We start from the raw sequence: 71,324 nt of genomic DNA, 5'->3' as shown, positions 1-71,324 counted from the left end.
GAGGCACATGTCTTTAATCTCAGCAGACTGAGAAACATTAAGAATTAGTCTTGTTTTGATTTTGGAAACAGGGTTACTATATAGTCCGAGTGAGTTAGCCTTGCACTCACAGAGATTGCATGCTTCTGCCCCTTAAGGGCTTAGATTAAAGGGTTCACCAGGTTACTATTAGTCTCTCAAACACTCAAACTTTTGTTTAGCACAAGAAATTCAAATCTCGTTCTCTCTTTCACCTTGTAAGATGTTATGCTCATCTTTTATCTTCTCCATCTAGTGAATCTTTATGCAAATGTTTTAATCCCTCCCTCTAGCAAAATGCTTGTACACACACACACACACACACACACACACACACTATTCTTGGAACTTAAGTGACCCACCTCTTCCCCAATTTCCTTAATTTCCTTTGCTCCAATTCTTTTGAAACTAGCCAATCTTGAAAGACTGTGAAGGTGGACCCCAGCTAAAGACAGACACACACAGTTTCTACCTGCCCTACTATAAAAGCCAAGGGGCTGGCAAGATGGCTCAGCACTTGAGAACTAGTTGTTCTTCCAGATGAGCCACGTTCAATTCCCAGCACCCATCTGGCAGCTTTAACAACAGGGGATCTGACGCCCTCTTCTGGGCTGTGCAGGCATTGCATGCATGTGGTGCACAGACATAAAACATGCAGGCAAAATACTCAGGTAAATACTTTTTATAAAAGTGAACTTTTGTCCTGAAGTGCTTGCTAGCCCAATTTGGATATTGCTGTGTACTTTTTGCAAAAATAATTCTGCTGCGCTACTTTCACTTTCTGATCCTTTGTGCGACACAGGAACTGTTTAATAACAGTATTCAGAAAGCAGAAGGATCTCTGTGAGTTCGAGGCCAGCCTGGTCTACAGACTGAGTTCCAGGACAGTCAGGGCTGTAAAGATAAAGCCTGTCTTGAAAAACAAACAAACAAACAAACAAACAAAAAACCTTTTTTGTCTTTTCCTCCAAACTCTAGAAACCTTGACATGAGGGGCCTGGGACAAGGAGACATGACTTGTAAGCAATGTGAATGAATCCAAGCTTAAGGGAGCAGCTCGTCCAGGCAGGGAAGGACTAACAGTAATAGCCCGAGAATGCTCACATCTGGACAAATCAGAAAGCAGAGACGGGAACATTGGTGCTCGGCTGACTTCTCCTTTTCCCATGGTTCAGCTTAGGACCCCCAGCTCATGGGACAAAGACCACCTACTTTCAGTGTGGGTCTTCACTCCATGGTGAGACCTCTCTAAGAGACACCCTCACAGACTGGCCAGAGGGCTGTCTCCTGGATGATTCTAATTCCAGTCAAGTTTATAGTGAAGATGGGTCATCACAAATACACACTATGGAAAAAATGAGGTACCACTCAGTTGTCTTTCCATTTAGTCATCTGACAAATACTTCTTGGGTACTGACCACCCCAAGATACCAAGTGACACTGTGACCTAAAGACAGGACCTCATCACAGACAGAGAGCTTATGTTCTATTACAGTCAGACAAAACACCCAGCGTCAGGTGTGAGCAGCGCCAAGAGGAGGAGGTTTGATTGTGGTTAGAACATATGCGCATACTACGCCAGGACCTGAATGCTATGAAAAGACAAGTCACTTGTGCCGCCTTTCAGGAAGAACACCTTAGTGATGAGAACATCATGTGCGAAAGCCCGAGATGGCAATGTGCTGGGGAAAGAGGGGTGGGCAGAGCAGGGATGTGTGTGTGTTCCCAGTTTCCTTTCTACCACAACTTGCATTACTATCCAAAACTATCTTTTCATTCTCTCAACCTTATGTATTTTACATTTCTTTAGTGATTTTTTTGTGAGTCTCATAAACCAGGGAGACCTATAACTATACCTATTTAGTCTTCAACTACCTCAGAGAGCCAAGAAGGAACTATTAACTGAGAGCAGTAAATAAATAAATAAAAATACAGAGATTGCATGCCAAATTGGCTTATCTAGAGGAAGGAAACGTGACAGTGGATTTGGGTGTGTTGTCTCTTGTAACTGAAAAGTCCAAAAAAACCTGGTATGGTGGTATATATATTTTTAAAACACATATGGGTGTTTGTGTGTATGTCTGTATACCAGAAGTCAGAAGAAAGTGTCAGATCGCCTGGGAATGGAGTTACAGACAGGTTGGAGCCACCATGTAGATGCTGAGACTCAAACTTGGGTCCTCTGGAGAGCAGCCAATGCTCTTAACCACTGAGCCGTCTCTCCAGCTTAGGCACATTTAATGCCAGCATCAGAGGTACAAGGATCTCTGTTTGAGTTCATTACAGTCTACATATCAAGTTCCAGGTCAGCTGTGGCTACTCTGTATCCAGAGTTGTTGGCAATGAAAAGGCCGTATGACTCACAGAGTCTAAAATTATCTGGCCCTTACTAATCTGCCTAAACAATGGCATGCTGTGTAATTCTTACTGAGGGATCTGAGTTGTTTTCTAAATGTAATGAGAGTCTTACAGCAGTGATCCATATGATCTGATCTATGATCTCTTTTATCTTATTTATTTTATTTACTTCCATGTGTTTGAGTGTTTTGACTGCATGTAGGTCTGTGCACCCACCATATGCATGTCTGGTACCTAATCTCTTGAGAATGGAGGTCCAGACAGTTGTGAGCTGCCATGTGGTTACTGAGTTCCAGGTCCTCTGGAAAAGCAGCCAGTGCTCTTAGCTGCTGACTCATCTCTCCAGTCACCTGAATGGCTTTCTGGATGATCCACTCAGGGAAAGGATCAGAGGATGCTAAGTGTAACAGGGAAGCCAATCAGTGGGGTGCAGCCATAATCCTGATGAGACTTGCAGAAGTGGAAAATGGAGAAGTTGTTCTAAACATTACAGCTTAAAGTTGACTGTAAATACAGGCCATGATCTGCTTGTGTCCAGAGAGTGTGAGTATGCTAGTTTGGGGACCAGAGGGAACCTTATACATGGGGAAAGGCAGGTTGAGAAAGATAGACATTCAAAGCCAATCCTAGAGACCAGTGAGCCCTGAATCCAGGCTAGAAACTAGGAGGAAAAAAAGTGGGGTGCACTTGTGAAGCAGGGGGAGTCCTGGATTAAAGGCAGGCACCAGGGTGAAGTGAGGGCTTTCCTCGCCACAAAGGAGGATGTTTGTCTAGGACTTGGAGAGACACCTGAGGAAGTAAACAATTGGAGTCAGGCCACCTGCACCCCAAATGCATGACTAAGTCAGAAAAGGGAAGAGCCAGACAAAAGATCACCATCTCCAGAAGGGAATTTCCCAGAACAATCGACAATAACTGAGAAACCAATCATCTGCCTTCCTTCCTGCCCAGTTGATGAGGACATCCCCCCCACCCCCTCGCAAACACACACTTTACTTTGTAGGGATGCAGAAGAGCTATGGCTGAGGTGTTTCCAGGGAAGAAGTAACATTTTCAGGAGCTATAGCCACAGAACAAGTTGTTTTTAGAGTGGGAACAAGGTCTGATTGTACCTGGCGCTGACCTCAGACTCACAGCAATCCCCTGTCCTCAGTCTTTCAAGTGCTGGGACTGCAGTGTGAGCTGTCCACTGGTGTCATGCTGTGCGTGGACACCATGTACAACAACTGAGAAAGCCCTATAATGAACGGCGTTCATCTCAGAGAACAACTTTAGGGCCACAGCAAAGCTGAGTATAGAGTTCCCTGTCTGTACCTTAGCATGGTCCCCTCTACCTCAATTCAGTCTTGGTGGGCTTTGTTTGTTACTGCTACTTAAACAGGGTCTCCATATGTAACCTAAGCTAGCTTCCAACTTATTCTGCAACTCAGACAAGTCTTGCTATTTTGACAAATCTTGCCTTAGCTTCCCTCTGCTGAGATCACAGGCAGGTACTGCCATGCCAGCAAACATGTCTTTTTTTACTCGCTTAGTTTTTTTCTTTGGATTTCTTTCTCCTCACAGCTGTAGGTATCCAGGATACCTCCCTTCAGAGTTGTATGTATAGCCTGACTTCCTGACCAGTCAGGACACTGTTCCCTCCAGAGCTGGAACACTTGCAGGTCTAGCCTAACTTCTGACAGTCAGGACACTGTTCCCTCCAGAGCTGGAACACTTGCAGGTCTAGCCTAACTTCTGACAGTCAGGACACTGTTCCCTCCAGAGCTGCAACACTTGTACTTAAGACAAACACCTTTTGCTTATTCCCAACAATACTTCTGGGTGATTGTAAGAAAACATCAGACAAGCTGGACATGGGAAATGGCCAGTTGCAATAAAGTCAAGCTAATGAAACGGACACAAACATCCTACCAAACAATGAGACCACTGAGCAGAAAAAGCAGAGTAAAATTCCCTAAAAGCCTAGACTGGAGGATTCACCTTCACTCCCAAACACATGTCCTACCGTCTCCAAAATCCCTTCAAGACGGGGAGGAAAAGTCACCTTCAAGATGGACGAAAGCCACAAGCCACACCGTGAGGCCAGGCACTCCCCACTGTCCTGCTGGTCTCTGCAAAATCTCACCTATTTGCCCTGGAATCATACAGAAAATTATTTGTATGATTAATGAAAATAAAACAGATCTTGTGCCAAAAATAATATTCTGAGAGTAGTTTTGACGCCACTCAGTCTTGTGGTCACCACAAGTACAAGCACAAGTACAGGGAGGCACTGTAAACAAAGTTGGATGCCGAATATTTTGTGAGCTAAATCAGATTCTCCTGCAGTGAACAGCAGATTGGGACTCACTGATAAAGCTGTAGAAGAATCTTGACCAGAATTCAAACGATCACATTATCTAAAACTCCATCACTTGGATCCCACTCCAATCAAAGCAAACTCACCCAAGACTTCAAGGCCCTCCCAAACTGTTCATCTTGATCTGTGACCCTATCATTCTACCAGCTACTAGCTTTGGTTCAATAATTATAATAATCAGATAGACCCATGGCAGTAGATTATCTCTTCTGTTCCTTCCCAAAGATGGGATGTAGTTTTGCACAAAAGACATAACCTTCGGTATTAATTCAAATCCTCACTTCCTATTCCCAGCCTCCAAATAGCCTGGCTTTTTGAAGCGTTCACTTCAAACATGCATTCTGAATGGACCAGCATAATTTAATTGCTAGGACCTCAAAATAAAACTCATTGAGTGTTGTACATTTTTTAAAAAGATTTATTTATTAATTATGTATACAGCATCGGCCTGCATGTATCCCTGCAGGCCAGAAGAGGGCACCAGATCTCATCATAGATGGTTGTGAGCTACCATGTGGTTGCTGGGAATTGAACTCAGGAAGAACAGTCAGTGCTCTTAACCTCTGGGCCATCTCTCAGCCCCGAGTGTTGTACATTTTAAAAAATTCATGGGGTTGGGGAGATGGCTTAGTGGTAGAGCGCTAACTGTGCAAGCATGGGATCTAAATTTGCACCCTGTGGTGGTGGCGGTGCAGAGTGATCCTTGAAGCTTGCTGGCCAGTCAGTTTAGCTGGTAAACACTCTAGGTTCAGTGAGATGCCCGATCTCAAAAGCCAGTGTGAAGAGCAACTATGGACCAAGATAGACTTCTGGGTTCCTTGTAGGAGCACACACACAAACACAAGCATCTGTGCATGCAAAATCAGTTTCATAAGACCAAATAAATAAATAAAGAGGGGCTGGAGAGGTGGCTCAGAGGTTAAAAGCATTGGCTGCTCTTCCAGAGGTCCTGAGTTCAGTTCCCAGCAACTACATGGTGGCTCACACCCATCCATAATGAGATCTGGTGCCCTCTTCTGGCCTGCAAGTATACATACCAGCAGAACACTGTATACATGATAAATAAATAAATTAAAAAAAAAAAGACAAAAGAAAGGAAAGAAGAACTAAATTCCATACAACTGTGTGGAACTCATTTTTTTTTTTTAAAGCAAAGATTGAGCATGCACATGGTGGTTCATACCTTTAGTTCCAGCTTGGTCTACATAGTGAATTCCAGGTCAGCTAAGGATAATTAGTGAGACACTGTCTCAAAATAAAGCAAAAACAAAAGGCAAAGATTAGGGAGACTGAGGCAGGAAGGTTGCCATAAGTTTGAGGCCAGCTTAAAATAGAAACCATGTGGTTTTTGTGAAAGGGTCCAGAGCTAATTCCGTAAGTAAACACAGGCAGGTGTTGAATTCTGTTCTACAGGTGAACCTTCTTTCTGCAACTATCTTTTCTACCTTTGTTTGTTTGTTTGTTTTAATTCTTGACTTTTTGAGACAGGGTCTCACGTAGCCCAGGCTAGCCTTGAACTCATAATCCTCCCAATTTAGCCTCCTGAGTGCTAAGACTACAGGTGTGGGCCACCACACCCAGCACCTGGTTTTTACATCGTCATTTACACTGAATCCCTGCTCCTGTGACCACTGACCTACTTTCTGTATTCATGGTTTTGCCTTTCCTAGAAATTTCATAACAACGACATCATAGCATATGCACTCTTGTGTATCTGGCTTCTCTTACTCAACATGTAGATTTTGAGGTTCACCCTTCTCTACAATGTTTTTCTTCCAGCAATAGGAGGAAATTTTAGATAATTTCTTAGTAAATTTCTATAAACAGAGAGAAGTTGCCAAGGTTAACTGAAAGCATTCTGGAAGATATATTTCATCACGAGACCAAGTCCCAGACTACACAATGTGATCTGTTTTCTATGTTAAAATATTGACTGTACTGGCAAAAAAGGCTATTCCTTTCCTCATGACCCTTCTGCTCATGTCTCCAAAGCGCCATAATTTATATTCTATATTGCGTTCTCAGTTGGCATCAGCTTTGATACTCTGTATTCCCTTTCCTTTGCCATGGAGTGGTTTTTAAAATAACAGTGTAAGTTGCCTCTCTGGCATCCACTCAGTCACCTGGAAACTGAACAGACTGCAACTGCCTGTTATGGAATTCAACACCTTGACAGGTGTTCATTTATTAAACAAGATGCATGCTATCGTGGCTCTACCTCACAGGGAAATCGACAGATGAACCTAAGAGCTCCAATCCTAAAATTCCGAATTACAACTCATGGCATATTTTAGAATAATAGATGCCACTGACCAAATTAAAAACACCCCAGGAACTCGGTTTTTGTCGCCAATGAGCAGGTACCAAAGCAATAACAATCTTCTCCCTGTTTGGCCTCAAAGCACTGAAAAGTTTCCCGGAGTGGGCGGGTGGAATTTCTGATTACACCCTTGAAGATGGAACCACACAGAAGCTGCTAAAGTAACCGCCATGAAAACCACAGGCTTTGATAAGCGAGGGTGGAAAGCAGGAAGAGCAGACAGATCCAGGCTAGGGTCAAATATCTGTCAGCCACATTTTAAAAAATCAAAATCAAAACTAAACTGTTCTATGTCTTTTTCATCCATCTGATAGTCATTTCATGCTTAGCCTGGGGACTGTGGTAACTCAGGCCTCCCTAGGGAAGTGGGGCTTGTAAGGACTCCACCCAAAGTCACCCGGGACACTGGAACACAATTCTCTACTCACTTTCTTTCTTCCTGGGGTCACAGCTGCTGGGATGTAATACTCTCAAGGCAGCTCCCAAGAACAGAGGGACTTGAGCTGTTGAGTAAGGCCCCACCTTCATTAACTCTGCAGAGCGCAGGGTTAGTCATCAAGAGTTGTCACAAGTCACCTGTGTTTGTCACCAAGTCTAAACTTTTCAGTGACCATCCAGCAATGTCCTCTGTATTTCCAGGATGACAGTTCCAGGCCCACACAATCTGTACCCAACAACTGACCTTACTAACCTCTGACCAGTATCTCCCATGATTTGAGGGCTCCAGTCTTAGCAATCTGGCTTCCCAACATGCACCACAAACTGGCCTTGACTGCCTAGAACAAGGTAATCCCCCTGTTCAGTGCCCTTTCCTCACAGCTGAGACTTCTTTGCAGAGTCTTGGATGAGGAGAATCAGTCAGTCCTCTGGGCACACTGGCCTGGCTCCTCCACGTCTCACCCCTCCATATGCCCCAGCCTCTGTGCTAGGGGCTCTATACTGAATTACCATAGCTATTGTGAACACGCATTAGAGTCTACTATGTGAGAAATAGTTTACTAATCTGAAATAGGATCCAGTAAAATATCAAATCTAAGACAGTCCACTGACTGTTGGTTACAACTGACTTGAGACAGGGAACTAGCTAGTTCAGCTGACACATTTGAATTAGCCATCCTACAGGTCTTAGCAGATCCCACCAGAGGTCCTGGGGGCTTTGTCAGCCTGGTAAACAAGTTTGAACCCACTAAAACAATGTATTCATTTTAAAATTTCATGTAATAACACACTAATGTTTGCTATCAAAAGAATGTTATTGTTGTGTTGTTGTTGTTGCTCATTTTCTTATTAGGTTTTTGATTGTTTTAGTAGAGATCCAAGGCTGGCCTCAAACTCAGAGACCTGCCTATCCCTGCCTCCCAAGTGCTGGGATTAAAAGCATGCACCACCATGCCTGACTGTTCAGTCCATCTTTTTTTTTTTTTTTTAACTTTTTGTTTCAGGAGAGGTTCTCCCTTAAGTTACATGGCCTTGAGCTCACTATGAGCGTGGCCAGGAGTTGAACTTGTGATCCTTCTGTCTCTTTAGTGGCTGGGATCATAGATTTCAGCACTTATGGCCATGAGTTTTAAGGGTTTCGCTTTGTTTGGTACCAGGGACTGAGCCTAAGGCTTCCCACATATGAGGCAAAAGCTCTACTACTGAGTTACACCCACAGTGACCCATGCCCCTTTCGTTTTGAGACTGGATCTTGCTAATTTGCACATACCAGCCTGAAACTTGGGCTCCTCCTGCTTCCATCTCCTGCGTAGCTGGAAATTCAGGCATGTGCCCCCATCCTTCCTCTTTCTATTCATTTTATGAGACAAAGTCTCTATGTATTGCTGGTTAGCCTCAGACTCTCTGTGATCTCAGCCTGCCTCTGCCCCCTGAGTACTAGGAGTACCATCAGCAATTGTTCTGTCCAGTTCACTCATTGTTTTAAGACAAGGTCTCACAATGTCTCCCAGGCTGGCTTTGAACTCGAAACAATCCTTCTGCCTCAGCCTCCATGAGTCCTAGGATTATGAACATGATCACAATACCTGGTAGTTTTGCATAATTTTTTTTAATTTTTATTTATTTATTAAAGATTTCTGATTCTTCCCCGCCACTGCTTCCCATTTCCCTCCCCCTAGTTTTGCATAATTTTTAAGAGAATAGATAGATGCATCTAAAGATCCTACCTCTTTTCCATCTGTGGCCTGTTCTGTAGAAACAGGCCCCCAGAGTTGAGATGCTGACCTTGCAGTGAGGGCACTCTTTGGTGGCAGGAAGGCCCAGGAGTTTCCTCCCCCTGCTCCCAGCCAGCCATCTGGATGATAAATACACAGTTCTCACAGGACTCTGCCTCCCAGTCAAGTTCAGATAAGTAATCACACCCAAACCTATCCATTTTCTAGTCATTCTCCAACATTCTCTGGGATGACTCATTCGGGGATGTGAAGCAGCTTTCTGGGTTTTTTCCACGAGGACTCTTTGTTTCCATGATTCCTTTGTTGTTGTGGAGACGACATCTGGAGACGGCGTGTGACTTCTCTGTCACTTCAGGACATTTTGACCAAGGAGGGACTGGCATGTGGACGTCCTTCTCTTTGGTTTAGTTTGGTTATTACTTCTCGTTTGATCCAACTCTTTACATTTGAACCATGACGGCCTGTGGAGTCCATTTTCTCTTTCCAAAGCCCTGTCTTGATTTTTGGTACAGTGTCTCATGTTGCTCTGGTTGACCTTGAACTCAAAGTCATACTCTAGCCTCAGTCTTCTGAGTGCTAGAATTACAAGTATAGCTGGGGCTGGTCATGAACATTTTTTTTTTAAAGGCAGGGTCTCTCTATGTAGCGCTGGCTGTTCTGGAACTCTCTATGTAAACTGACCTGGTCTTTAGCTCACAGAGGTTAATCTGCCTCTGCCTCCTGAGTGCAGGGATTAAAGGTTTGCAGCACCATGCCCAGCAAAGATTTTTTTTGTGTGTGTGTGTTTGGATGTTTTGACTGCATGAATATATACCCACATGTGCAGTGCCCACAAATGTCAGGAGAGGGTGTCAAAGCTTTCAGAACTGGAGTTACAGATGGTTTTGAGCCATTATGTGGGTGCTAGGAACAGAACCTTGGTCCTCTGGAAGAACAAGAAGTGTTCTTAACTGCTGAGCCATCTCTCTAGCCCAGTCATGAACTCTTGATCCTTCTGCCCCTGAGCATGGAGTTTGGATTGAGCAGGGTGGGCTTCAGTCCTATTTCTGCTACACGCCAGCTGTATATTACACTGAAAAGGAAACTTTCCCTTCTCAGTATCCTCATTCATTACAAACAGGAGGCTGTGAGGAGGAACGATGTGGTCAAACCTGTAGAGGCGTCTTATTGTCTGACACGGAGAGGAGAGTCAGGGTGGGAATTTTTATCTCTCCTTGCAATAGGAAAATCATCTAACTCTGTGGCCTGCACCATAGAGCTGGTACCCAATAAAGAGCCAGCCATGATGAAATGAGCAGGCGGGCCTCCCGACTGGAGGGTAAGGTCTGTCTGCCATTTGCCTCCGTCTCTCCAGCTTCTGTCTACCAAGGAATGGAAGAGACCATAGGAATTCGATGGGCAGATGGATAAACATGTGAATGAATATATTTTTGCACACTGTAAAGGATTTAGGGTGTTTAAGCTATCTAAAGTCATCAAAAAAAAACTTATATGTGAAACTTAGCTCCAAAACCTTATCTAATCCCGCCCTACCTCCCTATACATCTGGATATATATACATATATATATAAAAACAAGTTGGGAGGACTGGCCATAGTGGCACATACCTGTAATCCGAGCTCACTGGTGGTGGCGGGAAGATGATGAGTTCCAGGTCAGCCTGGTCTGTATAGCATGTTCAAAGCCAGATTAGGCTACACATAGAGAGCTTGTCTCAAAAAAAAAAAAATGGTGATGTAAATCCATAATACAGAAATATCCATAATATACAAAGGGGTAGCAGATGGCTTGAGTTTAGTGTCAGAGCAGGTGGGCTGGTGGGCTGAACAGATTACAGGAGGTAATTGCTGGGGGTGATCAGCAGTTAGCAGGGAAGGCGTGAAGAGGGATTGCCCCGTAATTACTGTTTCAGAATGAATATAGGGATTGTTTTGGCAAGTATGTGCTGTGCTCCTGGGTTGTAGTGACAGGAGGCTTTGGGGAGGGTTCCCACGATTAAGTAGAGCCTTGTATACCAGATGGCTCCCTGCTGCCGCCATCTCTGGCCTCCCAGCCACCTGCCAGCCAGGTTCCTGCCTCCGTGGTTGGTCCAGCACAGTCCATTCTTCCCGCCATAGCCACAGCAGACTTCCTAAACCCAGTCAGAGCTCACGACCCTTCATGCTTAAAACTTCCTGACAATTTCCATCACAAGCAGAGAAACTTCTTGGTGCCCACTAGCCCCCTTATGATGATCTGGTCCCCACCGACCTCTCTGCAGCCGCATTGGACCTCTAGCCTCTGCAGTACCACGCCCACCTTCCTTCGACTTCGCTTTTCCCTCTGATTGGCAAGCTGACTTGTTCTTCCTCATAGGCCGGCTCTCCCTCTGTCTGGGTTATTTTCCCAGAATGTCTTTCCCTGACTTCCTGAGGTAAAGAAGCAAGAAGCTCTCTCTTTCCCTCTGCCTTCTTCTCTCTTGTTTCTTACGACTCTCTCCCAGCAATCCATTCCTCCATTTGTTTAGGACTGCTTTGCTCATTTTCCTTCTCTGGATGAAATCTGGGGCTACTGGCACCCACATTTCTCCGGTTCACTGCTCTTGTGCCCAGCAAGAAATGGTCACAACAGGCGCTGCACTGCCGTACTGGGTGAGGGCGCGGAGGATAAACGAGCGCTCTACTCACTTCTTGCTGTGCTTTGCTAGTGTGGGGGCAAGGCTCCTGAAGAACGAGGCACTGTTACCGGGAGGACAGAGCTCAGAGCTCCCAGCCAGCACTGTGTGCCCTGGGGCATTAGGTCATGTTCAGTGACTTGCACACCAGCCTGTTCCCAGAGTTCTCTGAAATCTCTCAAAGAGTTGCCAAGCATGGACTGAGGGTGTAGCTCATGGGCACAATGGTGTAGTTCATCGGCACAATGCTTGCCTGGCATGTGCAAGGCCATGTGGGTTCAATCCCCAGGTAAACCTGGAAGGAGCTATTGAGTTCCACATCCCCAGAATCCCATTCCAAGCAAGCCCAGAGAATGAATTTGGTCATCATCTATTCTTGATATGACTTGTTTGGGTTCCCGTACCCAGGGGTTCAACTCCCTTGCACAAGGAATGATGGTATTCAGGAATGATTTGGCAGCAATGATATTAGACAGTGGGTAGCTAAACAGAATGGAACTTACTGGAAAGATGTGGGAGGCACAGAGAAGGAGGACCTGGCACAGTGAAGGTGGGAACGTAAGGAAATGCAGGGCTGAGTAGATGATCTATGGGAGACCAGAATGCAAGCCAAGAATGCCAGCAGGCAGGAAACCTGGCCTCAGCTTCAGACTTTCGGTGGAACCCTGCCTTGCTTCCCATTCTCTTAAGGTTGAGGAAGGGCAGGATATCCGCCAGCTAAGGAAGTAGTGCAGTTTCCCCTGCCCTCTACCTGCAGAAAAAATGCAGAGGTGACAGCAGCACGTTTGTCACTTGTCAGCAGCGGCCGGGACTGAACCCAGTGCTGTCCGGACTGTGAGGGGAGTGGCCCTGACTTGGTCACAAACACGTGTAGGGGACTGGTAGCTCACCCGGGTCCACCTGAGGCAGTCAGTTTGATGCTGTACTTCTTTATGGACAAACTGGGCCAGGAGACTGTTTGCAGCTGACTCTCACCAGCTTGAGGGAGCTCACTGTTAACCTCTCCAGATCCTTTCAAAATGGCTGAGGTCATGCATGCTGGCAATTTAAAACTCACCTGGATGGCAGTGTTTACACCACTGAAACTGACAAACACCAAGTATGCTTTTCTTTCTCAGAGAACTAGTTATTAAACCAGCACACACACTACCCACTTGCATTTCCAGAACACACTCTGCTTGGTCTTTCTAGTAGTATTACTTTTTAATCATTACTAGATTATATCTTTAACCATGAGATTGATCTGTAGTTGTTTTCTTAAGGACAAGCCTTACATTTCTCTCTGTGTGTGGGGAGGCGCACAATCAGAGAACAGCTTCCAGGAGCAGGTTCTTTCTTCCCACCATGTGGGTTCCAGGGATGGGGCTCAGGGTTACACACTGGGCTGACAGTCCCTGTGGGGTTTTGCTTTTGTTTTTTAATTGAGAGTAATACATTCTTTGGGTCCACCCCACGCCCTGTCAAAACTGATGGGAGTCTTGCTATGTAGTCTAGATTGGTCTCAAAGTATCTATGTAGCCGACACTGACCTCAAACTCCTGGTCCCTTTTGTCCCAGGCTCCAAAGTGCAGGGTTATAGGCCTGTGAAACCTTGACTGGCTTTGTCAACTTTATTTCTCCTCCTCCTCCCCACTATGTAGCTGGAGATATCCTCACATGTCTTATCCTCCTGCCTCAGCTTGCAGAGTGTAGGCATTACAGGACTTCTTAAAGCTGTCCTTATTTTAGTCATCTTACCTTTAATCTCCCATCCTCCATCATCTAGGTGCTATTTTATTATATTTCTAAAGACAGCATGTCACTATTTAGCACTGGCTGGACAGGAACTGGTTATGTAGTCCAAGCTGGTCTTCAATTTGCAGCTACCCTCCCATCTGTCTCCTGAGTGCTGAGGTTGCAAGGTGGTCTCCTTATTCAGGAAGTATTTTAAAACACAGATCCTAGGCCATTCACCTAACCAATAATAAGAATCTCTAAGGGTGAAACCCACATTTTAATTTTTTTTTTCGAGACAGGGTTTCTCTGTAGCTTTGGTACCTGTCCTGGAACTAGCTCTTGTAGACCAGGCTGGCCTCGAACTCCCAGAGATCCGCCTGCCTCTGCCTCGTGAGTGCTGATATTAAAGGCGTGTGCCACCACCGCCCGGCCACATTTTAATTTTTTAAGATTTATTTTTATGCCGGGCGATGGTGGCACACGCCTTTAATATCAGCACTCACGAGGCAGAGGCAGGCGGATCTCTGGGAGTTCGAGGCCAGCCTGGTCTACAAGAGCTAGTTCCAGGACAGGTACCAAAGCCACAGAGAAACCCTGTCTCGAAAAACCAAAAAAAAAAAAAAGATTTATTTTTATTTTATGTGTATGGTATTTTGTCTGCATGTACTGTGTACCACATATGTGCAGTGACATAAAATTGCATCAGATCCCCTGGAACTGGAGTTACAGACAGCTGTGAGCTGCCATGTGGGTGCTGGGATTTGAATCTGGGTCCTCTGGAGGAGTAGCCAGTGTTCTTAACCACTGAGCCATCTTTCTGGTTATATCACAGTACATAGACTTAGTTAAGAAATCACTGGTACACACCAGGTGGTGGTGTCGCATTCCTTTAATCTCAGCACCCGGGAGGCAGAGGCAGGCAGATCTCCGAGTTCAAGGCCAGCCTGGTCTACAGAGCAAGTTCCAGTACAGCCAGGGATGTTACACAAAGAAACCCTGTCCAAAAAAAGAAAAATCACTGGTGCAGCCCAGAGCTTCTCAAATATTAACAAGCACAGGCATCACTTATGGGCTTGATAATACAGAGTCTACTTTAACAGGTCTGGCTGGATCTTGAGACTGCTTTTCCAACAGGCTTCCAGCACTGCCAGCCATGGCTCACACTTGCATACCAGGAATAGAAATAACATGCAATTTTCTACGTTTTAAAGGTTATATGGAATATGGAATATAAAATGGCAGTGATGCAGCCATTTTACCCTGCAATGTTTTCAATACCAAATCTCATTACTTTTCCAATCAGTTCTAGTCAAACTGTTGTCTGTTTCAACTTCAACTGTGAGCTAGCCTGGCGGTGCAGGTCTCTACCCCATTACTGGGGGATGAGGAAAGAGGAGCCCAGGTTCCTTGCCTAAGCTACACAGTGAGGGTACAGTCAACCTGTATGACTTAGTGAGATGCTAATCCCAAAAATAAATGAAATAAGAAATAAATTGGACTGTGGATGTAGCTCAGGGGTAGATTGCCCACACAGCATGCATGAGGCCCTGGCTTCAAATCCCAGCACTGAAAAAGAAAACTTGCTGGAAGGTAATCTCAGAAAGCAGCAGAGATGGACAGCTGTGGCAACTGCAGAGTTAGCCATCTGTTGGGGTTGGGGAGGTGGTTTTTTTTTTTTTTTTTTTTTTTTTTTTTTTTTTTGTTCTTTGAGACAGGGTCTTTTTATATGGCCCATGTTGGCCTCAAAATTGTGGTTTTCTTCCAAGTGCACCACTGTGCCTACATTACTTTTAAAAATTTCTGTGCATGTGTGTATCCTCATGAGTTTATACATACCATACCCATGCAGAGGCCAGAAAAAAGTCACCTGCCTACCTCCCAAGTGCTGGGATTAAAGGGTGTGCCACCACCACTCGGCTGTTGGGCTTTTTCCGAGACAGGGCTTCTCTGTAGCTTAAAGACAGGTTTGCCATGAAGCCCATGCTGTCCTGGAACTACCTATGTGGCCTCAGATGTGACCATCCTTCTGTCTTAGCCACCTTAGTGCTAAGATCACAGGTGTGTGCCATTATGCTTAGCGGATACTGTTAGATCTGCGGACAAACTAAGATTTAAAGAAGCTTCTGAGCTGCCCTGTTTTCTGCACATCTCCTACAATTCTGCAGGTCAGGCAGTTGCTCTGACATACATGTCACATGTCCTGGCAGTCAGATGACTTTTGGGATGCTCAGGGCATTTCAATGTCATTAAGGAATCAAGCCTGACAGCTAGAGAGATTAGGGCTCATTGATTAAGAACCCTTCCTACCCTTGTATAGGACCAGAGTCCCCATCCCAGCATCCAAGTCAGATGGCTCACAACTGCTTGTCACTTCGGCTCTGGGAGATTGGATGCTTCAAGCCTTTGAGGACAGCTCCATTCACATGCACATACCCACACACATGACATGAACATATATGTACACACATAGCTAAAAAATAAATAAGACTCTGAAAATAAATAGGAAGAAAGGAAGGAAGCAAAAGGAAGGAAGGAAGGATGGAAGGAAGGAAGGAAGGAAGGAAGGAAGGAAGGAAGGAAGGAAGGAAGGAAGGAACCAAGTCAGGCACTGTGGTGCATAGTGCATACCTGTAATCCGAGCACTTGGAAAGTGGAGGAAGGAGAATTGTAAGTAGCTCGAAGTCATCCAGATATATATTGAGTTGGAGGTGAGCCTGGGCTGAACCAGACCTTGCTCCAAAGAACAAGTGGGAAAGAGAACCGAGAATATAGTTACTAGGCAGAAGAGAACAGGAGAAAAATCCAAAAGCCAAGTTTGGAAATTTAGACATGACTCAGAATTATTACTGGAGTCTCAGGAGTACCCCTTTCTCTAGTTTCCCAGCAAAACTCCTCAGCCCAGAGGAGGTTCTCCACCCCGGCCCTGGGGGAGTGGAGGGCAGGAGCTGAGCTGATTCTTGCAGAGGTCTCTGTGAGCTGAAAAACTTCTGTGAAAACAGAGTTGGCCTAGAAACCATAGGTTTCTGGTTCATTCCTAGGCTAGTTGCCAGGGCTGCCATCGCACCACACCTCAGCCTGGTGGCTGAAACAGCAGAAGGCTGTTTTTTAGTTCTGGAGACTTCAGGTCTGCTATCAGGCAGCTTTGCTTTCTCCAGAGACCTGGCTCCTTGATGTGCCCAGAGCCTCTTTCTTCCTGAGTCCTTATGTGACCCTTTCCTGCGCACATGCATCCTGCTGCCGCCTCTCTTGTAAAGGCTCAAGTCTTATTGGATTAGGCCTCCAGAAACATCACCATGGGGTTAGGGCTGCACAGCATTGATTTAAGGAGGAGACAGCTTGGCCCACAATCAGAGCCAAGTGGATCATTGCAGCCCTGAGAATAAACAGAGGCCTGGCCTGTAAATCCTGGTCTGGAGTATGTTGTGTCACTATCGAGCTCCCATTCCTAGTTTGTCTTCTCTCTCTCTCTCTCTCTCTCTCTCTCTCTCTCTCTCTCTCTCTCTCTCTTTTTGCCACAAACCCATCTTAACAGCCCCTCTACTGAGTTCTTTAAAGTCAAGTTCTCTGAAGAGGCCACATCCACCCAGAGAACCTGAAGAGAGAGAGAGAGATTGAGAGAGAGAGAAAATGTAGAAGTTAGAGCAGAAATGTCTGCAGCCCATCTAACTGGTGATCCCATTGATGTATGTCTTTGTTCTGTGTCTCTGAAGGTCCATGTCATTTCTTCCACGGTGGAGCTTGTCATTCAAACTAACTTGAATCCATTCTACTAGACCAATGGTTCTCAACGTAACCCCTTTGGAAGTCACATAGTAGATATCTTGCATATCATATTTACATTAAGCTTCATTACTAGCAAAATTACAGTTATGAACAAGCAACAATGAAATTATTTTATGGTTGGGGGTAACCGCAACATGAGTGATGTGGGATTCCCCCCTGTATGCTGTGAATACGACTGGTAAATTATAAACAAGTTTGGCCTGATAGGGTAGAGTAGAGCTTGGCAGGGGTGGGGGGTGGGGGACGATGGACAGGGACTAAACTGGATGCTGGGAGAAAGGAGGCGGAGTCAAGAAGAAGCCCTGGAGCCACTGCTGGAGACAGACACACTGAAACTTTGCTGGTAGGCCACGACCTCATGGTGATACACAGAGATGGGTTAAATTAAGATATAAGACTTAGCCAGAAATACTCTTAAGCTATTGGACAAACAATATGGTTTCTGAGTGATTATTTTGGGGCTGAGCAGCCGGGAACAAACTAGCGGCCTCCTACTACACATGAGGAACTGTATTAAAGGGTCCCAGCATTAGGAAGGTTGAGAACCACTGTCTAGGCCAAAACCACTCATGTTTGACCAGAATAAATTTTTTCCTTATTTCTGTTAAAGGTTCTAGATGCTCTGCCAGTCCCAAGGACATGGGTCTTGACTTTAGGCACTGACTGCAGTACAGAGTGATGGTGGTGTGGTCACAGATGGGGGTGACAAGCAGTGAGGAGGAGGGCTCCCAGCCAGATCTTGGTAAGATACACTGTAGACATAGGCATGGAGGGAGGCTTTCTAGATGGGGTGGGAGCCGAGTCCTGAAAGAGGGTCATGCAATTAGCTAGTAGAAGCTTTTCTTGGGGTCTGTGCACCCAGGGGGCCTCCACAGGGCCCTTACGCGAAAACACCAAGACAGAGGGAGCTCAGTCTCTTCAGATGGGGTCCACAGGTGATGTGCCTGTAGAGTATGCATGACGCCCTGGTTTTGATCCCAAGCTCAACAAAAATTGGATGTGATTGTCATGTCTGTGATCCCAGCACTCTGGCAGAGGTAGGAGGATCAGAAAAACAAGGTCATCTTTGGCTACAAACTGAGTTTGAGGCCAGCTCTGGCTATGAAAGATCATATTTGGAGGAAGAAATTGAGGAAGAGAATGAGGAGGAGGAAGTAGAAGATTCTCAGATAAAAATGTAGAATCTCAGAGTCTGTTCTAGATTTACAGACTCAAAAGTCACAATCAAGCAGGATTCCTAGGGGAGAGTGCACACTGAAATCTCAGGGCTCCACAATCAAGCGGGATTACTACAGGACAGCAAACACCGAAATCTTGGGGCTCCACAATCAAGCGGGATTCCTAGAGGACAGCAAACACCAAAATCTCGGGGCTGGAGATGAAGTTCAGCTGGTAGAGCAGCTGCTGAGTGTGCGAGGCCCTGGGTCCCATCCCTAGCACCCACATAAGCCTACGATCCTAGCCCTAGGCAGGCTGAGTCAGGATGAGTTCAAGGCCAGTCTAGGAATCAAGAGTCCCTGTCTTGCTGGGCGGTGGTGGCGCATGCCTTTAATCCCAGCACTCAGGAGGAAGAGGCAGGTGGATCGTGTGAGTTTGAGGCCAGCCTGGTCTACAGAGCAAGTTCTAGGGCAGTCAGGGCTACACAGAGAGACCCTGTCTCAAACAAACAAAGAAACCACAGAGTCCCTGTCTTAAAACAAAGCAAAACCATGAAATTCTATGTGGACCTTTTTAGTTCTTTTCGACATTAGCTCCTTGTCATTTGTCAGGGCTCAGCACCCAGCTCACTGTCCTCATACCCTTCTCTGTCCCCTTCCTCCCTAGGGATACGACACCCTCTATTGGCCTCCACAGGCACCAGGCATACACACACGTAAAACACTCCTATGCATAAATAAAAAAATTAAAAAAAATCCTTTTTTAAAAATGTAACTTGCAAGGCTGGGCCATAGAGAGTTCAAGACCAGACAAAGAATAAACCAACCAACCAAAAAAAAAAAAAAAAAAAAAAAAACAAAACCACAGAAAGCTCATGAAAAAATTAATTTTAGGGAGACCCGAAATGGCGTGAGAGAGAACAGCACAGGTGACATTTGAAACAACCTTTGTATAAGTGACTAGGAGTCTAGAGCTGCCGCAAAAGGGATGGGAGTGGTCTCCATGCTGGACCTGCCAGTGAGCCCCTTCTTCTTGGACTCGAAGACCCAGAACCACAGGACTGAGCCCATCTCCTGCTCCCTCTCGGCTCCGATGTTGCTCCTCCACAGGCCCCATTATTCTATCATTTATTTTCAGAAGGTCTGTATTCTGTAAGGAATTAAAAGTCTGAGTTTACTTCAGCTTTCACATTCACTGCAGGCCCAGTTTCTAGACAAAAATATCCAATTCGGTGGTGAAGAAAGAGTTCTGTGTTTTCTGGCACTGCTGATGTTAGGGGCAAATGGGAGAGACAGAGAACAAGTCCTTGCAGTCTGAGCTGCAGGCCTCCCCACTCTCCAACTGCACAAAGGTGCTTGGAGGTAGAGGCCTGAAACACAGCTGTGCTTCTGCTTGCTGAGCAATTCTACCCAGAAGGCCTAGAGAGCAGAAAACTCTTTGACCAGAGAAACACAACACATTTTGAGGGATGGATTCACCCAGGGCACACCGTTGAGTTGCCACAAAGATTCCAGTCAGTTGAGGAACGGGGGTCTTCTGGTCACTAGAGAGGAATCCAACACAGATTAACTCATTCTCCTGTACTTCAAAGACAAAGACAAGTGGCAGAACAAGGTCTCTCTCTCTCTCTCTCTCTCTCTCTCTCTCTCTCTCTCTCTCTCTCTCTCTCTCTCTCTGTTTGTGTGTGTGTGCGCGTGCGTGCGCACACGTATATGTGGGGAAATGATACTGGCCAGCCAGCAGGTTCACCTACTGAGGGGTCTTCTGCCATGTAGTAGCATCATGCTAAAGTCAGGAATGCCCAGCAAACACAATGGCTGGTCCCTGTTTCCTTCCTAGTGGAGGTTCTCATGTTGGGCAGTTTTCCTTCCCCTTTCCCAGTGGTTCTGCGACTGCTGTGTTGGCACTCACATGGAAAGGGAGAAACCATGTTGGCTTGTGGCAGAGGAAGTCCCTCATATGAAGTGAACAGTCTGTGGGAATGTCCTTGGCTCCTCACATGTCTTGGCTGACTTTGAAAGTGTCTTCTAGATCTCAGCCCTCCAATGGCACTGACTGGCCTGCTGCACACTGCTCCTTTTTCTTTTCTTGAGGCAGCCTCTCCAGGCCCAGAGCTCCCCGCCCTCCTGCTTCAGCCTCTCAAGTCCTGGGATTACAGGCCTGAACCACCATGCTTGGCCCTGCTACTCTCACTCTTATTATAGCCAACATCTTCTTATTTTTCCTTTTTAAGAGTGGCGAGGATTTAGGACAGGGTCTCACCATGTAACTTGGGCTGTTCTGGAACTCCCTATGTAGACAGATCGGCCTCTCTGCTCTCTGAATTACCAAACATAACCCGCCCCACCCTCTTCCCTTCCTCTTTTCTTTCTGAGACAGTCATGCCAAGTATCCTTGGCTGACTTGGAATTCACTGTGGAGCAGGCCAGTCTCCAATAGTGCAGCATTTTCAAGTGGGATCTCATGAAATGAAGAAGCGTCTGGCCACGCAAAGGGAACAGTTAGTTAAACGAAGAGACAGCCTACAGAATGGAACAAAATATTTGCTAGCTACTCATCTGACACAGGACTGATATCTAGATTACAGAAAGAGAACTGGAGAGGTTGCTCAGCAGTGAAGTCAGTGCTTGATGTTCTTTCAGAGAACCTCAATTTGATGCTCAGCACCCGTATCAGGTGGCTCACAATCACCTGTTGTAACTTCCAGCTCCAAGGAATCTGACGCCTTTGGTCTCCACAGGCACCTACACACACACACACACACACACACACACACACACACACACACACACACTTTAAAGAGCAAAAACACTTTCATAAAAAATATACAAAGAGCTAAAAAAAAACAATAAAAAACAAAACACAAACCCCACAACAACTAGATAACAAAAAAATCAAACAATTCAGTTACTAAATGGGCAAGTGCAGAGCTCGGGAGATTGCTCGGTCAGTAAAGTGTCAGCCCTGTAGACATGAGGGCCTAGGCTTCATCCGCAGAGCCTGTCCAGTAATCCCAGTGCGGGGCAGCTGCTGTCACCTCATTGCTGAGAAGATAAAGACAGGAGGATTCCTGGAACCCACTGGCCAGCCAAGCTAACCTAATTGGGCTGTGCCCTTGCATATCAACCACTAACTGAGAAAATGAGCTATAGGCTTGTCTGCTATAGCCTGATCTTATGGTCTTCCTCCTCCTCTTTTTTCCCCTTGACTTTTTGAGGCAGAGTTTCTCTGTGTGGTTTTAATTGTGCTAGAACTCTCTGTAGACTGGGCTGGGCTCAAACTCAGAGATCTACCTGCCTCTGCTTCCCAAGTGCTGCGATTAAAGGTATGTGCCACCACCACCCAATCTAATTTTATTTCTAATAAAATATTTGGTTTTAGAAACAGAATATATATAGTTTATAGGAAATATTTTATTCTTAACAGAAAACATGATCCTGCAAAGCACCCCTTTGCTTTCCCCCATTTTTCCCTCCTTGAGTGGCAGCTGTGGAACAGGAAACCACCCTATCAAAGACTACTGGGACCACGGAGAGCTCAGCTAGTAAAGGCATCTATCACCAAGCCTGAGGATCTGAGTTCAAGCCTTGGATTCACACAAAAAAACACTATAAATGTGTAGCAGACTGATATCCAAGATGTAGCCCTGCCCTTGCTTGGCCTTAATCCTGAGCAGTAACAAAATACATCTGCAGAGTTATTTATCGATAGAAGTCCACAGAGTGTATATTATTATCCACAGGGGAAAGCTTCAGATGTCTATTAGATCCTTCATCTATTTAGGCTCTCCAGTGCGCCTTGAGGCCTTACAGGTATCACAGAGATTGCCTAGAAGGTGAAAATCTGGTTGAAAACAAACTGATTTCAGGAGACAAAAGTAGACTGAATGTTGGTAAGAGCATCTTCAGTTTGTTTTGTCCAGTGAAGCACAAATCGATCCTAACAGCTGAAGTTGGCCTAGAAAGCACGTTTTGACAATGTTTTCCTTACTCTGCGAGAACAGTAAAAGTGGTCCCTGTGTAACTGTTACTAAGATGGTAGCAGAAACTGATCGTGGTGGCACACACCTTTAATCCCAGCACTGAAGCAAGAGGAGCTCTGTGAACACAAATCCAGGGACATTGTCTCATAAAAAAGTCAATAGGACATTGAGCGTCTATCGCCACCTTGTGGTAGCCTATTCTTAATCCCAGGTATTTGCAAGTGTTGCAAAATTAAGCCTCCTTGACGAGGAGCTAGGTTATGAGTTGTTTGAAACATTTGGACATAAAAAAAATCATGTGGGAGGTTGGAGGCAGAAGGCAAAAAAATATTAAAAATCCTTAGCATTTGACGGAATTTCAGTTTATGTTTCACAGTATGGGCAACACTCTCTGATGTGGATGGTCTCGTTTAGTCCTGATGGCAGTCCTAGAGACCACAGTCTTGAACACATGACAACTAGGTCCAGGGACATGAATGATCAAACTCAAACCCTGGAATATTTTATTAATACTAATGTGTGCAATCTATTTAACTTTAGTATATAGCATTAAGTATGTGCACATACTGTGCAGTGTATTTTACACTCATACCTCCAACTCTGCTAGTACTGCGCACACACACACATCTCCTGTAGTAGTGTGGAGTTCACTAGGTCTCTGGAGCTGTTTTGTGTGTGCAGTGGCAAAGCTGTACTGGTTGACTCTTCGGGGAGATGTCTCAGTATAAGGGTACTTCCTGCTAAGCCTGATGACCTGAGTTAATTCCTAGGACCCACATGATAGAAGGAGAGAACTAATTTCAGCAATTTGTCCTCTTATTTCCATACATGTATCGTGACATATGCATACCCACATACATGTACACACATACATAAGTGTAACTTTAAAAAACTTGTCCACTCACATCAAATCCTCTTTTAAAAAAATGATTGTGTGTGCACTTGCTGACGTAAGTGCATGGGCCTGAGTTCCATGGTGCACATGTGAAGGCCAGAGGAAACTTTTGGTGGTTGTTTCTCTCCTTCCCCCTCACTGAGGCGGAGCCTTCCTGGTTTCTGCCGGCTGTTTCTTCAACACTAGCCAGCCTGATAGTTTCCAGGTGACTCTCCTCCTATCTCCATTTGGCAGTGCTAGGATTAGAGACATGCACCACTACACCAGCTTTTAATTTGGGCCCCGGGGATGGGACTTGTAGTTAGGCTTGTGTGTCAAGCCTTTTTATCCGCTGAGCCATCTCACTATGGCCAGAGGATTATGGAGACTGCCAGCCATCCCCAGTCCCCAAGAATCCCCACCCCCTTTCAGCTATCTCCACCAGATCAAACACCTGTTTAGTTCCTTGAGATTACATCCTCCTCAACACTAGCAGAAATGACAGTGGCTCTTCTGTTCATTACTGAAGTTGTTGAAGGTGCTACAAGGATGGTGCAAAGGCCTCAGCTTTATCTCCAGCGAGAAAGTGATAGCCCCCTCTCTAAGAAGTAACATTTGTAACTAAGCTAGTTTGTAAGATCTCCTCAAGCACAAGGCCTTTATAATGTGTTTATCTTACTCTTGAACTCAACTTTCTCCATCATTGTTTCCTTACTTAGAATTTGTCGACTTAAATTTTAGTTTTAAAATGTATTTTATGTGCATAGGTGTTTTGCTTGTATGTTTGTCTGTGCACAACATGTGTGCCTGGTTCCTGCAGTGGCCAGAGGATCCCCTAGGACTGGAGTTACAGATGGTTGGGAGCCATCATGTGGGAGCAAACTTGGGTCCCCTGCCAAGCAGCAAGTGCTCTTAACCACAGAACCATCTCTCTACTTCCCAACTTCCCAAGTCATCTTTAAGTTCCTTTAGGAAGAATTTTCAAACAGAAAGGGAAAACTATGGTGTTGGTACTTACCCTGGGTGGGGGATCAGTGACCAGAAGGAACACTTGGAAATACTGATCATTTCTTCAGCTGGATGCTTGTCAACAGGTATGCCCACTGTGACATCCCTGAGCTCATCACTGTGAACATCCCTGTCTTGTTTATGTAGCTTTTTGTGTACAGGCTAAACAACAATGCATTAAAAAGAGACCTGTGTACCTGGGGTGTTTACTCTGAAAATCAGAAACTTTTCATTTAATCCTCATATTCTTAGGTCACATTTTACATGGGGAATCTAATCTGAGGTTCAAAAAGCAAAGGAGGGGAGGAGGTGGAAATTTTTTTTTCATTAAAAAATTATATTACAAAAAAATAAAATGTGTATGCAGACATGATTATAACTCATCAAATCTTGTAACTGTATTATCAAGACCTTATTTCAATTATATAATAATTGAAAAAAAAAAAGCAAAGGAATTAGACCAGAATTCCCAAGTTAACTTCACTGATGTGGGAGGTCCTTATGTATATGTGTTGTTTTTATTGGATAATGAATAAAGCTGTTTCAGCCAATGGCTTAGCAGAATGAAGCCAGGTGGGAAATCCAAACAGAGATATAGAGAGAGAGTAGGTGGAGTCAGGGAGACACCATGTAGCTAGCTGCTAGAGGAGAAAGACACTGTAACCTTACAGGAGGCCACATTCTTATGATGATACACAGATTAATAGAAATGGGTTAATTTAAGATGTAAGAACTAGCTAGTAATAAGCCTAAGCTATTGGCCAAACTGTGTTGTAATTAATATAGTTTTGTGTGATTACTCGGGTCTCTGCCTACACTTCACCATTACACTATGCCTTTCCCTCTTCCTACTTTATGCTGTCTTCACCAGGCTCAGCCACAAAATCTGAGGTAGAGGGAAAGAACTTTCTGGGCTAAGCCAGCATGGGATGTCTTTGGTGGAAGCGAGGGACTGAATTGAGACCCAGGCCCTCCTGCCCTCCCCCCATAACTGCTCCTCCTTTGGGACCTATGCAATTTCTTGTAAGTCTCTCTCCTTTACAAGTTGATTTAAAGAAAAACACTGCAAAAGACAAAACCCTCTCATCAGTTTTCTTCTTGCTTGTGTAGCCATTTTTGAGTCTCCAAAGGAGAGACTACAATAGAACTGACTAGCAGGAGAAAAGGGCTCCTCCCAAGCTGAAACAGATGGCCCTGAAGGTCAGCCAGGAAACCTGAGCTCTAAGTCAACTCCTCCTCTGTTCAGGACTGGGGGATTTATCCTAACTGGACAGAACCACATGAATAGTGCCTATCTCCATCAGTACTGCCTCTCTTCAAAAAATGGTTGAGGTTAGTTGGCTGCACATGCAGGCAAACCATGTACTCAGGGTGGTTTTTTTTTTTTTTTTTTTTTTTTTTTTTTTTTTTTTTTTTTTTGTGGGGTTTTTTTTTTTTTTTTTTTTTTTTTTTTTTTTTTTTTTTGATTTTTCGAGACAGGGTTTCTCTGTAGCTTTTGGCTCCTGTCCTGGAACTAGCTCTTATAGACCAGGCTGGCCTCGAACTCACAGAGATCCGCCTGCCTCTGCCTCCCGAGTGCTGGGATTAAAGGTGTGTGCCACCACCGCCCGGCTCAGGTTCTTATCAACCATTTTCTGCAATCAAATGAGGGCCTGCTTGTTGCCCAGGCCACCAAAGCTAGCTTAGCCCCGAAATAATCACACAGAAACTGTATTTCCTAAAACACTGCTTGGCCCATTAGCTCAGGTTTCTTATTGGCTAACTCTTATAACTTATATAGCCCATTATTGTGTTAGCCATGTGGCTCAGTACCTTATTCAGCAGGGCAGGTCACATCCTGCTTCTTCAGTGTCTGGGCAGGTCTGGGGAGGAATGGGCTTCCTTCTTTCCAGAATTCTCCTGTTCTCTTTGCCTTGCCTATACTTCCTGCCTGGCCACTGGCCAATCAGTGTTTATTTAAAATGTAATTGACAGAATACAGAATTGTCCCACACCAAACATGGGAACGGCTTGCAAGGCCATTTTTTATGCACATATGCAAAGAACTTCAATTCTGTGTCATAATGTAAAAGTCATGTATGACAGGGTCCAGGTCATCAGACCAATTTAGGGAGTTCCCTATAGTCTACAGCAAAATTAGCACTGGGCCTCAGCATTTCTCTCTAGCCACTGCTTCCCAGCAGGAAACTGGGCACACTCCAATTCCCCTTCACAGATAAAATTCAAACTCTGAAGCAAGCATCAACTGTGTTTCTGGAGAAACTGCACTGGGCAGATGGGGGTTGGGTGGGATAGGTGGTGGTCTTCCTATCCTCTTCTCAGGGCAACTGGCCAATTAAAGAGGGCATCCACAATCTGGCAGAAAGGGCTGGCAAGATGGCTTAGCAGATAAAGGCACTTGCTATCAGGCTTGAGGACCTGAGTTGTTTCACTGTTAATTTCTTTTTTTAAAGGATTGTGGGTTAGCTCAATGATGAAGCACTTGCCTAGCACATGTGAGGGCCTGGGTTCAATCTCTAGTACAACAACAAAAAACTAAGTATCTCAGCTAGGTGTGGTGGTGTATGCTTTTAATCCCAGCAGAGGCCAGCCTGATCTACAAGGTACATTCCAGGCCACCAGGACTATACAGCAAGACCCTGTCTCAACAGCAACAGAAACATTTGCTTTTAGATTTATTAATGTATATTTTGCCTGCATATATGTATTGCAGCAAAAGAATGCCTGGTGCCAGAGAAAGCCAGATAAAAGTGCTGAATCCCTTGGAAATGGAGTTACAGATGGTTGTGAGCATGCGCGTGCGCACTCACACACACACACACACACACACACACACACACACACACACACACCAATTAGCAAAAAGGCAGAAAGCCAGGATAGGTTCTTCAGCAGACGAGAGCAGTGTTTAGGAACACTGGTGCTAGAGAAGTACCAAATGATTTAAAGTGATGTGGGAGTGTCATATCAATCTGTTGATTTCATTGGCTGAGCAATAAAGAAACTGCTGGCCCTGATAGGTTGAAAGATAGGTGGGCAGAATAAACAGAATAGAATTCTGGGCGGAAGAGGAAGTGAGGTCAGACTCTGCTCTGCTCCCAGAGAGACGCCATGCTCAGCTCTCCTGGGTAGACGCATGATGGACGGAGGCTAGAATCTTCCCGGTAAGCGCACCTTGGGGTGCTTACAAACATCATTAGAAATGGGCTAGTCCAGGTGCGAGAATTAGCCTGTAAGGGCTAGGGTTCATGGGCCAAGCAGTTCTTAAATGAATACAGTTTGTGTGTTGTTATTTCGGGCATGAGCTAGCCAAGCAGCCGGGGTGTTGGGGACGCAGCTCCGCCGCTCCTATTTCAACATTAAAGGGAGAAAATGGTAAATAGGAGACAACAGAAAAAGACCAATCAGGTTAAAAGTATGGGTTGTTTCAGCCCCATTTTCCCCATGTCTGTTGGGCGACCTGGAGACATAAGTCCCATTAATGACAAAAGTGTCTTTATGTCCCAGGTTTTTAAATGGTGGGTGCTGACCACATACTAACTAAAGATAACTAAAGGTGAGGGTCACAAAAGTTTTCTAAATGTGCAATCACCAAATGCTATTTCAGAGTCAAAGGTGAAATGAACCTAAGGCCATGCTGGCCATGCCTACCTGCGATGCCCTGTGTGATGTCACTGCAGCCTTGGCTGTGAACAAACATGTACGTATGCCTTGCCTGGTGCATGCAGTCACAGCACACACTAACAACACCGTCTAAAACAGTTCAGCCTAGGCTCAAGACGACTATGTACTACTATATATTATGAACTGCAGTGTTTTGTTGTTTTCAAACTGTTTATAGTTTTCTGTTCTCACAGTATGTTGGCTAGTTTTATATTAACTTGACAAAGCAAGAGTCATAAGAGGAGGGAACCTCATTTGAGAAAGTGTCTCCCTAAGACTGTGCTGTAGGCGGGTCTGTATGGGATTTTCTTAATTAGTGATTGAGGGGAGGGCCCAGTCTGTCTTAGTTAGGGTTTCTATTGCTAGTAAGAGACATCATGACCACATCGACTCTTATAGAATGTTAACTCTTATAGAAGAAAACATGTAATTGGGGCTGTCTTACGGTTTAGTCCATTATCACCATGGTGGGAAGCATGGCAGCAGGCAGGCAGATATGGAGCTGGAGAAGGAGCTGAGAGTGCTTTATCTTGATCCATAGGCAGCAGAAGTGGATTGTGCTCCACGTTGGGCAGAACTTGAGACCTCAAAGCCCCACCCCACAGAGACACAAGTCCTCCAACAAGACCACACTTACTCCAACATGGTCACACCTCCTAATAGTGCACTCCGTACAGGCCACACATTCAAACACATGAGTCTATGGGGGCCATACTTATTCCAATCACCATACAGCCTGCTGTGGGTGGGGCCATCCCTGGGTTGGGTTCTACAAGAAAGCAGGCTGAGCAAGCCATGGGGAGCAAGCTGGTAAGCAGCACCTTCCATGGCCTCTGCATCAGCTCCTGCCTCCTGGTTCCTGTCCTGTTTGAATTCCTTTCCTGATTTTTTTTTTTTTTAAATGGACTGTGGATGTAGAAGCATAAACCCTTTCCTCCCCAACTTGCTTTTGGTCATGGTGTTTCATCATAGCAATGGTAACCCTAACTAAGACATCCAGAAACAATGGTTTAATTAGGCCAAGCAGACTTTTTTTTTTTTTTTTTTTTTTTTTTAGACAGGGTTTCTCTGTGGCTTTGGAGCCTGTCCTGGAACTAGCTCTGTAGACCAGGCTGGTCTCGAACTCACAGAGATCCACCTGCCTCTGCCTCCCGAGTGCTGGGATTAAAGGCGTGCGCCACCATCGCCCGGCATGGCCAAGCAGACTTTTAATATTTTCCTACCACCACTCCTCAGCATGTAAATATCAAATTAGTACATCTTTAAAATTGTACTGTGAGAATGCTTTTTAAAATTACTGTTTAAAGGGACTGGAGCCCAATGGTTAAGAGCTCTTCCAGAGGACCTAGGTTCGATTCCCAGACCTCACATAGGGGCTCAAGACCCAATAGTCTGTAATGCCAGTTCCAGAGGATCTGATACCATCTGGCCTCCAGGGCAGCTAGGCATGTAGTATACAGACATACCTGCAGACAAAACACCTGTAAACAAAAACATAAAAACTTACTATTTAAAGGGCCTAGTGCTTAAGAGTGAAGGCACAAGGACTTGAGGTCAAATATCCAGCATCCATATAAAAAGCTGGGCATGGCTACATGACCCTATAACACCAGCACTGGGAGGTGGTGACTGGTGGATCCTGAGAATCCAATGACTAGCCAGCCTAGCCAGATGACAAGCTCCTGGTTCAGCAAGTGACTGCCTCCAGGATATAAGGTATAGAGTGAAAGAGGAAGACATTCACACCTGCACACACACACACACAATGGCATTTCAATTGTATTTTAACAAATAAATAAAGACTGCCTGAAGATCTGAGAGTAAAACAGTTCCACTGATCAGCCTTACAGACCAGATTATGGTAACACACCTTTAATGTAGCCATAATGACACACATCTTTAATCCCTGTAGCTACAATAGTTGCCATAGAAACTGGGCGGTACATGCCTTTAATGACAGTGGTGCACGCCTTTAATCCCAGCTCTAGAGAGGATTATAAAGTTGGAGGAAAGAGCTCTCAACACAGTCTCACTCTGAGATTCCCGGAGGCAGGATCACCGTTTCAGACTGAGGTCGAGCCAGCGGCAGTCAGCCTTACAGACCAGAGGGACTGTTTTACTCTCGGATGTTCAGGCAGTCTCTATTTATTAAATTACAATTGAAATGCCACTACACACACACACACACCCACCCACCATACAACACACACATACACACCCCAAAACAAAAAACCCAGTAAATTGCTGACTTGTTTCTTTTTGGAGGGAGTGTTCAAGACAGGGTTTCTCTGTGTAGCCCCGGCTGTCCTTAAACTCACTCTGTAGACCAGACTGGCTTAGAACTCAGAGGTCCACTTGCTGGGATTCAAGGCATGTGTTGCCATTACCCGGTGACTTGTGTTTCTTTAAACGTCATTACATTTTGGTTTAGGAATAGAACAGAATTTCCAACAATTCCTGAAACAACCATAAACATGCTCCTGCTATTCTGTACTGCACATATTTATGTGGTATTTTCAGCACTGGTGATCACAAGAAAGTATCAATTAACTATGAAAAAACTGAAGATGCTCGGCATCTTATTGTATCAAGTATTCAACCAAGATTTAATTCTTGGCTTTTTGTTTTGGGACTGCAGCCTCACATAGTCCAACCTGGCCTCAAACTTGATATGCACCCACCTTTAATCCCAGCACTCAGGAGGCAGAGGCAGGTGGATTTCTGTGAGTTGAGGGCAGCCTTGTCTACAGAGAGAGTTCCAGAACAGTCAGGACTACATAGAGAGATGCCGTCTTAAAAAACAAAAACTGGGCAGTGATGGTGTGTGCCTTTCATCTCAGCACTCAGGAAGCAGAGGCAGGTAGATCTCTGAGTTTGAGAGGTCAGCTTGGTCTACAGATTGAGTTCTATGATAGTCAAGAAAACACAGAGAAACCCTATCTAACAAATTAAAACAAAAACAACCTTTTAAAAATATTTATTAACTGTGTGTGCACATGGATGCACATGTGCCATGGTGTGCATATGGAGGTCAGAGAACAATCTGTGAAAACTAAGTCTCTCCTTCCACAATGTGGGTCCCAGGTTTTGAATGGGTCAGCAGGCTTGGTGTGTGTGTGTGTATCTATATGCATGGGTGTCAGGGAACCGTGTGAGACAGGACAATCTCTGTTATTGGACCTCTACTTTGTACCAGGTTATCTCTGCTGTTTGTGGTTGCATACACCCGGCTAGCCGACTTCTGGGAAATTTTGTCCCCACCTCCCATCTCCCACTACTAGAACCACAATGCACGTCACCATATCTGGCTTCATGCAGATTCTTGGGATTTAAATTTGGTCCTCACTTGTAAACAAGCTCTTGCTGTCTCCTTAGCCCAACACTTCTTTCTGCCTTTATCCTTCAAGAGCTTAGATTATGGGTGTACCCCTATACCTGGTTAATTCAGTGATGAGGATGTGACCCAGTTTCATCCATGCTAGGCCAGCATTCTACCAACTGAGCTACTGTCGGGTCCAACCCAAGATTTTTTTTTTTTCCTTTTTCGAGACAGGATCCCGTAATCTTGGTTGACTGTCTTGGAACTCTCTTTGTAGACCAATCTGGCTTCAAACTCATAAAGATCCACCTGTCTCTGCCTTCTGAGGGCTGGGATTAAAAGCGTGTGCCACTACTCTTGGGTCAATTTATTTATTTACTTATTGGTTTTTCAAGACAGGGTTTCTCTGTAGCTTTGGTGCCTGTCCTGGAACTAGCTCTTGTAGACCAGGCTGGCCTAGAACTCACAGAGATCCACCTGCCTCTACCTCCCTAGTGCTGGGATTAAAAAGGCGTGTGTCACCAACGCCTGGCAAATTCTGTTTTTCTATGTGTGCAAATATTCACTGTTCATTTACTTCATCTGTGCACATGTGAAGGTCAGAGAACAATTCTCAGGAGTTGGTTCTCACCCTCCACCTTTCTGAGGCCAGGTCTCTTGCCTCTTCTCTGCCATACTGTGTCGTTCAGGCTGGCTGGTCCTGGAGCTTCCAGATGATTCTTCTATCTCTGCTTCTCTTGAGGTAGGAGTACTGGATTATAGATTATTACCAAACCTGAATTTTTTCTTTTTAATTTGAGTGTTTTGCCTGCACGTATGTCTATATACCATCTGAAGAGGCCAGAAAAGGGCATTTCATCCTCAGCGGTCCCCTGGAACTAGAGATGTCATGTGGGTGCTGGAAATCGAACCCAGATCCTCTGAAGAAGCAGCCAACACTCTTGACCACTGAGCCATCTCTCCAGCACTCCACCTTTTTTTCCTAGACAGATTCCTGGGGTTCAACTTGGTTAGGCACGCACAGCTAACACTTTACCTGCTGAGCCAACTCCCCAGTCCTCACTTGTTCATCATACAAAAATTATGCATGGAATTTGAAAAATTCAGAATATAAAAGTATATAAAGTAGATTAAAACTTTTCTTCAAAGTGAAGCAGAGTCAGTGGTAGGGTCTGGATCCTTTGGCGGTTTCCGGAACTTGCTCTGAAGGAAAACTCGAGGCACACACAAGCCTTCTTTTCTATTCACCGTCTCTCGGAACACATACTCGTTCACCACTTCCTCATAACCTGCATCTGCAAAGAGCTGCGCCAGGAACTCTAGAAGGTAAGCAGTGTGAGCTCTGAGGTGAGGAATCAGACAGGCTGCAAGATTGTCTGTTGTTTTTCCTGTAATGCAAACTTCAATGCTAAATTTTATTTCATTTTTTGCTAAACTTTTCTTCTTTGATTTCCCCCGCTGAAACAATTTTACTTTACATCTCTGGCTGGCCTGGCATTTTTAATGCTTCTGCCTCAGCTTCCCCAGTGCTTGGTACACAGGCCTGTGCTAGCATGCCAGGCTTTCTTTCTTTTCCTTCATTCATTTGTTGTTACTGTTTTTTAAAAAACAAAAACCACATCCCTACTTCTCATGGCAGGGCCAGCACTCTAGCAACTGAGTTACATTCCCAGGATTCTTTGGTAGCAAATTTGTCTATTTGAAAACAGATCCAATCACTTTTATTCAAGAAGAATTTTGCCTCTGGTCTGGGAAATTAGCTTCAGTTACCATGCTATCTTACGGTTCTCCCACTGGCCCCATGTGACATGTCTGAGGCCTGTCTACTCTCCCAGCTCACTCATAGCCACCACCATCAGCAGAGGCCAGAGCTGGGGTCGTCTCAGCAGGCTCTGGGAGGCGGTGTGCAGCAGGTTTATTCTAAGGATCTGGGACTTGCGCTGGCATGGCCACATTAGCTGCCCCAGCAGCAGTCCACTGATGTGGAGACAAGTAAACAGAGACACAGACTGAAACACTAAGGAAATACTCCATTCCTCTTACCATCAGTAAAAAAATAGGACCTGGTTCCATCTTGTCTGACATAAAAATTTTCTCCAAGTTTGCTTCCAGCTTTAAATCTAAGCATCGCATGATCATGCAGCCCGTAGTCACGGAACAAGACACTTCTGCCTGGTTTTAGCACCTACAAAAGTAAAGCAGGTTGCAAATAACTCAGAGGAACCCAGTCAAATAAAATACAATCTGATGACGTTCGGTATTAAAACGCAGACCTGTGGTAGTTATAAAAGAAAGCATATAAAATACCTTAATATGAATGGTTGCTTTTAAAAAACTTGTCAGGTGTGGTACACACCTGTAATCCCAGCACTCACGAGGCTGAGGCAGGAGTATCATTCTGAGTTTGAGGCCAACCTGGCCTACCTACTGAGTACCTGGCCCACCAGGGATACATTGCAAGAGGACCCTATCTCAAAAAACAAAACAAAACAAAACAAACAAAAAACAAAAAAACCCCCAAAATTAGAAAAAAATGTCTTAAGTTTTTAGATGTAAGGGACCACAGTACAGTTTCAGGTCCCACATAAAAGTAAGAACAAGAGATACTCTCTGCCTTCCGCAAGGCATAAGCCATCTCCTTCATTAGCCCGAGTTTCCAGCTATCTGCTTCTGACAACTTAGCTCTGAAGGGCTCCTGTGTGAGACTCCCTACTGGGTTCCAACCCTGATTCCCCCCCTGAAGTGCTGGGCTCTGGCCTGACCATCTGCTCTTTGTAGCAGGAAGTCTGCACCATGTGGGAAAATAAGGAAAGCCATCCTTTCCTCAGCGAGGATGGTGTGTACACATCTTCTACACCCTAGGTGTGCCAAGACCCACAGCAGCTCGCCGTGCACAGAGCACTTGTTTTAAAATGACAGATGAAACCTTTGGTGGCAGTTTTGTCCTTTGGAAAGTGTATGCTGGCGCAATTGCAGTCATGTCTTCCCCAGCCTTCCTCCTAGTTTTTTGATATGGTTCTTGTTATATATGTAGCCTTGGCTGGCCTGCTAATTCATTACTATGTAGCCTAGGCTGATCTTGAACTTGTAGAAATTCTCCTGCCTTAGCTTCCTGGGTGCTGTGATTATAGGCGTGTGTCACGACAATGGTACAAGCAAAACAAAACAAAACATCTGAAGCTGGGTGGTAGTGGTGCACACCTTTAATCCCAGCACTCGGGAGGCAGAGGCAGGAGGATCTCTGTGAGTTCGAGGCCAGCCTGGTCTACAAGAGCTAGTTCCAGGGCAGACAACAAAGTGACACAGAGAAACCCTGTTTCAAAAAAAACAAAACAACTGAAAAATCTCATTCACAGGTGACTCATTCTTCACTTCAGAAGGAAGGAAAGGCTTCATGAGGCGGTGAGAAGAATGCTCCTGGATTCAGCTTGGCATCTGCCCCGCAACCCAGTTTTCCCCGTCACTCGCTGAGTCGCCCTGAGCAAGTCTTTCAGACAGTCACTGGGACACCAATGCCTTCCTTGCTCACAGCAGTGTGTGGTTCTGCACCTGTTCCCCAGTGGCAAGTCTTGTCCCTCCCACAAGGCCCCAAAGCAGCAGGTGGGCCATTACTAGGCCTACTTCTCAGGAAGGCCCAGAACAAAAGTGAGTTTCTTGTTGAGGTTTTAAGGGCAAGTCAGTGGCATAATGGAGACACAAGCTCAAGTGTTTTCACCACAGACCATCATTCTGTTTAGGAAGTGAGGGAATTCAACTTCTTGGTTGCTTTTCAAATAAAATTCTGTGACTTAAGCAGCCTGCCTGGTGTGAGCCCTAGAGTAATGAGATCTATGGTGGGAAGTTTATGCCCCGGACTGTTCACACTGGATGTCCCCCAGGCTGCTGGTGTCCTGTCAGCAGAGCCTGAAGATGGTTTCTTTCTCTAGTACTTTCCCAACAAGGCACAATTTTAAATCAATCAGCCAATCACCATAATGACAGTGAGAGAGTAATTGAACTGGGCTAGAAAGTCATTGTGGCTCAGCTGAGAAAAAGATCTCTAATGGAGACTAAAAATGGGAAGCATACTGAAATGGAATTTGTCACTAAAGGAAATCGTGTCCTGAGACAGCTCAAGAAAATTTTTTACAAATATGACGTCATACCTACTAAAATATCGATGACGTACTATTTATTTCGATAAAAAGTTTAGAGGCTGATCTGTGAGGACGGAGTTGGGGGTACTGGGAACCTCAGGGATGCTGGAGATGTTCAGTATCTAGGTGGTATACTCATTGTACGCATAAGCAAAGGTCCTAATTGTATACTTAGGATTGGGGCACTTATCTCCTGAATACTAAAGCTTAGGACAGTGCACAGCATGGACAGCACACGCAAGCTGTGAATTCTAAGTCGAATCTGCTGCTCTAAACGCTAGATGACCACCAATGGAGCATTACCTGCCATAGGTTCCTCGCTCCCCTGCCTTCTATCCACCAAAAGAAATTCTTTACCTAGAGTCCATAGGTCCAAAAGGCATAAAGTTAGAACTCAGAGGGCTGCAAATTTCAAGTGGAAAAATCAAGATACATCTTTACTTTTACTGCTTTCCACGGGAACGTAGCATTTAATTATGAAAGCTGTGTACTACATTATGAATTTGGACGGTAACTAACAAAAATCATGAATATTCTTGTATCATGGCAATTCTTTTAGACAGGGTTTCCAGATGTAGCCCTGTCCCTTTAAGAGACAAGCCCTGCCTACTCCCGTTCTCTTCTGTTGTTCTTTGCTTCTTCCCCCCCTCCACCTCTACCCTTCTCTCAATAAACTCCACATTCAAGCTCTGTCTATATGGTGCATTTGTCTCCCACCTGCGGCCCTCACCTGCCATGGGATCAACCAACCAAGGTCCCAACTTGTGCTGTATTCATAACAGCAATGACATGAACGTGAGTAAGATGCCTAAAATTACTACATAAAGCCAAACATTTCACCAGCACAGTGGCACATGAGTATAATCCCCATAGCCAGGAGGGAGAACTAGGAGCGCTGCTCAAAGTTTGAGGCCAACCTGGTCTATGTATGAAGTTCCAGGCCAGAAAGAGGTATGTAACAAGACCCTGTTTCAGTTGGAAAAAAATTTATAGCTCAATAAAAATACACACACACACAAAGATCCTGTTTCAAAAAACTTTTTTTTTTAAAGTTGAACAATTTGAAAAGACTCGATATAGAAATGATGATCAAGCTGTTTTTAGTTAGGTGTGAGCCTCTGCTATGAAGTCTGGGTCAAAATATAATCTGCCCTCAGATATTTTCTAATTGTTTTTTTTTTTTAAATTTTCTTTCATATCTTATTTATTTATTTATTTATTATGCATACAATATTCTGTCTGTATGTATGTCTGCAGGCCAGAAGAGGGCACCAGACCTCATTCCAGATGGTTGTAAGCCACCATGTGGTTGCTGGGAATTGAATTCAGGACCTTTGGAAGAGCAGGCAATTCTCTTAACCTCTGAGCCATCTCTCCAGCCCCTCTAATTGTTTTTAAATTCTTCTACTTTTTTTTTTGTTGTTGTTTTGTTTTTTGTTTTTCGAGACAGGGTTTCTTTGTAGCTTTGGAGCCTGTCCTGGAACTAGCTCTTGTAGACCAGGCTGGCCTCGAACTCACAAAGATCCGCCTGCCTCTGCCTCCCAAGTGCTGGGATTAAAGGCGTGCGCCACCGCCACCGGCGTCCTCTTCTACTTTTTAAAATCAGTGTTTGAAGGAGGTCCTCTCACATGCCAGGTAAGGGTTGAGATAAACCTCCAAGCCCCTTACTCCCTTATTAAAGAACCACAGCCTACTGTGTGCATTGAGTATGAGAATCTAAGCCTCATACTCAAAATAATGACTGCTGAGAGCTATAAAAAAATAAGTGCTCAGGCTTTTACGTTGAAATTCCTTTCTGTGTACGTACATGTGTGTTTTGTCTTACCACGTAGCTCAGGCTGGTGTTAAATTTAGAATCCTCCTGCTGTAGCCTCGTGAGTACTGAAATTATAAGATGTGCCACCATGTCCATCAGAATTATCATTGTAAATGGTTGATTTCATTGATTCTTAAGGGCTGCCTGACACCGTGACTATGGTGTCTATAGGAATCCTTCACTGCGGTTCTCCAAAGCAGTGATAGCACTCATTTACATTCTCAGCTTCAGCACTAAGAGGAAACTGAGGCTCACAGACAGGTGCCATAGCTTGTCTCGAATCATGTAAAGCTCATTTTGGTTGTTGTTCTTCTTGTTTTAGAGACACAGTGTAAAATAACCCAGGTTAGCTTCAAATTTGCTTTATAGATGAGAATGATCTTTAAACTCTTGACATTCCTGAGGCTAAAGGTATATGCTGGCATGCTGGCTTGTTTTCAGAGAAAGTTTATTGCTCAGGCTGACCTTGAACTCATAGCTGCCTCCTGTTGGCCACAGCAGTCCTGAGGAGCACTTAGCAGAGTGCAGGCATTGTGCTGGCACACGCCATGTATCTTATTCAATCTTCCTCAACTGCTACCGTCTCAGAAGCACTATCCCAATATTTTTCAGGCATAGAAACAGGCTTGAAGAGGTGAAGGAACCTGCCTAAGTAGTGAACCAGCTTAGAATCTAGGCTCTGAGTGACTGTACTCTCCACTTAATCACATGCCCTCTCACCTTACGGATCCCAGGTAACTGCAACACGTTTCTTGTTCTGGAGCTGGCCATGCTCTGAAGTGCGGCCATGGCACTGCACAAACCCAGAGCTTCAGTGGCTGCTCTATGCCAGAGAGTCCTCCCCCTAGGCTGGCTACAGTCTTCCCATTGAAAATGGGAAGATGCTGGGGCTACAGCAAGGAAGCCAGGGTGGCCAGCCCTCAAGTACAGACATCAATCACTAACCTTGTACACATTTAGTAAGACAAGGTGCATCTTCTCAGGGTGAACAGCTGAGAGCACAAAGATCAATGTAACGGCATCCACAGACTCTGGTGGGATATGGTCAAGAAGGTCATCTTTAGTGAGGTCACACTGGAACACTTTGCATCTCTCTGTATTATATAAAGGATTTTGCTAGAGAGGGGGAAAAACAGAAAGAACTAAGGATTTTAATTAACCACCGTGCTGATTTACATATGAACACGTAGCACTGAAGAAAGATCCTGTTTCTACTTGTTTACTGCTACATAGACTGGCCACTTGCTACTGGGGAAGTAATATTTGACACTGCTACAGGGAGCAAACTGGTTTTAACTGAGGGCAGAATATAGTCTATCACTTAGTTAAAACCAAGCATCTCAGAGGCCCGCTTCTCTAGAGACAAAAGACTAACGATCCTAACCCAGTATACTTTCTAATGAGTACACTCCTGGCACAGTTGATTGATAGGCTCCAGCACATGTATGAGTATTATAAAGGAAGGGAATAAGCTTTTTATCATGTAAACAAGGACCTGAATAAATTAATATGTAAAGCTACTGGGTGAGAATGTTTAGTATTAAAAAGAGGATTCATTTATTTTTCTTTATGTTTCTGTATGTACAGGTGAGTACAGGTGCCCTTGGAGGCCAGATGGCACTGAATCCACTGGAAGTGGAGTTACAGTTGTTGTGCACAGATTACGACTTCCAGAGAGACCACTAGAAATCAGAGAAGACCAGACTGTGTGTTCCTTTGTGGGGTTAGCTTTTTCAAAGGCAAAAATCACAAGCAGCCCTTCTGGGCAGTCAGGGGGGTTTGGCACGGGCGCAAGGTCTTTGCTTTCTCTCCCAGCCGTTTAGTTAGCTTGTCCTTTGTTTTCAGTGAAAGGCCACCCTGCCCCTGGGTCATGCCATCTTTGTCAGCCTCCACCAGGTGGTCGGGTCCTTATGCTTTGGAATTACTCGAGTGTGTTGTGTGTGGGGTTGGGGTAGGCCACTTTCTGGGAACATGAAGCTAGTCTGGGGTTTCTAATTTTAAAGCATTCTTCTAGGAAATTCCTTCTTGTCCCTTTGAGAATAAGGGATGAGGGTCTCACACAGTCAGTTGTTAGCCACCAGATGAGGGTGCTGGGAATCAAACCCAGGTTCTCTATGAGAGCAATAAGGACTTTAAACTACTGAACTGAATCTTCTGTCCTGCGAAAGGCAATTTTTTTTTTCTTTGAAATAGGGTTTCTCTGTGTAGCCCTGGCTGTCCTGGAACTCACAATGTAGGACTACTCTGTCCTTAAACTCAGAGACCCACCTGCCTCTGCCTCCTGAGTGCTGGGATTAAAGGTGTGTGCGACAACCACCTGACACAAAAGTCACTTTTTAAATGAATAAACTAGATGTTCAGAGTGACTGTCCTCCAAGCCAAGCAACTGCTACCTTGGGGAGTTCATCTGTGCACCCTTGCAAAAGGATTCTCCCAGTAAGCTCTCAATAAATACATGTAGAAGAAAGAAAGAAGTTCATGGCAGAAGAAAAGATTTATGTATTTGCATATTTCAATCTTCAATATCTCTGGTAATAAGAAAAATAAAATACTGAGACATTATTTTTCTCAATGATTGGCAAAATCAAAAAATACTGAGGAAACAGAGGAAAGAGTGCCTTTTATATCAATTATAAACTGACAGCTGGGCAGTAGTGGCGCACCTTTAATCCCATCAGAGGCAGGAAGATCTTTGAGTCTGAGGCCAGCCTGGTTTACAGAGTGAGTTCCAGGAAAGCCAGAACTACACAGAGAAACACTGTCTTGAAACCACCACCCCTCAAAAATACACACACACACATACACACACAGCATAACGTTTTAAAAAGGAAACATGATAATATCTATTAAAATTTAAATATTCACACTTTTCTTCTGAGGGATTTTATTTTCTCCAGTATTTGTCACAGAAGAGGACTGCGCATATGAGTTTTGAGAAGCACATACGTAATACTGGTCACATTAACCTGATTTGTAAATGCAAACAATCAGAGACAAATCTATAAAGCAACTGGTATGAATGAAGTACAAAGGCACTGTGCAGTATTTTTCTTGCTTTGCTTTGAATCAAAATGTTCCATACAGGCCGGGCGATGGTGGTGCACGCCTTTAATCCCAGCACTCGGGAGGCAGAGGCAGGCGGGTCCAGAGCTAGTTCCAGGACAGGCTCTAAAGCCACAGAGAAACCCTGTCTCGAAAAACCAAAATAAATAAATAAATAAATAAATAAATAAATAAATAAATAAATAAATAAAAAATGTTTCCATACATACATTCAAAAGAAAATGACATGCATGGTGATCATAGCTGCTAAGTGCTATAAAAGGACCGGAATTAGACAAACGGGACAAGGACAGAAACAACAGAATAATATATGGCGCACCAACCTTAACATAGTCAACTGCCCTTGGAGAAAAGTCACAGGCATAGGCAAAGATATTCACATCTTCTTCCAACAGTGGGAATAAACAGTTCCCAACTCCACATCCAGCTTCCAACAAAACCAATTTTTGACCTTCATACTGAGGAATGAAAACACAAAACATGATAGGACATTAAACACACCAAGCTAAAAGGTTTAGCAGGCAAGAGACAACATCTCTTAACCTCATGAAGCAGATAACAAGCAACAGAAAGCTAATACTGGTACCTCACTTATAATGACCTCAAACCAGGCAGTTCAGTATTAAGAACAACAACTACAAGAATTAAACCAGCATGAGCACAGTGCAGACACTCTGGGGCTAGCCTTCTGCCTCAAATCCCAACTCTTCTTTGCCTTTGTATTCAGTGCTTGGGCAACTATTTCTACAGCTTTGAGCCTCCAAATTTTTCTACAAATGAGAATACTAATGGACTTCATAGATCTGCTATAAAGCTTAAATAGGAGAATGTATGTAAGATTCTTAGAAATGGCTGCTTGCTACTATTAACTACTACAAGTAGCCTCAATCTGTCGCTAAAGTTTACTCTGAATCTTTAATATTTCCAACTTTCAGATTAGCTTTAAGTAAGCAGAAAATAACATTAAGAGGCTGGAGGGATGGCTCTGTGGTTAAGAGCACTGGCTGCTTCTCCAGAGGAGCCAGGTTTAATTGCCTGCATCCATATGGCAACTTACAACTGCCTGTAATTCCAGCTCCAGTGGATCTGGTGCACTCTAGAGCTTTCTCACCTCCACAGGAACCAGACACGCATGTGGTACACAGACATACATGCAGGCAAAACACTTATACACATAAGATAATAAAAATAAACTAATCTAAAAAGAAAACCTTAAAAGTTCTTCCCTACTAAACAGCACCAAAATTGCTAAAATTACTTGAAACCAAACAGATCGCTCCTTCACAAATAGGACAGGCTCTATAATTTCCTTCAGGACAGTTCAGTCAGTAAAGCGCTTGCCACACCATGACAAGGGCCTGAGTTCAAGTCCTGGCATTCATGTAAAAAGCTAGTCACAGTGACACATGCTTGGAATCCCAGTGCTGGGAAGGCTCCCTGCGGCTTACCGGCCATCTAGCCCAAGCTAATCTGTATGTCCCAGGTCCTAGTGAGAGATGCTGTTTCAAAAAACACGGTAGACAGCTTCGGAGAAATGACAGCTAAGGTTCACATCTGGGAGCACATATTCTATGCTTGCATTCCAGATGAAGATGGCCCAGGGCCAGCAGAAACCCCAGCCTACCTCCCTACATGATCTCAGCTCCTCAAACTCTCTGGTGGTCCAGTGTCTGTCCTTGAAAAAATTGGTACTGTTTCTTTTGTAAAAAAGGTCCCAATTCTTCTGAGCCTCTTTTTCCAGTTTTTGCTGTTTAAAATCAGACACCAAAGCTCGGTCTCTTTGCAGTTTGTCCTCTTCTTCTGAGCTAAGAATCCTTGCTTGCAGACTTTGCCTTTGGAAAGAAGCCATTGCAGCTGGTAGGAACACATTCAACGCTGCTAAAGATTCTCTGGTCTTTGACCGGACGAGCACTCGGAGCTGATACTGCAGACACCGGGTTTTCCCAGGTGCATTTTCCCCATGTGACTTTCAAGCTTCAGCAGCCTACAATGCTACTTAGGAAAAAGATTCTGGTTAGTGATTCTGTAATAGCCTGCCTGGGCTCCATCCCCACTCCTTTGTTCCTGTTAGCCAGGGTCTAGTTATGGAAAGTTGGCCTTGAATTCCCTATGGAAGAAGCCCAGGCTGTCACTTGAACGTACATCCTCCTGCTTCAGCCTTCCAAGTGCTGGGATTGTGGGTGTACCGACTCACTGAGCTAGAGCATTCTTTAGAACTTGTAGAGTTTGGGTTCTAAAATAGTCCAAGACTCTGGGAGAGGAGAGATTCCTGACGAGCTTTTAAGGAGCCGGCTCGATTCCCCAAACACTCACCAGATGCTGACCCTGCCGGGGATGGGAGAGGTCACAAAGCCCAAGTCCGCCTCTACAGCACAAAGAGACTCAACAGCACAAAGAGACTCTCCACAGTCAGAAAGCAGAACTCTCACGTAGCGGACTCCGGTTCAAACCAGATGAGTCAAGTACTACAAGAAATAGATTCGGCTGAGGCAAAGGAACGCTTCCACGAATTGACTGAATACAAGTGAGAAGAAAACTCTCATCAACGTTCAGTGCCGTGGAAAATGAGACTTTAAAACGACAGCAGCAGCCCGAACTGCCAGGTAAAAAGAGGAATCACGGTTCGCTGGGACCGTAGCTTCTTGTTTTCGGAGGTGATGGAGCTAATCCGGAGAGGCCGGAGTTTCTGATCCAAAAAGGCTACACCACCAACCGAAGGAAGCGTGCCGGCCAAGAACTGAAACCCTCACACCGCAGCCATGGAGCGGAGTAGGAAGGACCGAGGGACGGGTCGCTGAGTTCCCAGATCCGTCATCTCTCTCGGGACCCTCAGGATAAACTAGGCCGCAAGGGTCTCGGGCACGTCTGGGGTCGTCGGAATCAACGCGCAGCCTCGCATGCACCCACTCCCCTCGCTCGGGGCGCCCGGCCATCAGTTCACAGGGTTCCCAGCAAAGGACAGGCCAGGGCGCACTCACCTGTCTGTCGAGTCTCCCAACTGAGGTGTTCACTTCCTGAGACGAGGGCAGCTACTGCCCAGAAGGGCCCATTGAAGTTCTCTCTGCCCATGGCACTCCCCCCACTATTTCCGCTGGGGAGCCGGAAGTCCCGCCCCGCTGCCGGAAGCGCAGCGGCAGTACTTCCTCAGAGTCTCTCTGGACGCGGTGTAGACTGGTTTCCGGCCCCCGGTGGGCGCGGACTTGGCTCAGTGCGCGCTCCGGAGCTGTGTCCCGGGAGCGGGGTCCTGCGGGCCGCTTGCGCGGGGATCTGGGACTGCGGCCGCGCGAGGAGAGCGCCGATCCCGGTGCCAGCCAGTTGCAAGGCCATGAACGGCACGGCGAACCCGCTGCTGGATCGCGAGGAGCACTGCCTGCGGCTGGGGGAGAGCTTCGAGAAACGACCGCGGGCCTCCTTCCACACTATTCGCTGTAAGTGAGCCCTCCCCGTGTTCCTTTCGGCCTCTCTGACCACCACGTGCCAGCTTCGACTCCCTCCTGGCCAACCTCGGCTCTCCAAAGCGTCTCTTTTCTTATCACTCACCCCAGATCCTCTGGGACTTCGATCTGTTCTTTTATTTTCAGATGGCTCCTCTCAAACCAAATCTCTGACTGCTGCCAACTAACTATTCCTTTACCGTACAGTCCTTAAGCCAAACTTTACTCCTTTGGAACGAGGCCCCTTTCTTCTCCTTGTATCCCCTTTGTCGAACTACTCCATCAGGACTGACGCCCTGGAAGAGACTTCTCGTTTGCCACGAGCGTCACTTAATCCCTTCTGCACCATTCCTTTCCTTTTCCCTTGGGGCTCTTGGTCCCCATCCACATCTAGGGAATCCGCATTCTTTGTAGCACCCATGAGATTTTTCTCTTCCTCTTTCTGTGCTTCTTTTGACACATTTTGTTGTTGGTTGAGACTGTCTTAATGTAGGCTCTGCTGGCCTACAACTCACTGTATATCTCAGGCCTGTCCTGAACATGCTGTAGGCCTGCCTTAGTCTCTGTAGTGCCTAAATTATGGTCCTGACCTACCATGCCTAGCTGACATTAATGTCTTCAAGTCACCTACACCACCCTATGGGCCAACTCACTTGTGGGGGAAGAATAAAATTCGAGTTTGTGGACCTGGCATAAGTTAAAGCTTGATCTATGTTTGGAAAATGAAGACAGCAGGGTAAGGAATATGGAAGTAGTCATTATGTCGGGCCTTTTCCTACATGATTATAGACTCTCAGAGGGCTACTTCCACTGTGTCCTGAGTAAAGATTCGGCTGACCGAGCACACCCCTCTCTGATTCACAGGCTTCTGGTTTCCGGTAGCGTTAGCACCAGTTAAGACATGCTCTGTCACGGGAGCTAATAGATGTGACTCAACACATCAGAAGGGGGTGTGTGGCGTGTTAGATACAAAAGTCTCATCTTGTGTGGCCCCTTGTCATGCCGTTTCTGTGCTTCCCACTGACAGCAGAGCCAGCTGTTTGAACGAAGCAATACTGGGGAAGTGATAAGACTATCGTTTTTTCCCTCTCCACTGAGGGGCAGTACGATAAGTGAGAATCTGCACATGTGTGCCTGGCCTGAAGTGTGAGGCAGGTGTGTGGTAACAGGAAGTAAAATGGCTCTTCCGATTGTGTCATTTGTAAGAATAAGCAAGATAACTTCTGGAGTTCGCCCCTCTGCTTCTGAATATATCCAGAAGTATCTTTTTCAAAATGAGAGAGCTTGAGTGTGGCAGGTTCTACTTTTGACCATTTCTATGCAGAAAGAAGTCAGCCTCGTGTGGCCTCCTGTGTCTCATGTCGATTTGCAGCCAGAATGTTTGCTCTGTGGCTTCTGTGCACACAGTTCTAATAATTCCCGTATTATGGAAGATAGATGTTAGCTGTTAGCTCTCTCTTGGAATATGGGAATATCTGTATGAGTTCCAGCTCCCTATACTAAAATAATAATGTCGTTAAAGGCAACATATGTAGAGGTAGGTGTTCCTGACTTGGTAATTATTGAATTGGATGGCGGTATTTTTGGACTCATTGTTCTAGTCTATACTTTAGCATATATAAAGTTTTCTATGATGTAATTTTTTTTTAAGAATTTTAAATGATGGGGGTGGGCAGTTGGCTTAGTTTATGAAATGCTTACCATGAACGGATGGGTCTCTGATTTGGATTTCTAGAACCCACATAGAAGTGCCACAGTGTAAGCCGGGCGGTGGTGGCGCACGCCTTTAATCCCAGCACTGGGAGGCAGAGGCAGGCGGATCTCTGTGAATTCCAGACTAGCCTGGTCTACAAGAGCTAGTTCCAGGACAGGCTCCAAAACCACAGAGAAACCCTGTCTCGAAAAACCAAAAAAAAAAAAAAAAAAAAAAAGAAGTGCCACAGTGTGGTAGTAAACAGCTGTCATCCCAGTGCTGGGGACGACAGAAGGATCACGGGCGACTCGCCGGCCTCACTTACTCCGTGAGTTCCAGGCCAATGAGAGACTCTGTCTCTGAACAAGGCAACCCCGCGCAGTGGTGGTGCACGCCTTTAATCCTAGCCCTCAGGAGGCAGAGGTAGTCAGATCTCCTGTGAGTTCATGGCCAGCCTGGCCTCCAGAGCAGCTTCAGGACAGCCAGGGCTACTCAGAGAAACCCTGTCTTGAAAAACCAAAACCAACCAAAAAAAAAAAAAAAACCCACAATAACAAAAAGACTAACAGTACCTGAGAGACTAAAATCCTACAGATAAATGTACCCATGTACATATAGGAACATACATACATCCATGAAAGAATCCTCAACAATTTTTATTTAAGTAATACAATTTTTAATTTGAAATTAAAATGCCCCAGAAGCCCTTATATTCAGTCCCCCAATGGGAAATATTCTTTCTTTCCTTTAGATGATTTTAAGCCAGCATCGATAGACACTTCCTGTGAAGGAGAGCTCCAGGTGGGCAAAGGAGATGAAGTCACAATCACACTGCCACACATTCCTGTGAGTTGTTCCCATCGTTGACTTCGTATAATGAATCCTTGTATTTTATTTAGTTTGAATTTCTTTTTGTTTGTTTATTTATTTAGATTTTTAAAAAGTCAATGTAAGTAAAATTGGAATTTAGGGGTTGGGTGGGTAGTAACTCATGTGTCATGGGACTTGGTTTAAGGTAGCTCTTTGCCCTTGTTCCTGAGCCTTCCTCTCCCGAGCATGCAGTGTAGTAGGTAGGTTTCCATCTGGACAGTGGCCCCTCTGCTAGACATACATAGAGTTTCTCCCATACTGTTCTGGAGAGAAAGGCCTCATGTGCCATGTGTAACCATAGCAACTTCTGAACACCAGGCAGCCAGAAGGCAGGTAGGAGCCAGAGAGGCAAATTTATATATGGTAAGGGTCCCGTGCAGGCTGATGGTCCCAGGCAGGAACTAAAGGTTTGGAACATTGCTAATTTAAGGATGAAGAACTCAGTTAAAAGCTGCACCAGGGACTTGGAAGAAAAGATTTTGTAAAGCTCTCTTCAGGGCAGCACTTTGGGTCTGTAGCTGTAGACTTGCTTTGCATGATGAGGTCCTAGGTTCAATCTTCAGCCAAAGGAAAAACAGAAAGAAACCGTAACTGAAGTGTGTGTTAACAGTGCTTTGGCCTGGGAAGATGGCCCAGAATAAAGGGCACAAACATGAGGACTGGAGTTGGGTCCTCAGAATCCATGTAGAAAGCATGGGAAACATGGCAGCTGCCCATGGTCCCACATTTACAGAAGTAGGGACAGATATCCCTGGGGCATGGTGGCTAGGTCGACTTAGTGGGGTTCAGCAAGAGACCCTGCCTCAGCAAAGAAAAGTGTAGAGCAGTTGAGGAAAGTACCTGATGTCAACTTTGAGCCTCCAGGGGTTGTATGCACATATGCACACACATCTGCCCCCACACAAGGAAACAAGTACACATGTAAGTACACCGCACACACATGCAAACAAACAAGTTAAAACAGAAGAGGTTGTTAGCACATTGCACAGCTGTGTCCTCAAATACTGTGTAACTATTGACAGAATGGCCTGTATACCTCTGAGCTGAGGAGAAACAACAGCCTGTTCCTGCAGACTCCTCTTTTCTTGCATGTTACTGTGGCAGGTTACATCATCTCCCATTGGACCTTAGTTTCCCAAATGAAAAATGAAGGAGTTGGGTAAATGGTCCCTAAGCTCCCTTTCAAACCTAATTTTTTATTGCAAAAATAAGGGGTTGAAGAGCCAAGCATTTTTTTTTCCTAAGCAAGAAATTAAATCTTATGTCTGACAAATAGTGAATGGATGTTCAGGGTACTAGCCCATTCCTAGGAGAATTGAACTTTAAACAAGTAAATTTCTTGCCGTTGTGCAGCTTAGGGTCCAGAATTAAATATGGGAACATATAGCCATTGCTGGATGTGATGCTCTCCTGTAATCCCAGCATTTGAAAGGTGGAAGCAAGATGATTGAGAGTACAAGGCCAGCCTGGGCTACGTGGGACCCTGTCTCCAAAACAAGTACTTGTTGTGGAAAGCTAGCTCATCTTTGGACTTAGCAGAAGGTTGACAGGAGTGTCACGGTATAGCAGGCAGAAGCCCAGTTAAAGCCCTGAGGCAGGAACAAGAGCTCCTTGTTTTCTGAAAGGGTGGGTGGTGGAACCAGGGGCCACCTTAAAGATGGTACCCTTTGGTCCTAGAGCAACAGGGGAGCAATTGAAAGGCTTGCTTAGATGACTAGCTTGGGTTAGTTTCTGCTTACCAGGTTTACTGGCTACCATTGGAGAATGCTATGTTGGTCCTTTGCATGATGCAGAAACCCTGGACTCTTCAATTGCAAAGGAATACAGATCACTCACTAGTTTAACCAGTCACAGTGATAGTTACGTGTAGAGAAAAGTTTATTGTTCTTAGACCATATAGCATTATTCTTGTTTACTTAGGTAATATCATATAGCATTATTCTTGAAACATTTCCCACACCCTTAAAAATGTGCCTTATAACCTAAAACTTTTATGATACATTCGTGATTACCTAAAATCAGATGCTTGCTATGTTCTAATTGTTCCTTTTGCCTCGACAGAGACTGGTCATTTGTTCTTTCTCTTTCTTTTATTTTTTATTAAAGGAGCTTTTATTTATTTATTTATTTTTTCCGAGACAGGGTTTCTCTGTTTTAACAGCCCTGGCTGGTCTGGAACTTGCTTTGTAGACCACTCTGGCCTTGAACTCACAGAGATCCCCCCCCCCCCCCCCCCCCCCCCTCAGCCTCCCCCGCCTAGTGCTGGGATTAAAGGCCCGTGCTACCATGCCTGGCTGCCATTTGTTCTTTTTGAGTAGCTCTGATGAAGGGTGGATGAGGCAGTGTCCTTTGTAAAGGTGGCTGTTCATAACTGGTGTGTTTATACTTTTGTGGCAAACAGGGGTCCACACCACCAATGACCGTGTTCAAAGGGAACAAACGGCCTTATCAGAAAGATTGTGTGCTCATTATCAATCATGACACCGGAGAGTATGTGCTGGAGAAGCTCAGCAGCAGCATTCAGGTCAAGAAGACGAGGTATGGCTGACTTCTGTGCCCTCCCTTTCTCTTGCACTGTGGGGATCATGTGTGCCAGCAGGTGCTGTCCTGAAGGATATCCTTAAACATTTCTAAATCTTTGGTATTTAGTCCAATTTTATAAAGGTGCCAACATCTGCTTGTTCATAGTGTCCCATCAGTAATGTTAGCTACTTCTGTCTCAGACAGAAATGCACATTTCCCTCAAATGCAGTAAATAACACATTTAAGAGCTGAAACATGAAGTCATTGGGGAAACAAGGTACTTATAATTGGGCCAATTTTGTCAATCTCATAATTGCTCTTATACTATCAAGTGGGGAATTTGATTCATACGTATATACTTAAAATTACAAAATAACAATTGCATAACCTTTTTAGAGTGAATTGTTGCTTATAAACTGGGATGTTTTGAGGTGATTATATTGTCAGATAAACCCTTGCTAACCGACTATGGGGGTCACACTTGTAAGCCTAGCATTTGAGAGTTGCAGGCAGCAGGATGAAGAAGCCACGGCTATTGGCAGCTACATAGTGAGTTTGAGGCTAGTGTTAGTCACATGAGACCCTGTCTCAAGACAACAACAGCAGCCACAGAACATGGGCTTACAAGATTGCTTAGTGGGTAAAAATGTTAGCCAACAACTCTGATGACCTGAGATGAGTCCTCAGGACCCACACGGATAGAAATATAACTTAAAAAATTTAAAATAAAACAAAATGTTTCTTAATTTTTTAAATAGTGAACTTTCTTAGTAGGTCATTCAACATTAGAGTTTGTCTGGACATCAATTTATTATATAAAGACCCTGGAATAGAGTATTCATTGTAAGATAGTGATTACGGGTTTTATGGGGGGTGGGGTGGGGTACTGGGCATCAGATCTAGAGCTTTGCACATGGTAGGCAAGTGCTCTTACCACTGAGCTAAATCACAAGTCCGCTAATTATGCTTTGAGAGCTATTGCAGCCTGATGTCTGTGTCTGCTTCCCTGAGCCAGTTTTCTTTCACTCATTTCACCAGAAAAGGAAAAGCTCCCACTTGTTGAGATTATCATGGGCCATACGACGGATGTTTTAGGTGTGGTGCCTAGTCTTTACCAGTAATTTCTAGATTATTGTTTCTTTGAGGCAGAGGATGTGCCTGGGCTTTGCAGAAGTTGTGATTTACCTAATTTGACTGTTAGAGCTGAGACCCCACCCTAGGGGATGAGGCTGTAGTGCCTGTTTCTGTCCTGCCCCTTTGTCTTGTATCAAGGCCTACGGTAAACCTGCTATCCCTGTGCTACCAATGGTGCTCTGTTCCCTTTCTACTCTGTGGTCTGGGAACTAGCAGCATCCCTCCTGGGTACTTGTTACATTCTCAGAATAGCAAGACCTACTAGGTCAGAACCTGCAGAGATCTCAGGGGATTTGTGCAGATGCTAAAGTTGAGAAGCACTGGGCTATTCCATTTGCAGAAGAAATTATTATTTTTTTAGTATACAGACACTTTTTATTGGCTACTGAACAGTATATCTTTTTTTCATCTAGTCATTTCTGAGCATTTTGATTTCTCTTTTTTAATTCTTCTCTCATACAATACATCTCAACTGTAGTTTCTCCCAGCTTTCCCCTGACTAGGTCCACTGTGCCTCCATTTCCCTTCAGAAAAGAGCAGGCCTCCCAGTGGTATCTACAGAACATAGCATACCAAGGTGCAATAAGACTAGGCCAAACCCTCTTAATCCAGGCTGGATGAGGCAACCCAGTAGGAAGAAAAGAGCTCCAAGGGCAAGCAAAAGAGTTGGAGACATCCCACTCCACTGTTAGGAGTCCCACATACACCGGGCTCCCACAAACAATCACAGCATGTACGAGAGGCGCAGGGGGAATTTTTTTTTTTTTTTGATTTTCGAGACAGGGTTTCTCCGTAGCTTTTGATTCCTGTCCTGGAACTAGCTCTTGTAGACCAGGCTGGCCTCGAACTCACAGAGATCCGCCTGCCTCTGCCTCCCGGGAGTGCTGGGATTAAAGGCGTGCAGCACCACCGCCCAGCAGGAGGAATTATTAATGAGTAAAACTTCTCACTTGGAAGTAAATAATGGAAATAATGGAAAATTTTGCAAGCTGCCAACATTTCAAAATCTAGTTTATTCAGAAACTTTATTTATTATTACAACTGTATATTGAATTTAAGTCATATTGTGATATTTTCTTATAAACACATTTAATCACACTATATCTCTGTTATCTCCTTGCTGAACTTATTGGATGTGGCACATCTATAATCTCAGCTCTTGGAAGGCTGAGGCTGACCCAGAGTACAGTTAGACCCTGACTCAGAAAGGAAAAAAAGGATGCTCCTTGGAAGCAGAGGATCATTTCATTGTTTTGAATTGCTGATGCTTAGTACAGTTCTAGGGTGCAGTAGCCATGTGGATGTTGAGTGCTTTTTCATGAAGTCATAAAGATCAGATTTATAGTCACCCGGAAAGAACACTGGTTCTGCAGATACTGCCTGTGTGCTTGGTCATCGGGAGAGAAACTATTTTGCCTCTTGATTTAATGTCTATTTCAGAGCCGAGGGGAGCAGTAAAATCCAAGCCCGAATGGAACAACAGCCTGCTCGTCCCCCACAGCCATCACAGCCACCACCTCCTCCACCACCCATACCATTCCGAGCCCCAACGAAGCCTCCAGCTGGACCCAAAACGTCTCCCTTAAAGGATACGCCCTCACCTGAACCCCAGCTGGATGACATCAAAAGAGGTAGAGCGCTGGGCTAGTGCATGCAGTCAGGCACAGGGTTCTCAGAAGCTCACAGAGTTCATACCACCTTATCGATGTGTCACCAGAGTTCCTGGCTCTGGAGCTGCTGAGGGCTGACGTTTTCCCATGCATCATTTGACAAGAATGAGTTCGGGTTGAGTGGGATTGTCTTGGCAGCATTCTTAGAGGCTTAGGGGTTAAGTAAGCACTACTATTAGCCAGAGCTATCCAGGGCTTTAGACTCCTGGAAAGAGTATTCTTAGTGTATAGATTCTGAGCTCTCTGAGCTCACATACTAATGTACGCAAATATAACATACAGTATCCAGATTCGCTGTGTATTTTCCACCTTTATGTGACGTTACTTTAACATCTATTTCTTTTATTTTTACTTTTACTTTTGAGACAGGTTCTTTCTATATCTTTGGCTGTCCTGGAACTCCCTCTGTAGACCAGGCTATCTTTGAACTCACAGGGATCCACCTGCCACTGCCTCCCAAGTGTTGGGATTAAAGGTGTGTGCTACCACACCTTGAACTCACAGAGATCTGTCTGCCTCTGCCTCCCAAGTGTTGGGATTAAAGGTGTGTACCACCACACTCAACTGTTCTCTTTATTTTTTATTTTAAGGACTTTATCCTTTTTCTTATCTTTCCCAAGCCAGCATATATTTTTAACATACAGTAAAAGATTTAGAGGTTTTTTTTTCTTTGAATCTCTCCTTACTATATATCTCTCTTTTCTGACTGCACAAGTCTTTAATTTACCAAGCAATATGGGTAGGATTAAAGCTGTGGCTTTGATGGCTGAATCCACCCCATTCCTTAGCTTTATGAGATTCCAGCCTCATGGCTGAGGTATTTATTGTCACAACTCTATGGCATTTCAAGGTCCCTGCCAGCAAGTAAGCTGCAGCAGTAGGCCCACAAACCACACTCAAATGCTCTGTAGTCAGACCGCCTGCCTGAAAGAGTCAGAGTTTGCCCTGACAGGACAGCCCAGAAAACTAGCGTTTTAAAATGGCACAGCTTTTTTTTTCCTGCTACAGCTGAAAACCGAAAAGTATGCGGTCACCTTTTTATCAACCCTATTTAAGTGTTTCTTGGCAGGACCTCTTAAAAGAGCTGCAAGGCTTTACAGCTAAAGCTGAGTCAGGAAGCCTCTCTTAGATTGAGAGCCCTTGCTTGCCTCTAGCAAGCAGAGCACACCTGAGAAATTGCTGCTACCAAGAAACCATGCCTAATGCTGTTATTTTGTTCTAGAATTACTACAGGCTATTTCAGGCTTTATGTGGATGCAGCTATCCACACGTTGGGTGCCATTCTGTAACATGAGGGCCACCTTGTTGGGGTTTCTGTCCTGCCCAGTTCCCACAGCCGGTAAATCCCCAAAAAAATACACAGAAGTCTATATTAATGATAATACTGATTGGCCCATTAGCTCAGGCTTCGTATTAGCTCTTATAATTTATATTAACCCATTATTCTTATCTATGTTAGCCACATGGATCGATACATTTTTCAGGGGGGCAGGTCACATCCTGCTTCTTCAGTGTCTGGACAGGACTGGGGAGAGAGTTCCCTTCTTCCCAGAATACTCCCGTTCTCATTGCCTTGTCTCTACTTCCTGTCTGGTTGCCCTGCCTATACTTTGTGCCTGGCTACTGGCCAGTGAACATTTATTTAAAACATAATTGACAGAATGTAGAATTGTCCCACACCATGCTCCCCTTGCCAGGGTCTTCCTTACAGGCATCCATGGGAGTCAGAAAGGACTCAGGCTCACACAGGCTGGCCAGTTGTCTCTTTTCCTTAGTGGCTGAGGAAATCCATTGACATGGGCCTCACTCCTAGTCAGCAGTTGTGATGTTTAGTGTTAACTGTCAAGTTGTCAGGCTCTGAAATAAATCACTTAGGGACAAGCCTCTAGGCACTCCGGTGAGGGGTTATTTAGCCTCTGGGCATGGCCCTGGGGGATTGTCTAGATTAAATAGAGGTGGGAACACCCAGGCACCAGGCACCACAGGATTTGATCACGGACTATAGAGGAAGAGAAAGTGAGCAAACAGGCTTCTGTTGCTCTCTGCATGTGACTGGGTGCAGAGTGACTCAGTGCCTCAGGCTCTCCTGCATTGTGACTTCACTGATAGCTGGGAGCTGGAATAAATCCTCCCTTATGTCACAGTGACAGAAAGAGAAACTGAGATAGGATCTAAAATAAGCCCTCTGACTTGCCGCTGCTTGATAAGTGTTTTTCTTTCTTCTCTCTCAGCTGGAGTTTTAGACGATAACTCCCATTTGTCTGCTTGTCTGTGGAAAAGGTCTTGCTCTGTAGCCCAGCCTGGTCCCAAACTCAAGCTCTCCTGACTCCACTGGCTATGGGCACACACCACACCCAAATCAGGGTCTGTATTTAAGGGAGTAATAACCCTGATGTGCCTTACACAGAAGAGACATTCTGTAGCAGCTCTGCCTTTTGTTCATTTTGATGAATTCAGTGTTCCCGTCAGCCCCGAAATGGAGTAGGTATTGTTGTCAGTTTGGAGGTTCTTTGTGTTGTACTCCAGAAACGGAAGATCGAAGTCCCTCTCTGTAGTTGGTCTTGTCAGCTCGCTGTTCCCAGACACTTCCTGTCATCTCAGAGCGGGGCTGTACTGATGCCCTGGTGTCGTTGCAGAGCTGCGGGCTGAGGTCGACATCATCGAGCAGATGAGCAGCAGCAGTGGGAGCAGTTCCTCTGACTCTGAGAGCTCCTCTGGGAGTGATGACGACAGCTCCAGCAGCGGAGGAGAGGACAACGGCCCAGCCTCTCCTCCCCAGCCTTCACACCAGCAGTCCTACAACAGCAGGCCCACAGTGGCCAATGGGACCAGCCGGCCCCAAGGAAGCTCTCAGCTGATGAATACGCTCAGTAAGTGTGTCCTCCTTTAGTGGCGGAGACAGGGCACACTGTATGCAGCTTCTATTGCCCTGTGCCAGAACCTATTTATAGGCATTTAGGGCATAGGGAAGGTTCTTGACAAGGACCCCAAATTCACAATCTTTTCTTTCTTTTTACCCTTTACTTGTGGCTGTGACTTCTACAAAATGCTTAAACTTGATTGTACGCTCTTTGGTTTTCCATACACCAGGTTTAAGATATGGTCTGCCTACAACTGGCTTTTAAAAGTTAACCCATTACCTCTATTTAGGTAGCCTTTGGCAAGAGAAAAGACAGGATATTGTCTTGCTTGGGTATATTTCCAGCAGTTGATAAGGTAACAGAAAAGCCATAAATATTGGCTTTGTTTCAGAGTGGGGCGATTCTGTGTTCTCTCTCTCCCTCTCCCTTCCTTCTTCCCTCCCTCCCTCACTCCCTTTTTGGAACCTTGCATGATGAAATTAGAAGGCCTAGCAGCAGAGGTGGGATGCAGACCTGATTAACCTTGCAATGTGGCCCAAGCAGACATTAGTTTCAACATTGTGGACATTCCAGGATGGGTAGTTCCTTTCTGCAGGCCTTGTTGGGTGTGTAGTGTCTGGCCTTCACCTAAAACACCTCAGCATTTTGCCTGGTTGGTGTGCCCTGTCGTCTGTGTAAGTTGAGGTCCAGGTAAGAAGTCTGTCCTCACACAGCCAAAAAAGGAAGTCCTTAGGGATGATGCTGGGCCCTCTGCAAGGGTGCTGAGTCCAGAGACAGAAAAAGCTGATTTAAATTTAAGAAATATGGATGTTCACTTTCATTCAACTGCTATCAGCTAAAGTTCTTTTATATACATTTCTGTTATGTGAACTTGAAGTATTGAGTCCTTTTGAATTCTAGATACTACATACCAAATCTGGAGCTTTCTCTTAAAGAAATAGAAATATCCTGGTCAGAGGTAGGCAGAGGTGACAATGGATTAGCATGCTATGGCTCTCAGCTTCCATAATGGAAACATCTTGTTTACTTAACTTTTTTGAAAGTGGGGTGGGGAGTTAGGGAGGTTGAATTTAATTTGATCTTCCTGCCAGAGCCTCCTTGGTACTGGGGTTATGGGCATGAACCACCACACCTGGCTCTTAGTTTTTCCTAAAACAATTTCATGAAGCTGCTAAGATGGCTTAGGGTTAAGAGCACTTGTTCTTGCAGACAACCTGGGTTTGATTCCTGGCATACACATGCTAGTTCACAACCACCTATAGCTCCAGTGCCAGGGGATCCAATGCCCTCTTCTGACCTCCAAGGGTACCAGGTACCTACATGGTATATAGACATGAATGCTGGCCAAACACTCATATACATAAAATAAAATAATTATAAAGCAACTTAATGTGAATGAGTCTGCCAGATGCTGTGTGTTATTTCTATTTTCTTAGCACATTTAAAACTGTCTTGCTGCTCCTTCTCAGTACTAATAAGCAGTACCAAACTGCTTTGCACATCCTAAAAAGAGTGTTTCTTTTAGAATGTCGACTGCTCCAGCCTTTTCAATGAGCCAGATTGGTTTTCCTGCCTTATAAATTGGATTAACAAAGTTTTTTTTGTTATTTATTTTGTTTTTAAATTAGATTTATTCTTTTTATTTTGTGTATATGTTTTGCCTCCTTGTATGTGTTATGCTATGTGCATGTTTGATGCCCTTGGAACTGGAGCTATAGGTAGTTGTGAGCCACCATTTGGGTATCAGGAATCAAACCTGGGTCCTCTGCAAATGCTCTTAACCGTTGAACCATCTCTCCAGTCCCGATTTGGAAACTTTTAGTATTACGTGATAGTTGAGCAGCCAGCCAAAGAATTTTAAAGAAGTCTTGATGTTTTAAGTGAAGGAGAAATATAAGCATATTAAAGTGTAAAGAGATACACTCTAGACAGAGCAGAGGGAAGTGAAGAACGCAGAGGAGCCAGAGAAGTTATTAACTGCTATGCTCTTAGCTTCATTTTGTTTTCTTTTGTAGGAAATGACTTGCAGTTAAGTGAGTCTGGCAGTGACAGTGATGACTAGCTCCAGGCTTTTGAAATCTGCTTCCGGTACGTGGACATGCTGCAAGACCCAGCGACTTCTGCCAGGATTCCACGCCACAGGAGGATGTTGCACAGCAGGGCCTGTAGGAGCAGTTAAGGCCTGGGAGCATGCAGACACTCAGTTTTTGACTTGGTGGTGGTGGGTGATTTTCTCACGTAATTCTTGAACAATCTCTTGTTTCAGAGTTTAAGTAGATCTATAGGAGAACGAATGGAATTCTGTTTCCACGTGGTTAACATTATTAATGAAAAACAGATCCTGATCTCGGGCCCTCAAGGCCCCTGTCCTCACCAGGCCAGTGATTCAGCAGCCATCAGTTTGGCCAGGCAGTCTGTACCAGTAAAATAAAAGTCTTTGAGGGTTATGGAAAGAAAGGAGATCCTCAAACTGTGTCATAGAAATATGTTAAGACCACTTTCCATCTTTGACATGAAGTGGTAAGGAAGTTTTGTGTGACCCAGTTTGACAAGACCATAGAAGTAGACCTTGGCAGAGTCTTTGGGTCAATTAGTGTGTGTGTGGGTATGTGTGGGTATGTGGTTGTGGGTGTGTGTGCTGGAAATCCAGTTGCTCGACCCAGCGCAGCTAGGAAAGGAAAGCACACTGCAGGGAATGTCCAGTCACCTGTCTCAGGTGTACGCTTGCTCGCTATTTCTTTGAATTACACTTGCTGGCGTCAGACTTTTCTGCACAGACGTTTCTGTCAGATTCCAAAAGACAAAAGCATTGCTGCCATTCAGCTCGGATTCAGACTCAGGCAATTCCCGTGTATGTGAGGCGGAGTGAGCAGCAGCTGCCACGCTGACGCACATCCTCAGCTCATCTGAGACTTCTGGGTTCACATGGATCCATCCTCAGGTATTCTTAATCCCGTGGCTGTTAGCGGAGGATAGGAATCAAGGAGGGGTGTAGTGGGGAACCCTCTGAGCAGATTGGCCAGCTGCAAGCCTCCAGAGTCCAGATAGGAGTTCTGCAGTATGAAATACTCTTCATGAGCTCTCTATGCTTTTGTGCCTGACTCCCAGACCAATTGGTATTTTCATAGAAGAGAATCACAAGATTGCCTTTTGCAGTGTGCCATTTCCAAATAACTGTTCTTGCTGGAAACTGGTCACGAGTCAATGTTCCACACTGAGGAAGTGTGTGGTGACTTGTACGTTGCCACCCATCTCACAGTAGATGTAGTTAGAATGAATATATCCTAGGAAATTCCTGTCTTTCAGATAATACTAATGCTCTTTTTCCCTTGGGTTTTCCTCCACTCACATAAGCCTTTCTCCTGAGCTAGTGGAGGGAGGTGTTCTGGACCTAGAAAGGAAATGAATGGTCCATGGTGGGACTTAGGTTAGACTCATACCATATAGGTAGGATCCTAACTGTTTGATCCGCAGATTGCAGTGGGATAGAAGCCATTGCCTAGCAGCACATGTACACCATTTTGCCCAAGTACCTCGTGCTGGGGTCTCAGCCTCTGGGGCGATGCTCGGTGAATCTCCATGGCAGGTGGGAACCTTCTTATAGCAAGCTGATAATTTCTTTATAATTCTTTGGTAATGGCAGCTCAGGGAAGGTGCAGGTTATGATTGGGTGGCTTGAATTGTCCCTGGATCTGGGAATTGAATTGTCTTACTGTTCTTTGCCTGCTTACACTGGGGCAGGTTCCAGGAACTTGAACTAAAAATGCAATGTAGATCTCACCCTTGCTCTGCCCTTCTCCAAAGCCTTGGTTTCTGTAGACAGAACTGTGTGTGGGCATGCTGGCCAGTGACTGTTTCTATAGGAAGTGCCTGCATGTGGCACTGGGCTTGGTCAGTCAGACTCTCTGTCACCCGGCCTACCCAGCACCACATGCTTTTGTTGGCTCCAGTTTGTGCTCTCTGCACAGTCCTTCAGTGCTTCCATCTTCTTTCCCTTCCTTAGTAAAAAGCAAAACAAAAACAAACAAACAAAAAAACCAACAAAAACCATTTTTGAAAATCCAGACTCTTGCCTCTTACATTGATGATGACAATGATGACTTCTCGGGTATCCTTGTGCCAACTGAGTGACTTCCTTCCTGTCTCTGTGCCTTTGCTGTTCCCTCTTCTTCACCCACTCAACCTTCTCCAGACTCCTCAGGTACCATCTTCACCAACTCTAGGTCTTCCCACCTATGGGGTATGTCCTAATGTGCATACAAATTGCCTTTCTCCTACCTGGTCTCTGGTTGGTATGAGTACCTCAAAAGTACAGAAGTAGACATGCATGTGCTCCTAGCTTAGAGGACAGGAGGCTGAGAGAACTAACTAGTTAAGGATTGAGAATAAACATAGGGGAAACATTCCAGTGTAGCTTTATACCCGGAAATAATTATACAGAAGCTGTATTCTTTTAAACACTGCTTGGCCCATTAGCCTCTTACTGGCTAAGTCTCACATCTTTATTAACCCATTTCTATTAATGAGTGTAGCACCACGAGGTGGTGACTTACCAGAGGGGATCTTAACCTGCATCCATCTTGGAGAGGAGAGTTATAGCGTCTCCTTCTTCCCTTCTTCCCAGCATTCTGTTCTGTCTACTCCGCCTACCTAATTTTCTGTCCTATCAAAGGCCAAGCAGTTTCTTTATTAATTAACCAATGAAAGCAACAGACAAATGACGCTTCTCCATCATTTCCCCTTTTTCTGTTTAAACAAAAAAGAAAGGCTTTTACTTTAACATAGTAAAATTACATATAACAAAACAGTTATCAAACAAGAATTACAGTTACAATATTTATATCTATTTTATCTTGTATCATAACTAAGGAAAACTATAACTATCCATTCTTCAACTCCATCAAAGACTCCAGAAGGATAAAGGATATAATATTACCTAAGTAAACAAGAAATAAGCAACTTTCAAAAATCTAGAAATGACAGAGACATCTTGCTGCCTGGACAATTACCCAAAGTTCCTCTGTACCATTGGGGCATCCATCTTCGGCCTATAGGCCCATAGTATCCAGCAGACATTTCCATGAAGCAGGAAATTTCAAAGGCAGTTCAGTCATTATCTGCTGTGTCCTGTAGAATGTTTCGTGAATTCTTTTAGGAAGCAGGAACCCCGCAAGACCATCTCACCTTTAGGCAAGTTCAGCAGTCCTCTCTCTGAGGGTTCTCTGTGTCCAGTTTATGCATCAGTCCAGGCAAGAGCAGTTTCATGCCCAAATGGCTAACCAACTCCATAAGGATCCTCTTCGAAGCCCATCTTCCTCTCGAAGTAGATTGGTGCTGCCAGGAGCAGACATGTCTCATTGTCATGAAAAGCCCTAAGTTATTAAAACATTAAATGCCATATTCTACAGTCTTTGAATGACATGAAGAATGTCTACATGACTACATGCTTGACTATTATCGATGATTATTCATTAACAACCTATATTTCCTGATTATACATTACATTTTTAAATGAACTACACAATCACAATACCTTAATAAAGATCAGAAATACATATACATATAACAAAATTGACCTTAATACCAATAAAGCAAAATTTATACCAATGTAGATTATTCATATCTATATCATATCCCCTTTTAAATGTAAAAGAACATTTATAAACAATATTTGGGAACATGGGCGCAGTTTTTTCTCTCCTGCTGTATGGGGGCGCTGTTAATCAGGTCTTTCATGGTGTAACCTGTGTGCCAGGTTCATCTCAGTCGGCAGTTGAGTGAAGTAATTTTTTGAGGGTATTCACAGCAACCTTTCAGGAGGACGTGGTCTATCATATCAAATTGGGATAGAAGCAGTCCACAGGGTCTCATCCTCTGTGAAAACAAAAAAAGACCCTCTCCAAAGCATCATATCCTTCGGTCCAAATTCTGAAGTCATACCCTTATGATATCCATTCTGGTCTAGCTTGGTAGCCCATATAATGAAATGTCTCCCTGTACTTAGCTCCTTTACAGTCAGAAATTTTAAAGAAAACACAATGTATACAATCCAGACTTTCTGTGAATTTTCTATTTTTATGTGGCGTATTTTTCTTTATTTCTTTTAATCTATAGCTATCTGTACTCTGTCTCTTTAAAGACTTTACCCTTTGTTTTTATTCTTTCCATCTTTTTTCTTCTCTCTCTCAAGCCTATGTACACTCATCCAACATTGTGACCCATTTAGTGGTCTTTTATGTCTGAACCTGTCCTATTGTGAATCTGTAATTTTTTACTATCCAGGAGCACTTCTTAAAATGTTAAGCACTTCTTAAAAACTTAAGTTGCGCCATGTAGAGGTAATACGGTACCACCTGTTTACTGCCAGTCTAAACCTTAATTGCATGGTTATTAGGATAATTACAATAGTTCCTGCCTGAGACCAGCACAGTTCAGCATGGCGGAGCTGCTTGTGCCTCTGGGTCACTTGTGCCTCAGAGCTGCAGAGTGGAGGGCTGTTCTGGTTGTTGGCTCCACCTCTCTCCAATTTCAAAATGGAGGATGTACCATTTTCTACTAGCTCTGGGGCCACCAGGTAGGAGCCGCACTCAGCACTTTAACTCTGAGACTGAGCGTGCGGCACAGAAACTCTCTCTCTTCATCCAAGTTGCAGCCAAATCGGACACGCAGAGCACTGCATAGTCTGAAAACATCTCTCTGTATGGCAGCAGGAATCGGCCATGCTCTCCAGCCTGCCTAAGTCTGATTCCTCCATCTGCCCAGGCAGCAAGAGCTGGGCCAAGGGCATGGTCTCAGCTACTTTCCTCCCGATCCTGAGCGGAACACAAACATCCAGTCTCATAAAAGCCATTGAAATGCTTTATAGCCAGAGTTCGCGCTGGCAGCACAGCCCAGGAAGCTGCGTTTTAAACTTGCAGCAGCTTTTTTCCTGCTATGGCTGCTGAGTCAGGGAAATTTCTTGGCAGGATGCCACCCACAAACAGCAAAAAGCTGTGTTAAATTCTCTCTCCTTTTTAAGCCCTCTCAGGTTTTACGTGTCATTAGTTACCACGTTGGAGCACCACTCTGTAGCTTTATACCTGGAAATAATTACACGGAAACTGTATTCTTTTAAACACTGCTTGGCCCATTAGCTCTAGCCTCTTACTGGCTAACTCTCACATCTTGATTCGCCCATTACTATTAATGAGTGTAGCATCACGAGGTGGTGGCTTACCAGAAGGGATCTTAACCTGCATCCATCTTGGAGAGGAGAGCTATAGCGTCTGCCTCACTTCCCGTCTTCCCAGCATTCTTCTGTTTTGTCTACTCTGCCTACCTAATTTTCTGTCCTATCAAAGGCCAAGCAGTTTCTTTATTAATTAACCAATGAAAGCAACAGATAGACAAATGACCCTTCTCCATCATTCCAGGCATTGAGACAGAGCTGAAACTACCCATGCAAGTCCCTACTGAATTTTTAAATTACCTTTTATTTGCTCTATGCAATGTTAGCCACCTGGGTGATGTGGGAAAACTAGTTCTACAGAGAAGCCATGGCAATCCTTTGAAAAGTTTTGGGAAAATGCAATACAGATAAACTAGAGATTTGTAATAATGCCACTGGTTAATTTATTTCTGTAGCAGAATAATTTTATCTATGGGTGATATGTTGCAGTAATAGGGAAACTTGAAAATTCCAAAGTCCTTTCTTTTCTTTATTGATAGTATTGTTTAGCTTGTGTGTGTGTGTGTGTGTGTGTGATATTTATTACATTATTTTGAAAGAGAATTTAATCTGTTTTGTAGATATGTATTAAGAATAATAAAGTGGATCTTTCCACTTGGCAAGGAACATAGACTTTCTAAGACTCAGGCCTTAACCAGTAGGAAGTGTTAGGAAGCGTGTTTTTGTTGCCTCTGTTATTTTGGTCTTAGATTCCTTGTCTCCTTTATTAATGATATTTAAAATCTTGTGCCTAAAAATTCATTTGGCTTAATTCTGATGTAGACATGCATGTTTACATTTATATTTGCTGTGTAGTCTCTCTCAAGATAAATATATTTCAATAAAAATGAAGGTCTGCAATATATTCAAGTGTCTTGGGTTGTTAGTTTCTTTAACTGAAAATCTGTGCAAAATAGGGCTTTTTAAGAATCCGTTAGGCTGGGGCTGGAGAGATGGCTCAGTGGTTAAGACCTTTGTCTGCTCTTCCAAAGGTCCTGAGTTCAAGTTCCGGCAACCACATGTGCTCACAGCCGTTTGTAATGAGATTTGGTGCCCTCTTCTGGCCTGCAGTGATACATGCAGGCAGAACACTGAATACATAATAAATAGATAAATAAATAAATAAATCCCTTTTAAAAAAGGGAATATTTTAGGCTAGGCAGAGGTGGGACACACTTTTAATCCTAGCCCTTGGAGGCAGAGGCATCTCTGTGAGTTTGAGAATAGCCTGGTCTACAGAGCGAGTTCCAGGATAGTCCAGGCTACACAGGAAAACCCCATCTTAAGCAACCAAAAAAAAAAAAAAAAAAAAAAAGCTTTATGCCTAAATCTAATGGATTAACTTAATTCCTTTTTAGTTTTGTGTCATAAAGTTTTAACTTAAAGGTCTTAACATTCAAAACTATAAAACAAATTTTGGTTTTAAAAGGTGTGACGGAGACTAGAGAGATGACACAACTTTTGAGAATGCCGCCTGCAAGTATATTGAACAGATACGGAGAGTGGACAGCCTTGTCTTATTCCTGATTTCAGTGGAATTGCTGGGAGTTTCTCTCCATTTAATTTGATGTCGGCTGTTGGCTTGCTGTATATTGCCTTTATTATGTTTAGGAATGTTCCTTGTATCCCTGCTCTCTCCAAGACTTTCATCATGAAGGGGTGTTGGATTTTGATAAAGGCTTTTTCAGCATCTATTGAGATGATCATGTGGGGATCATATGGTTCAGTTTGTTTTTATGGTGGAATTATATTGATGGATTTTCATGTGTTGAACCTTCCCTGTGTCTCTGAGGTGTTCATGATCATGGCAGATGATTTTTTTGATGTGTTCTTAGATTCGTTTTACAAGTATTTTATTGAATATTTTTTCATTAATATTCATGAGTGAGATTGGTCTTTAATTCTCTTTCTTTGTTACACCTTCGTGTGGTTGGATATCAGGGTATCTGTAGCCTCAAAAGGAGTTTGGCAGTGTTCCTTCTGTTTCTATTGTGTGGAACAGTTTGAGGGGTTTTGGTATTAGCTCTTTGAAAATCTGGTAGAATTCCGCACTGAAACCATCTGCTTCTGTTTTTGTTTGGGAGGCTTTTAATGACTGCTTCTATTTCCTTAGGGGTTATAGGTCTATTTAAATTGTTTATCTGGTCTTGACTTAATTTTGATATATGGTACCAATATAGAAAATTGTATATTTCTTTTAGATTTTCCAGTTTTATGGAATATAGGGTTTTGAAGTATGACCTCATGATTCTCTAGATTTCTTCAGTGTGTGTTGTTATGCCCCCCTTTTCATTTTTGATGTTATTAATTTGTATAGTCCTTCTCTGTTGTTTGGTTAGTTTCGATAAGGATCTGTCTATCTTGTTTCTTCTCAAATAACCAGCTCTTTGCTTCATTGATTCTTTGTATTCTCTTTGTTTCTATTTTACTGATTTCAGCTCTCAATATTTTTTTCTTCTTCTTCTTCTTTTTTTTTTTTTTTTTTTTTTTTTTTTTTTTTTTTTGGTTTTTCGAGACAGGGTTTCTCTGTGGCTTTGGAGCTTGTCCTGGAACTAGCTCTTGTAGACCAGGCTGGTCTCGAACTCACAGAGATCCGCCTGCCTCTGCCTCCCAAGTGCTGGGATTAAAGGCGTGCGCCACCACCGCCCGGCTTTCAGCTCTCAATTTGATTATTTCGTGTTGGCTACTCCTAGGTGAGTTTGCTTTTTGTTCTAGAGCTTTCAGGTGTTCTGTTAATTAGCTAGTGTGAGATTTCTTCCACTTTCTTATGTAGGCACTTAGTGCTATGAACTTTCCTCTTAGCACTGCTTTCATAGTGTCCGATAAGTTTGGATATGTTGTGCATTCATTTTTATTGAATTCTAGGAAATCTTTACTTTCTTTCTTCATTTTTTGCTTGACCCAGGGGTGATTCAGTTGAACATTTTTCAGTTTCCATGAGGCTTTCTGTAATTAGTGTTGTTAAATTTTAACTTTAAACCATGGTGATCTGATAAGATACAGGGGGATATTTTATTGTTTTTGTATCACTTGAGGTTTGCTTTGTGACCGGGTATGTGACCTTTTGAGAAGGTTCCTTGAGGTGTGTTTGGGTGGAATGTTCTGTAGGTGTCTGTTAATAAGTCCATTAGATTCATGACATCTGCTAGTTTCCTGTTTCTCTGTTAGGTTTCTGTCTGGATGACCTGTCCAGTGGTGAGAGTGGGGTGTTGAAATCTCCCACTATGAGTGTGTGGGGTTTGATGCGTGATTTAAACTTTAGTAATGTTTCTTTTACAAATGTGGGTGCCCTTGTATTTGCTGCATAGATGTTCAGAACTGAGACTTCATCTTGGTGGATTTTTCCTGTGATGAATATGAAGTGTCCTTTTACATCTCTTAATTTTAGTTTGCAGTCTGTTTCGTTAGATATTAAGATAGCGACACCAGATTGTTTCTTAGGTCTGTTTGATTGGAAGGTCTTTTCCCAAACCATTATCCTGAGGTAATGTCTGTCTTTGAGATTGAGGCGTGTTTCTTGTGTGCAGCAGAAGGGCTGCTCCTATTTTCGTATCCATTCTGTTAGGTTAGCCTGAGTATTTTTACAGGTGAATTGAATCCATTTATATTAAGGTGTATTAATGGCCAGTGATTGTTTATTCCTGTTGTTTTTGGTTTTGGTGGTGGTGTTGGTAGGGGTGTGTGTGTGTGTGTGTGTGTGTGTGTGTGTGTGTGTGTGTTTCACTTTTTTGGATTTGCTGGTGTGGGATTATCTATTGTCTGTCTTTTTGTGGGCGTGGCTAACTTCTTTAGATTGCAATTTTCCTTCTAGTACTTTGTGTCGGGCTGGGTTTTTGGATAGGTATTGGTTACATCTGGTTTTGTCATGGAATATCTTGTTTTCTTCTGTGGTGATTGAAAGTTTTGCTGAGTCTAGTAGTCTGGGCTGGTGTTCGTGGTTTCTTAGTTTCTGTAGCACATCTGCCCAGAACCTTCTGGCTTTCATTGTCTCCATTGAGAAGTTGGGTGTTATTCTTGATAGGTCTGCCTTTATATGTTACTTGGCCATTTTCCTTTGCAGCTTTTAATATTCTTTCTTTATTCTGTATATTCAGTGTTTTGATTATCATGTAGTGAGGGAACTTTTTTTTTCTATTTTTTTTTTTTGTTCAGTATTTTTGGTGTTCTGTAAGCCTCTTGTATCTTCATATGCATGTCCTTTAGGTTGGGAAAGTTTTTTTCTATGATTTTGTTGAATATATTTTCTGTGCTTTTGAGCTAGTATTTGTCTCCTTCTATCTCTATTAGTCTTAGGTTTGGTCTTTCCATGGTGTCTCAAATTTTTTTTGTGTGTTAAGATTTTGTTGGATTTAATGTTTTCTTTGATGAATCTATTTCCTCTGATATATCTTCACCGCCTAGGATTCTGTCTTCTATCTCTTGTATTCTGTTGTTTATGCTTGCATCTGTGGTTCCCAAATTTTTCATTTTCAGATTTCCCTTGGTTTGTGTTTTCTTTATTGTCTGTATTTCAATTTTCTTGAACTGTTTTCTTTACTTATTTGATTGCTTTTTCTTGAATTTCTTTAAGGGATTTATTGATTTCTTCCAGTTTTTTGTCTTTTCCTTGATTTCTTTAAGGGAATTTTTCATTTTCTCTTTAAGGGCTTCTATCATCTTCATAAAGTTATTTTTAAGGTCATTTTCTCCTGCTTCATCTGTGTTGGGATAGTCAGGTGTTGCTATTGTAGAACCCCTTGGTTCTGGTGGTGCCACATTGCCCTTTATGTTGTTGAATATATTTTTATACTACTGTCTACTCATCTGGGTTTGGGATTAATTATAGGTACAGGTATTGATTCTTCCTCCAATTGGTACAGGTGGTGCCTGTGCCTTCAGGGACTGCTGATGCTGTAGGGGGTAGTTGGCCTGGAGGGAGGGTGATGGGTTCTGTGGGCTTGGGAGGCGGAGTGGGACTTGAAGGTTCCAGCGTCTAGTAGGTGTCAGGGGTGGTGGAGAGGCCTGCCTGTAGGAGTCTTACCTGTTGACCAGCTGCTGGGGCTCTTCCTCCAATCCCTTAGCGGTTGTTGAGTCTAAAGATACCCTGTACTTCAGAAGACATTCAGGGGTTAGTGAGTCTAAAGCAGAGATATCTAACCCACAGCCTGTAGGCCACATGTGACCCAGGTTAGGTATGAGTGTAGTCCAACACAAAATCTTAAAATATAATGAGGTATTTTTGTGATATTCTTCACTGCTTTTGATAATTTGATTTCATGTTTCTCTGATATTAACTTTGTAGATGACAGTATACTGTCACAATGTTTCAAAAGATAAACATGTGTATGCTCTAATAACCCTTTGGTCACAGTTTATACACCACTAGATTTAACATTCGGTTCCAAACAATTCTTGCTTATCAAGTATAGCCTGGACATTTTTCAGAAGAATCTGTAAAAATGTATTATCCTGAAAATAATTTAATTTTTATGTGGTTAAAATAATGAAGGGGTAGTAGTAGTTTATGAGGCAAAAATGTACCTGATGAGAAATTAGAGCTTAGTTAGAATAAATGTCTCTGGTTCAGTGTCCTGTCCCCTTCCTGACATCAGCGAGAGAGGACTTTACACTCGACGGTGTCGAGACTGCAGTGAGTAAGATTCTGAAGCAAAGGGCAAAGTCCTCTTTCTGCCTCGAGTGTATTCTGAGTTTACACCTGCTCTGACTGCCAAAAGCAGAATTATACCATCCCTTAAATATTTACTTCCTAAGGGCAGATAGTCTCTTGGACGAGTAAGCTCTGAAATACAACAGTTATCATAAATCATATTCCTGAAGCTTTGTATAGCATAGGAAATTCTATTCACTAGAATTGTTTGTTTGCTTAAGTTATAAACTTTACTCATCATGGGAAATTGAATTTTCTCTCCTGTTTTTGTATAATTAAACTGATTATCACCATATGTGTTATCGTTGATGTTTCCAGTATTTTCCATGTGAATTTCCTACATATTTTCTCCTTATAGTTATGAAAATGAAATATGAAACTTGTAAAATATTCATGTCTAAAATTTGATGGGAAAACCATTCTTGTACAACCTCTAGAGGTTTGTAAATCCCAACACATGGGGTTCCACCAAGTCAGTGTAAGGAAGCCCCAGCCATTAGACAGTCCCTGTTTTAAGATCTGATGAACTAGCAAACAAAGAAATGGGAAACAAAGAAATGGGAACATCAGACAACTGCAGAAAACATGGTGTTGTATAGGAAAGGAACTGTTACCATAGCATCGTATATAGTTGAACAGCAATATTGTTCATGTACACAAACATCCCTTTTATGTGCTCCTTACTTAAGCCAATTAACATTCATTGCAGGTGGGATGATTATTATGGGGATTTTATACAAAACAAGGCAGCTTTTTCTGTAGTTCTGCAGGAAAAAAAATTGAAGTTTATGTATGCAAAGAGCAGAAACACACTTGGAGAATGAGTTCAAAAACAACCCCTAAGTTATACACACAGAGTACCACAGCAGAACCTCTGATTGAGGGAAGTGGACCATCATTAGGACACATCCTTCTCCATTGCTCTCTCCCTTCCTAGGTGGGGGTGTCTGATCTCTTATCTCTGCTATCTCTTTTCTCCTCTCCATATTGGCAGTTTCCATATCAATTTCACCAAACTGGATAGAAACCAAAGGAGAAATAGGCAATAACAGAAGAAATAAATTAGTATGCAGTGACGAACAAGAGTGGATTATTGATACATGTCATTACACAAAATGCATTATTGCTAGTGAAATAAGCAAGGTTCAAAAGGTTATCCATTGTATTATTTCATCCCCTAACATTCCAGAAAAGGCAAAACTCTGAGTGGCTGGGTAGTGGGAGGCTGTATTATATAGTATAAAGTATAGTAGCATAGAGAATTCTGGGATGACAGAGGTGTCTTCTCTCTTGGTTCTGGTCATGGTTACACAATACTACCTCTATGTCCAAACTCAGAACTCTAAACTGAAAAAAGTAAGTTTGACTCTTATGTTAAGTTTAAAAAAAGCAAAAACCCCAAAGTTGGCAGGGGGGGAAGCAAAATTAAAGATATGTTAAGTTAGGAGTCGTGAGATGCTCAGTCAAGAAGGCATGCTGTGTAAGCAAACACAAGATCCTGAGTCTGGTCCACAGAACCTATGTGCAGAAAAAAACTGGGTATGGTGGTAAATGCCAATAATTAAAAAGGGAGGACCAAGGCAATCCCTGGGGCTCGGTGGTGAGCCAGCCTAGCCATTTCGAGAGCTCCAGACGATAAAAGACCCTGTTTGCTTTTAAAAAGAAATAAGAAAGTTGACTAGCACTAGAAGCTGTCCTCTGGCTTCCATGCCCATGTGCATTCCAACACATGCACACACTCGTGAAGTTACAGGGTCTGGGGGACATAAAAACATGGTAGAAATCTTGCCCGGTGTGTTTAAGATTACATGTTTAAAAAATGTAAAGTATAAGACAAAAATTATGGGTTAATTTTATTAAATACTCTTTGTTAAAAAATGTAAAGTATAAGACAAAAATCATGGGTTAATTTTATTAAATACTCTTTGTTTTAATATTTATTTGTGGGTGTGTGGGACCACCTTCATTGTCAACTTGACAGACTGGACAGAGGAACCTTTATTGAAGCGTTGCATCCATCCTATTGGCCTGTAGACATGTCCATGGGGGTATTTCTTGACTAACGGTTGATACAGGAGAGCCCAGCCCACTGTGAGTGTGCCATCCCTAGGTGGGTAAGCCTGGGCTGGCTGTTTAAGAAAGGCAGCTGAATAAGAGCAAGACCACCAGTGACAAGCTGCACTCCTCCATGGGCTGTGCCAGTTTCTGCCCTGAGTTCCTGCCCCGAATTCCCTTGGGGGTTGTGACACGAGAATTGTAAGATGAAATAAATCCTTTCTTTAATTTGCTTTTGATCAGAGTGTTTAATCACAGCAATATAAAAGCAAACTAGAATATCATGTGTTGAAGGAATGTGTGTGTGTGTGTGTGTGAATATGGAAACACACCCTACAGCTTGCTTGTGCTGCCTATTTTAAATCAACTTGACACAAGCTAAAGTCATCAGAGAGAAGAGAGCCTCAACTGAAAAAAAAATGCCTCCGTAAGATCAAGTTATAAGCAAGCCTTTAAGGCATTTTTCTAATTATTGGTTGATATGGGAGGGTCCAGCCCATTGTGGGTGGGGCCACCCCTGAGCCGGTGGTTCTATTCTCTGTAAGGGAGCAGTCTGAGCAAGCTGTGGAGAGTGAGCCAGTAAGCAGCACCCTCCACGGCCTCTGCATCAACACCCAAAACAAATGCAGGATTTAGTGCCTCATGATAAATGGACGTCTCACAATCAACAGGCAGATTAAACGAATTTCTGCTTCCTCAGAGGCCCCTCAGGTACCCCACCCAAAGGCATTGTTCTCTCCCCCACCAGTAGGAACAGCTACACCGAGTCATATCTGTCTTTATTGTCACCCAGGTATACATCCCCAGTCACTTAATCTTAAAGGTTATTGTTTTTGATGACATAATTCCCAGAACCCACATTTTCCTTCTTTTCTCTAATTCTCCTTGACAGTTTATCTGTGGTATGGGAGAACTCTTAACTCTTTGGCATGTAGTTCTTCATGGTTTGGGTTTTCTGACTGCATGCTCGTGATGAAGCCAAATATGTCTATCGTGTCCTGAGCACTGGCAGCTGGATGTAGGCTAGGGATCACATGGCTGGTATAACTCAAGTCCATTTCCCCATCAAGGGTACAGGCTAGGTGCTCTGTTGTTTTACGAGAAGACCCTGTAACTGCAGTTGGTGAATGTATTCAAAATTCACAAGGCTAAGTATGAAATATATTTATTTAAACATTTAATTGACTTGTATCATTTGTTCTCTAGCAATATTAAAGACTTACAATGATTTTACATTTGAGGATATTCTATATATAAAGAAGATAAAATATGTCATGTGTTCATATTGATCCTTGGAGTTCAAAGCAAGGACTTTGAATTTTAAATTCTTGGTGGTTCTCAGGGACACAAGTGATAATAGAATCTCAATATTAATATTTTTAGTTCTTAGGCACAAAATGCATATAGTAGCAGAGAATGCAAAATATAAACAATCTGTGTGCTATGTCTAATGAAATTATTGTACTGTAAAATGATGTAAGATTGTACATGTGGAAATAAGTTAGTATACACATCAATGTCTTTGATTCATCCCAGATTAAAATCAGAATCAGCATCCATCCCTTTAAAAAAAAAAAGTCTATTAATTGGGTTTGGTGAAACAAACCAAAAAAAAAAAAATGCTTAGTTACTTAGTCCACAACAGAACAGAAGCACAGAAATATTCAGATAGAAGCCGGGTGGTGGTGGCGGCGCACACCTTTAATCCCAGCACTCGGGAGGCAGAGTCAGGCGGATCTCTGTGAGTTCGAGGCCAGCCTGGTCTACAAGAGCTAGTTCCAGGACAGGAACCAAAAAGCTATGGAGAAACCCTGTCTTGAAAAATCAAAA

At 43.9% G+C, this 71,324-nt stretch overlaps 2 protein-coding genes across 3 annotated transcripts; one reads left to right on the top strand and one right to left on the bottom strand.

Moving 5' to 3' along the window:
- Positions 1-31,027: 31,027 nt before the first annotated feature.
- Mettl6 (methyltransferase 6, tRNA N3-cytidine) lies at positions 31,028-43,482 on the bottom strand. 2 transcript variants are annotated; one of them, XM_050158087.1, is made up of 7 exons: positions 43,379-43,481; positions 42,714-42,865; positions 42,025-42,392; positions 40,724-40,858; positions 38,283-38,453; positions 33,429-33,570; positions 31,028-32,704 (listed from the first exon to the last, which is right to left on the bottom strand). In XM_050158087.1, the coding sequence occupies exons 3-7, from the start codon at positions 42,247-42,249 to the stop codon at positions 32,529-32,531; spliced, it is 849 nt and encodes a 282-aa protein (XP_050014044.1). In that variant the 5' UTR covers positions 42,250-42,392; positions 42,714-42,865; positions 43,379-43,481; the 3' UTR covers positions 31,028-32,528. The 2 variants fall into 2 exon arrangements, with proteins under 2 accessions (XP_050014044.1, XP_050014045.1); XM_050158088.1 differs by lacking the exon at positions 42,714-42,865 and having other exon boundaries at positions 43,379-43,482.
- Positions 43,453-62,657, top strand: Eaf1 (ELL associated factor 1). Its single transcript, XM_050158086.1, has 6 exons — positions 43,453-43,828; positions 46,279-46,373; positions 48,799-48,935; positions 51,495-51,685; positions 54,361-54,594; positions 56,601-62,657. Exons 1-6 carry the CDS (start codon positions 43,468-43,470, stop codon positions 56,645-56,647), a joined length of 1,065 nt encoding a protein of 354 aa, XP_050014043.1. The 5' UTR covers positions 43,453-43,467; the 3' UTR covers positions 56,648-62,657.
- The last annotated feature ends 8,667 nt before the right edge of the window (positions 62,658-71,324 follow it).

Source organism: Alexandromys fortis, unplaced genomic scaffold (genome assembly GCF_014885135.2).
Source record: "Alexandromys fortis isolate MF-2015 unplaced genomic scaffold, M_Fortis_MF-2015_v1.1 scaffold_106, whole genome shotgun sequence".
Lineage (NCBI taxonomy): Eukaryota > Metazoa > Chordata > Mammalia > Rodentia > Cricetidae > Alexandromys > Alexandromys fortis.
The sequence above is the reverse complement of the archived record's forward strand: the minus strand, read 5'-3'. Positions and strand labels throughout refer to the sequence as shown.

What these genes read in the sequence shown, in the direction of transcription:
- Mettl6 (XM_050158088.1), bottom strand. Translation starts at nt 42,249, where the DNA reads ATGGCTTCTTTCCAAAGGCAAAGTCTGCAAGCAAGGATTCTTAGCTCA. An exon ending in TCTTACTAAATGTGTACAAG is followed by an intron (nt 33,571 to 38,282) that starts GTTAGTGATTGA and finishes TTACTTTTGTAG; the next exon opens with GTGCTAAAACCAGGCAGAAG. An exon ending in GTCCTATTTTTTTACTGATG is followed by an intron (nt 32,705 to 33,428) that starts GTAAGAGGAATG and finishes CTTACCTTCTAG; the next exon opens with AGTTCCTGGCGCAGCTCTTT.
- Eaf1 (XM_050158086.1), top strand. Translation starts at nt 43,468, where the DNA reads ATGGCACTCCCCCCACTATTTCCGCTGGGGAGCCGGAAGTCCCGCCCC. An exon ending in TCACACTGCCACACATTCCT is followed by an intron (nt 46,374 to 48,798) that starts GTGAGTTGTTCC and finishes TGTGGCAAACAG; the next exon opens with GGGTCCACACCACCAATGAC. An exon ending in GCTGGATGACATCAAAAGAG is followed by an intron (nt 51,686 to 54,360) that starts GTAGAGCGCTGG and finishes GTGTCGTTGCAG; the next exon opens with AGCTGCGGGCTGAGGTCGAC.